Genomic DNA, 72,089 nt, shown 5'->3' with positions numbered 1-72,089 from the left:
AGATGAGCATTGGTTCAAATCAATCCCCTTCTCCCTCTGGCAGCTGACAATAAAGCCCCTTCTTAGTTCCCCTGCAAAAGGAGTCCTTTTAACTATACTGTGATGCTACTGCACAGGCTGTGATACTTACCTGAAAGGTCAGAAAGCGATTACTTTTGGCTGCTCTGCAGTAAATTATTATGCAAGGACATGGCTGTGGATAGAATGACTGGGCGTGTGTGTCCTCCAGCACTCAGCTTATTAGGTCGGAGTGCACACTGCTATATACCTTGAACACTAGATGACACCACACTATGTAAAGAAATGCTGTAACTTTTCCCTGGACTGCATGCACATGTCAAACATGGTTAATGTTTATTAATAATAATAATAATAACAATAATAATAACAATAATATTCATAATCTAATTATTATTATTATTATCTTTATTCAGGTTTACGATTTTTAGAGTGAATGTTATTTAATAGAGACAACTCCCCACATTCCATTAATCATAACTTTTTATTTTTCCGTTCACATAGCTCTGCTTATTTTTTGAGGGACACAATGCATTTTTTAATGCCACCATTTAAAACTGGAACAAAATTCTTTGGGTGGCAAAATTGAAAAAGAAAACTGAATTGTGCAAAGGTTTTGGGGGTTTTGACATCACAGTGTTCACTGTGCACTAAAAATTACCTGAGGTCCTTATTCTGCACCTCAGTACGAATGTGGCGATACTAATATAGTTTTTTATTTTTTTTACTACTTTTAACCCTTTTGCTACCATGTACGGCGCTGAAGCGATAGGCAAACATGGCGCCTGCTCGCACGTGCAGTGGGCGTCATGGCCAGCAGGCCTCTGCTGTTTCAAACAAAATGAATGCCTATCGTGGTAATTAAAGCCTTTAGATGCCGTGATCAAGTGGGATCACGCCATCTGAAGGGTCAAGAATTCTGTGGCCAATGAGGATGCCGGTAATTGATTTAAATGCGTTCAGCCTCGCTGAAGAGGCTGAGGGCATTCAAGCTGCAATTATTATTTTGGCCACCAGGTGGAAGGCCAACATAAGAAATGAGCAATAGTCAGTAATAAATGCATTTTAAAAATCCCTGACTGTTCAAAATTAAAAAAATGGATGTTGTACGCTCAAATAGGAGCTTCAAAATCATTACAAAAAAGTAAAAGAAACTTTAAAAATATATAAAAATAATAAAAGTTTAAATCGCCCCTTTCTGAATAATAAAATAATAAATACTTAAATAACAAAAAATATAAACATCATGGGTATCGCCGAGACCGAAAACACCCGTTCTATTAAAATATATTAAAAAATACAGCGAATGGCGTAATGGAAAAAGGGTCAAAATGGCCAATTTTCTATTTTTTCATTACTTGTCTAACCCAAAAAAAGTAATAAAATGTGATCAAAAAGTCACACACACTCCAAAATGGTATCAATAAAAACTACAGATTGTCCCTTAAAAAATGATCCCCCACACAACTCAGTAGATATAAAAAGTTATGGAGGTTAAAATATGGTCAGTATTTTTTTTTTCAAATTTCAATTTATTTTTACACTATTTAGACATAAAAAAACATATACATATGGTGTATTGTTGTAATCTTACTGGCATAGCATGGGTCAGTTTTGACACAAATGGAACGTCGTTGTAACAAAACCCATAAAACTGTGGAGGAATTGCGTTTTTTTCCAGTTCCACCCCATTTGGAATTTTCTTACTACTTTCCACTACATTGTATATCATAATTAATGGCGGAATTAGAAAGTACAATTTGTCCTGAAAAAAAAATAAGCGCTCATACAGCTATGTGAATGGAAATATTAAAAAGTTATGGCTCAAAGAAGATAGGGAAAAAAAAAAACCACAAAAACGAAAAAAACCTCTGGTATCGTAAGGGTTAAAAAAATAAAAACCTTTTACAAAAATCAAACTTTTCTATGCATTTCCATATAACAGCCATAACTTTCTTAGATTTAGGTCTACAAAGCTGTTTGAGGACTTGTTTTTGCTTAACGACATGTATTTTTTATTGGTACCATTTTTTGATCACCATTATTAAATTTTTTTGAGGGGACAAGATGCCAAAGAACCTTCTTTTTTTTTTACTATTTCACTACTCCATCGGGTGCTAGTACATGTTTTTTTAATTTTTTTTTACTACTTTACTACCCATTCCCCCCCTGTCGCACAGGCTCTGGATTATGAATGGAGACGAAAATGACCCAGCAAGGATACAGGGCTGGCCGGACGATACAGAGGGGAGGAGTCAGGAGCAAGTAAGGCGGGGAGCACTGGGCACTTGCGATAGGTCATTTGCATATCTTTAAAACTTCATTTTAGGTACTTTGGAGGCTCTGAAAAACTAAACATGGGTACCATCAGTATATCATCAGTTTAAAACATTTTATGTAGGTGACAGACTCCCTTTAACATCGGTATTTAGTAGAGATATAGGTCTATAGGACTCCATCTTTAATATTAATACGATTACCGCTTCCGCCATTGATTCCAATAAAGTACCCTTCTCCAGAGACTCATCAATAACCCTAAGCAAATATGGAAGAATAACATCTCCATATTTGCGATAAAACTCATAGGGAAAACCATCTGAGCCAGTGGAGGAGTTTCCAGAGCAGGCCTTTAATGCGGCCTTTAGTTCCTGTAAACAGATTTTCTCTGTGCTTCCATAAGAACCGGGAAATTGATGGAGTCTAAGTAAGAGTCCATCTTTTCATCTAAACGGTTTTTACTAGATCTGTATATTTCCGCAAAATATTTTATGAATGCTTCCTTTATTTTTTCCTGGTTTTCAGTAATAGTACCCTCAGTTAATCGAATATCTTTTTTGATTAGATATTACCTTAGCAAGGAATTTACTTACTTCTGTAAGGAGTACTCCTTACTTGGCCCTTTTCTGACTAATAATATATCCTTTCACTTTAGTGGGGCTGAGCTGTACCTGTGCCACGTGCCCTATGGTCGTCACTAGAGATGAGCGAATTTTCACTTATGAAATTCGTAGACATTTCGTTTGTTGGTAAAAGGTGAATTGTGCGATCACATTTGCATTTTCCGTTTGTGTATGTATTTCGCCATAGTGATGTGCACCTGCAGGCAGGTTGTGCGGACTTAAACCCTTATATTTTTTTCTCTGTAGCATATATTGGAGGCGTGGCGATCTCCTTTGAGTCAAGCACACCTGACCAGTTAATCTGTCCTGGAGGCTGGTTTTAAAGTCAGTATAAAACTGAGTCTGCTTATATAGAACATACCAGTAGCCATCTGGCTCCAGGAGAAGTGTATGGTGGGTTCAGCATGCATATTGGTACTTGCATCCCTGGATCCGCTAAAAACTGTAATGGCACCGGACGGGGTTACAAGCAAAGTGTACTTGGCTTGCATGCTGACCTGCATTCCCTGGATTTTGTGTGGCTGTCATGGCCCATGAACAGGTAGGAACAAGAGTTAGGGACCACTCAATTGAGACGACCTTGACGCGGTGAGTGGCTTACTATGCTTTGGCCAAAATATAAACCAATGTCAGTGCTGGATGCAGTGTGCGATCACATTTGCATTTTCCGTTTGTGTATGTATTTCGCCATAGTGATGTGCACCTGCAGGCAGGTTGTGCGGACTCAAACCCTTATATTTTTTTCTCAAAAGGTGAATTGCGTTATGGATTCCGTTACCACGGACCATAACAGAATTCTATGATGGAATGCATAATGGAATGCCTTTAGAGGCATTCCGTTATTCATTCCGTCATAATAGAAGTCTATGGGCTGCAAAACGGATCCATCCCGTTTCCGTTATGCAGGAGAGGACTTCCCTGCATAACGGAAATGGGACGGATCCGTTTTGCAGCCCATAGACTTCTATTATGACGGAATGCATGAAGGAATGCCTCTAAGGCTACTTTCAGACTAGCGTTCAGAGAGGATCCGTCTGGTGTCTGCACAGACTAGATCTGTATCTAGTCTGTATCTCTCCTATAATGCAGACGTTTGGATCCGTTCAGAACGGATCCGTCTGCATTATACTTTAGAAAAAATTCTAAGTCTGAAAGTTGTTCAGACGGATCCGTCCAGACCTTACATTGAAAGTCAACGGGGGACGGATCCGTTTGAAAATTGAGCCATATGGTGTCAACTTCAAACGGATCCGTCCCCATTGACTTACATTGTAAGTCTGGACGGATCCGTTTGCCTCCGCACGGCCAGGCGGACACCCGAACGCTGCAAGCAGCGTTCGGGTGTCCGCCTGCTGAGCGGAGCGGAGGCTGAACGCTGGCAGACTGATGCATTCTGAGCGGATCCGCATCCACTCAGAATGCATTGGTAGCTGGACGGATGCGGTCGGGGCCGCTTGTGAGACCCTTCAAACGGAGCTCACAAGCGGAGCCCCGACGCTAGTGTGAAAGTAGCCTTAAGACATTCCGTCAAAGAATTGCATTATGGTCCGTGGTAATGGAATCCATAACGCAATTCACCTTTTACCAACAAACGAAGTGTGAACGAATTTCAAAATATGAAATTCGCTCATCTCTAGTCGTGACATCACTGCCCTACAAGAAACAGCGAGAATGTTGTGGCCCTACTGCAAGCGCCAATACCTTCTCAAACGGTTAATGGGAAAAAGTTCCTGGTGTCAGACCTCTCACGGATTAGATGCAGATGATGTATCCTAAGATCATCAGTCAGAAAAAGCCCAAAAAGGCAGATAACCCTTCTAACTTCTCTCTGGGACCATTTGAAAAAAAATGATCAGATGATTATCAAAAATTATTCTCATTTGAAATATTTACATTTTAACAGTAGTGCTAGATAACGTAATGTATACTGCAGAAAGGAACAATTTATCAAAGAGTTTCAATGCTGGCAGCAGCTTGAATTTTTTTTTCATGAAATAAATGACTGGTTCTGGGTTGAGAGGTGAAACAGTGCAAAGAAGGCTTATCTCAGAGCAAAATATTCAAAAGAAACTCGAATTACAGTGAACTACATGAATCAGATGTTTCCTTGCTGTAGAATAGAGCTTTTCAGGATACGTTGCTCCACATGTAACAAATAAAATCTCCACTGGAAGTAAATGTTTTCCCCGTATGGCATCAAGATTATAAAAAGTTTTTTTGGAGAATTTACAACTGATGACCTATCCTCAGCATATGGCCAATGATGACACATTCAATGGGCACATGACCTAGGCGCAGTCCAGTCCCATAGAACTGAATGGGCTGAGTGTAATACCAAGCAAACAAATTTCATTTTTTTTCATCATTTTGCATCCAAGTAGTCCCCTTGTGTTGCTAGGAGATGAGCATTGGTTCAAATCAATACCCCTCTGGCAGCTGACAATAAAGCCCCTTCCTAGTTCCCCTGCAAAAGGAGTCCTTTTAACTGTACTGTGATGTTACTGCACAGGCTGTGATCCTTACCTGGAAGGTCAGAAAGCGATTTACTTTTGGCTGCTCTGCAGTAAATCATTATGCGAGGACATGGCTGTGGATAGAAAGACTGGGCGTGTGTGTCCTCCAGCACTCAGCTTATTAGGTCGGAGTGCACACTGCTATATACCTTGAACACTAGATGACACCACACTATGTAAAGAAATGCTGTAACTCTTCCCTGGACTGCATGCACATGTCAAGGGATATTATTATTAATAATAATAATAATAATAATATTATTATCTTTATTCAGTTTTACGATTTTTAGAGCGAATGTTATTTAATAGAGACAACTCCCCACATTCCATTAAATCATAACTTTTTTATTTTTCCATTCACATAGCTATATGGGGGCTTTTTTTTGAGGGACACAATGCATTTTTTAATGCCACCATTTCATTTCCTATGTCTTGTATTGGAAAACTGGAACAAAATTCTTTGGGTGGCAAAATTGAAAAAGAAAACAGAATTGTGCCAAGGTTTTTGGGGTTTTGACATCACAGAGTTCACTGTGCACTAAAAATGACCTGACGTCCTTATTCTGCACCTCAATAAGAATGTGGCAATACTAATATAGTTTTTTTTTTACTACTTTTAACCCTTTTGCGACCATGTACGGCGCTGAAGTGGTAGGCAAACAAGGCGCCAGCTCGCACGTGCAGTGGGCGTCATGGCCAGCAGGCCTCTGCCGTTTCAAACAAAATGAATGCCGATCGCGGTAATTAAAGCCTTTAGATGCCGTGATCAAGTGGGATCACGCCATCTGAAGGGTCAAGAATTCTGTGGCCAATGAGGATGCCGGTAATTGATTTAAATGCGTTCAGCCTCGCTGAAGAGGCTGAGGGCATTCAAACTGCAATTCTTATTTTGGCGACCAGGTGGAAGGCCAACATAAGAAATAAGCAATAGTCAGTAATAAATGCATTTTAAAAATCCCTGATTGTTCAAAATTGGATGTTGTATGCTCAAATACGAGCTTAAAAATCATTACAAAAAAGTAAAAGAAACTTTAAAAATATATAAAAAAATGTAAAAATATGAAAGTTTATATCACCCCCTTTCTGTATAATAAAAAAATAAATACTTAAATAACAAAAGATAAACATCATGGGTATCTCTGAGACCGAAAACGCCCATTCTATTAATATATATATATATATATATATATATATAAAAAATAAAATCAATACAGCGAATGGTGTAATGGAAAAAGGGTCAAAATGGCCAATTTGCCATTTTTTCATTACTTGTCTAACCCCAAAAAAGTCATAAAATGTGATCAAAAAGTCACACACACACTCCAAAATGGTATCAATAAAAACTACAGATTGTCCCTCAAAAAATGATCCCCCACACAGCTCAGTAGATATAACTATAAAAGTTATGGAGGTTAAAATATGGTCAGAATATATATTTTTCTAAGTTTCAACTTATTTTTACACTATCTAGACATAAAAAAAAACTATACATATGGGGTATCGTTGTAATCATGCTGGTCTAGCGAATAAAGGGCATGGGTCAGTTTTGACACAAATGGAACGTCGTGGGAACAAAACCTGTAAAACTGTGGAGGAATTGCGTTTTTTTTCCAATTCCACCCCATTTGGAATTTCCTTACCACATTGTATACCGCAATTAATGTAACATTAAAAAGTACAACTTGTCCTGAAAAAAATAATCCCTCATACAGCTATGTAAATTAAAATATAAAAAGTTATGGCTCAAAGAAGATATGGAAGAAAAAAAAAAAAAAACTCTGGTATCGTAAGGGTTAAAAAAAAAAAACCTTTGAAAAAAAGCAAACTTTTATTTGCATTGCCATATGACAGCCATAACTTTCTTATATTTCGGTCTACAGAGCTGTTTGAGGACTTGTTTTTTGCTTAACGACATGTATATTTTATTGGTACCATTTTTGTGGTATGAACAACTTTTTGATCACCATTATTAAATTGTTTTGGGGGGACAAGATGACAAAGAACCTTTTCAATAATTTTTTTTTTTTACTATTAGCCCCCACAGGGTGCTAGTACATGGGATCTTTTTTTGTTTTTAATACTTTATTTATAACAATATAAAACAATTACATATTCAATCAGTAGTTTCATTAATACATTTATCCCAATTCCCACCCATTCCCCCCTAAATAATAAGGAGTCTGGCCAAGAACATAATCTTAACCAAAATAATTTTCCGGTACTTATGGCAGTTTAACTTAGAGAACTCACTTAATATCCTAAACTCAGGTGTCAAAAGGGTCACCATCTTCAATTTTTGAATAACAAAGTCATAGATTGAACTCCAATATGTTTTAAAATCAGGACACCACCAGAAAATGTGCAAAAAATCCGCCCCCTGTGCCTCACATTGGGGGCAGCTCGAAAATGCTCGCAAACCACATTTCTTGAGCCAAATAGGAGTTATAAAGAGTCTGTGTATAATATTAAATTGTATCAATGTATGATTAAAATTGTGCAAGACTAATTTTAAATAAAGTACCTATATTACCCCACCCCTGTGAGATTATCATTGAGCAATCAGTTTCCCAAGCTCTCTGGCCTGGTGAAACAGTCTTATAAAGAAGTGCAATAATTAATAATTTACGGTATATAATTGGGAAATCTTACCCTTATAACCGTGACTTCCAAAAAAATCAAGGTGAAGAAGTGTCCATCTCCAACAGTGAGGCTTGTCTTACACTTAAGAGCGCTGAACATATCTGAAAGTATCTAAACCAGCTTAGATTATCTAAATTCCCCAATAGTGCCATACTCGAGAGGGACAATGCCTCTCCGTTCTTTACAACCTGTCATAAATACATATTCGTTTTTTGCTATAACTTATCCCCAAGTAATTTATCAACTTCCAGTAAAAAAAAATTGTGCCAAAGAGGAGTGCACTGTAAAGAGCCCTTTATCCCCATCCATTTTATAATGGTAGTCCAAGATCTGGAGAATAACTTTCCAGTTACTCTATATTCTTGTTCAATATTAATTAAGCGACCCGATTCCAATAATGTAAATATATTATCAAAGGGAGATTGGTCCACCAAGTTCTTACACAAAGCGCTTTTCTCCCAATGACAATATAACCATAACTGCCCCGCGATAAAATAACACTTGAAGTAGGGAAAATTCAGTCCTCCCTGATCCAACGGCTTATAAAAATATTCCAATTTTAGCCTCACTCGCTTTCTTCCCCAAAGTAGATCATTCATGATTCGGTCATTGGAGTTTAAAAAAAAAAACTTATCCTTGATCCAGATTGGGGAATTCCTGAGAATATAAAGGAGTTGGGGGAAAAATCACCATTTTGATTAAAGAGATTTTATCTGCTTTAGTCAATGGTAGTCCCAACCATGTGGTAATTTTTTTATCTCAGCCTGCTTATTAATGGTATTAAATTAAGCTGTACATAATCCATAACCTTAGGCGATATCCTCACACCAAGATATTCTACTGAGTCAACGACTCAAAGTTATCTAGTGGCATAAGAGTAGTTTTAACCAGTTAATATCTAGACCGGAAACTTCCACAAAGGAGTTAACTCTGTAAGTAACTCTCGGGAGGGTTATGTTGGTATGGTTTATATAAAATAAAACGTTGTCTGCATATAAGGAGATCCGATCCTGTGATCCCAAGACTGCAAAACCCTCAATGGTTAAATCTTGTCTAATACTAAGTGCTAGAGGCTCAATGTAGATGTCAAACAATAGTGGTGACAATGGACAGGGGAGGGCTGGCAGCCTTAGTCCTGGGGGGCAAATCCAGTCAAGTGGCCCATTTTTAGCCCCGCCCATTATTAAAAGCCCCTCTTACATATAATAGGCCACTCCCAACAAACACTGTACAGCTGAAATTCTATATTTGAGGCCTGTCTCTACACATCATACGGAGAGGGGGGACCTGTCCTGGCTGCACTGCCTGCTTCACATTATACAATAAACAGCAGGCTACAGCCAGGAAGCTCCTCCGCTCTCCTCCCTCCCCAGATCCTGCTCAACGCCTGTGGTTCCCCCATCTGCCACCCGCCCGTGGCCTGCTGCCTCCTTTGGCCGTCCTCACCCAGCTCTGAATCCTCCTTCTGCAAATGGCAGGGGGAGGAGCCGGAGCATCTCCTCTCCTACATAGTGCCACATACCTCTTACATCCAGTGATGTCACCTTTGTTGTAGACGTTCTCTTTCCTCATCTTCTCCATTCAGACCAGATCGCCATGATGATTTTTCAGCCATCTCCCGTCTTTGCAGAGATTGAGAAACAGATATTAGTTTCCCACATTTCCATCATCTTCTGAACACCCTTTCCTGCCACCCCCAATACTATACTGCAGAAACAGTCCCCCTGGAAATGATACTACCACACAGATAGTGCCCCCTTCAACAATTATTGGCACACAGTGCTCTAAAAAATAACTGCGCCCAGACATTAATAGTATAAAGATAATGTCCCCCAAAAATAATTGTGCTAAGCTGATACTATGCCAGGGTGCCCCCCAAAGTAACAGTGCTCCCCAAAATCCCACCAATAGAAATAATTATCTGCCAGAGCACACTTAGTAGTAATAATGCCTCTATAGTGCCCATACTAGTAATCACGTTCGTCATAGCCCCCCAGTAATATAAAAGTAGTAATAATTCTCCCTATAATATGACAGTACATGAAATACCCCCGCTTAGTGCCCGCAGTTGAGCTAATGTCCCCATAATGTATGCCAGTATAAAATACCCCTATATGGTGCCCCAGTAAATGCCCTCATAGTGCTACTCTCCCCCTTTCCCCATAGTGTCCCCCATAATATGCCAGTAAAAAAATGCCCCTTCTTAGTGCCCTCAGCAGATGTCCCTAAAGTGCTCCTCTCCCCCATAATGTGCCAGTAAAAAATGCCCCTTCTTAGTGCCACTATATGCCCCAATAGTGCTCCACTCCCCCATAGTGCCCCAAATAATGCCCCATAGTGCCGCTCTCCCCTATTGTGCCTCCTATAATGTGCCAGTAAAAAATGCCCCCTTAGTGACACCAAATGCCATAGTGCCCCCCATAATGTGCCAATAAAAAAAGCCCCTTTAGAGCCCCCACTTCCCCATAGTGCCCCCAAATAATGCCCCTATAGTGACACCAGATGCCCCATGGTGCCTCTCACCCCTATAGTTCCCCCATAATGTGCCATTAAAAAAAGCCCCTTTAGAGCCTCCAGATACCCCTATAGTGCTCCTCTCCCCCATGGTGCCCCCCCATAATGTGCCAGTAAGAAATTCCCCCATAGTGCCAGCTCCCCCCCATAGTTCCAGCTCTCCCCCATAGTGTCAGCACCCCCATAGTGCCAGCCCCCCCATAGTGCCAGCCCCCCCATAGTGCCAGCCTCCCCCATAGTCACAGCTCCCCCCATAGTGCCAGCCCCCCATAGTCACAGCTCCCCCCCATAGTGCCAGCCCCCCATAGTGCCAGCCCTCTTCCCCCTATAGTGCCAGCCCCCCCCCCATAGTGCCAGCTCCCCCATAGTGCCAGTCCCCCCCATAGTGCCAGTCCCCCCCATAGTCACAGCTCCCCCCCATAGTGCTAGCCCCCCATAGTGCCAGCCCTCTTCCCCCTATAGTTCCAGCCCCCTCATAGTGCCAGCTCCCCCATAGTGCCATCCCCCCCCATAGTGCCAGTTCCCTCCCATAGTGCCAGCCCTCTTCCCCCTATAGTGCCAGCTCCCCCCATAGTGCCAGCTCTCTTCCCCCTATAGTGCCAGCTCCCCCCATAGAGCCAGCTCCCCCCACAAAGAAAAAAAAAAACCACTAATACTTACCTCCATCAGCAGCGATGCGATGCAGGCCTCTTCCGGCCTGTGTCCCTGCTGTGTGCTGCCCGACTCAGGCGGCGCGATAATAATGACGTCATCGCGCTGCCTGAGCCGGCCTCTGATAGGCTGCAGGCATTAGTGCCTGCGGCCTATCAGAAGAACAGGGGAGGGAGACGCCTCTCCCTCCTCTGCCCCACAGCACAGCTGAATGAATAAGGAGATGAGCGCTTCCACAATGGAAGCGCTCATCTCCTACTGCCCGCCGCCACTGCTGCCCGCCGCAATTATATCCAGGGCCGCGCCACCTGTGGTGATCGGCGGTGCGGCCCTGAGGAATTTAAAAAAATATATATTTTTTTGTTAAAGACGGCCCAGCGGCCTTTTTTTAGGGTGGCCTGGGGGGCAATTGCCTCCCTGCCCAGCCCGCCCCTGACAATGGACAACCTTGATGAGTACCTCTAGTCAGGGTAAAACAAGGGGTCAAACTACCATTAAGCTTCAGTCTCGCACACAGGGAATTATACAAAAGCCAGACCATAGTTAAAAATCTAGGTCCAAATCCCATCCTTTCTAGTACCTTCCAGAGAAATTTCCACTCAACCCTGTTGAACGCTTTAGAGGCATCCAAAGACAGGACCGAGCGGGAATCCCCTCCGAGGGACTGGATGTTTGCAAACAGATGATGAAGGTTGTGATGAGTGCCTTTATTGGGAATGAATTCGTTCTGATCAGGGTGTACTATTGAGGAAATAACTCTGGAAAGCCTGATTTTAGACAAAAGCTTATTGTCTGTATTTAGTAGAGATATAGGTCTATAGGACTCCATCTCTAAGCGACCCTTTCCCTTTTTTAATATTAATACGATTACCTCTTCCACCATTGATTCCAATAAAGTACCCTTCTCCAGAGACTCATAAATAACCCTAAGAAAATATGGAAGAATAACATCTCCATATTTACGCTAAAATTCATAGGGAAAACCATCTGAGCCAGTGGAGGAGTTTCCGGAGCAGGCCTTAAATGCGGCCTCTAGTTCCTGTAAAGAGAATTCTGCTTCAAGAGATTTTTTTCTGTGCTTCCGTAAGAACCAGGAAATTGATGGAGCCTAAGTAAGAGTCCATCTTTTCATCCAAACTGTTTTTGTATTTACTTTATTTGTATATATCCGCAAAATATTTTATGATGCTTCAAGAGATTTTTTCCTGGTTTTCAGTAATAGTACCCTCAGTTAATCGAATACTGCATATTTTTTGGGGGGGATCTTGATTAGATATTACCTTAGCAAAGAGTTTCCCTGGACACCCTAATTCACAGAATTGTTTTTGTCCCCTAAAAAAAACCCCCAAAAAAAAACCTTTGTTGGGCCTTATCCAGGAGAAACTCAGAGTACTCCTTACTTGCATTTTTCATCACTCTTCTGTTTTCCTCAGTTTTTTCCTTAGAAAACTGATCTATCCCATGTAAAGTGGCATCTTTAAGGCTGGTTTCACGCGGGCGTTGCGGGAAAATGTGCGGGTGCGTTGCGGGAACACCCACGATTTTTCCGCGCGTGAGAAAAATCGCACATGTTTGGTACCCAAACCCGAACTTCTTCACAGAAGTTCGGGCTTGGGATCGGTGTTCTGTAGATTGTATTATTTTCCCTTATAACATGGTTATAAGGGAAAATAATAGCAATCTGAATACAGAATGCAAAGTAAAACAGCGCTGGAGGGGTTAAATAATAAAATAAAAATTTAACTCACCTTAGTCCACTTGATTGCGGCCCGGCATCTCCTTCTGTCTCCTTTGTTGAATAGGACCTGTGGTGAGCATTAAGTACAGTTACAGGACCTTTGATGACCTCACTCCGGTCATCACATGATCCATCACCATGGTAAAAGATCATGTGACGTACCATGTGATGACCGGAGTGACGTCAAAGGTCCTGTAACTGTACTTAATGCTCACCACAGGTCCTATTCAACAAAGGAGACAGAAGGAGATGCCGGCTACGCGATCAAGTGGACTAAGGTGAGTTAAATTATTTTTTATTTTATTTTTAACCCCTCCAGCCCTATTTTACTTTGCATTCTGTATTCAGAATGCTATTATTTTCCCTTATAACCATGTTATAAGGGAAAATAATAATGATCGGGTCTCCATCCCGATCGTCTCCTAGCAACCGTGCGTGAAAATCGCACCGCATCCGCACTTGCTTGCGGATGCTTGCGATTTTCACACAACCCCATTCACTTCTATGGGGCCTGCGTTGCGTGAACGTAACATAGAGCATGCTGCGATTTTCACGCAACGCATAAGTGATGCGTGAAAATCACCGCTCATCTGAACAGCCCCATAGAAATGAATGGGTTGGTATTCAGTGCGGGTGCAATGCGTTCACCTCACGCATCGCATCCGCGCGGAATACTCGCCCGTGTGAAAGAGGCCTAAGAGCCGTTTCCTTGCTCCCATACCTCCTTTTTAAATGGGAAATATTACTGACTATTAACCCCTTTACAAATGCCTTAAACACGTCCCATACAACTTGGATTTTGGCTGATTTATAATTAGTCTCCCAGTAGTGTACCATCTGCTGTTTCATCCAGTCGTGATTATCTATTACAGAAAGCCAGTAGGGGTTTAATCTAAACGGGAGGACTACCCCTTTCTTGTCATCGTCCAGGGTAAGCTCAAGAGATACCAGGACATGGTCTGAAAGTGATCTGGCTTCATATTTCATACGCTTAATGTATCTCAGATATTTTTAATTTACTAGTGCGAGATCTATACTGGACATACAGTTTCCGGATCTGGTCACACAGAAATAGGCTCTTTTTCCCCATCCTATAACACTCCAAATGTCTGTAAGGCAAGACTACTGACAGAATCGAGCCAATGGAGATCTCTGGTTAGATACGGAAGTGTAGATATCTCCATCCATAGTGGTCCGATCAATCTTAGGGTTAATTACACAATTAAAATCCCAGTTTACTAGGGTAAGGCAATCTGGAAACTTCTCCATAAACATTAATAAACAATTAAGTACATCAAGAGAAAACGGAGGAGGAATATAAATAAAAGCCAAAATACATAGTATACCGAAAAGTTTCCCCATAAAGAAAAATGAATCTCCCCTCATTATCAATAGAGGATTCCTCGCAGTGAAAATCAATCCTTTTATTTATAAACATGTCACTCCTCTAGAGTGACTGGTGAAAGTAGAATGATATGCCTGCGAGATCCATCCCCTAGTGATCCGCATCGTAGCCTCTTCATTAAAAATGGGTTTTTAATAGATAGACTATCGCTGGTAAGTGTCTCTGTACTAAATCAAACACGGCCTATCTTTTAAACTTATCCCCAAGTCCCCGAACATTCCAGGTTAGAATTGTGACATATAATCAACTAATCAAAAGCAGTCTCCTATAAACTCCTTCCCTTGTCATCCATCCTAAGAGACGCATCGCTACCCCTCCCCAAGAACCCTAACCTTCCCCCAGTCCCCCCCAGCACCCCATGATCCGCTACTAAAGGAAGCAGATTTCTCTACTGAGACCATTCTTCCCTCTCCCCACTGATCCCGCCTCCACCAAACAGCCAAAAGGGGATACGCCAAAGTTCAAACATTGCATTGTTCCGGTCTTGCCAGTCCGTAGCCAGGTCCGGAGTATCAAAAAAATGTGTTACTTCATTAAATATTATCCGCAGTTTAGCCGGGTTTGTAATGGAATATTTAATGTCTTTGCCCTGAAGGCGTTTTTTTTACAGCCAAGAAGGAACGTCTCATATGTTAAACCTCTTTCGAGAAGTCCGGGAAAAAGAGAGTTTATTGCCGTTATATAGAATAGGGGAGCATTCCCGTGCCCGATTTAAAATAGTGTCTCTATCCCGGGATGTAAGCATCTTTACCAGTAATACCCTTGGCTGCCTTCCAGGGATCGGTTTACCCCTGGGAATCCAATGGGCCCTCTCTACTAAAAGTAGAGGCGAAAAATGTTCCTTTCCAAATTTCTCCAAGATTAAGGCATGTAACATTCCAGCCGGGTTTTCCTTCTAAGCCCTCAGGGAGTCCCAGGATTCTAACGTTTGATCTTCTCGACCTGTCTTCCAGGTTGACAACTTTTTATTCAAATTACTATAGTCTGTTTTTAAAGTAGCAATATCAGGTTTTAATACTTTTACTTCGGATTCCAGGGAACTTGCAGTTTTTTCTATATCGGCAACTCTGTCTCTTATCTTTGTTAAGTCGTCATCAGTCTGAACAGTGCCCAATTGCAGAGCAACATCTTGTATAACCCTTCAATTTTTTTTTAACCATTGCTAAAATCACATCTAATGGAGATAGCTCCCCCATTGACGTATCCACCTCACTTTCCTCTCCCCTTCTCTGTTCTGCTGGTGTTCATCCGATACCTCCTCGTTTCTAGGTTCAAGGATGTTCTTCATCATGTTTGTGTCCTGCTTCCCCTTTTGTCCAGCCCTGGTATTTACATTTGGAGACTTTAAAAATTGCTCAATTTTAGCAGACTCTGCCGGTTTCTGTCCTGGTTTGGACGATAAAAGATCTATTTATCGCCTGTTTTGCTTGAGGTGGATGCTCCCTCCCCCCCCCCCCCCGCATTTTTCTTCTTTCTTTCCCCCTTTTCTCTTCCCCCCCCTTCTCTCCTCTTTTCTTTCCTATATCCTCCTTATTTATTTCCTAACAGTTCTTATGCTTTTAAAAAAGAAAGTCCAGCCTCAAGACCTTCAAAGTAATTATTATGTCAGGAATGTTAAATGGACAATCTAGATACGGCAGATGATGTTTATCATGTAGTCTTTTCCATTCTCCAAAAAACAAACACAAACAAAAAGACAAACAACGTAGGCAGATCTCACCCACTAAGAGGGTCTTCAGGAAGGAGAGGGATCAGAGGGACTCATAATCCTTTCCAAGGAGTGAAAGAACGGGGGTAAACAGCAAATCTGGTCAGCAAACAGCGTTCCAAGAAGTACCCACCGCTGGTGTAGTTGTCACTGTGGTCCTCCTGTTGAAACACGGATAGACTCCGACAGGGTCAGCCTATGAAGCAAGCGAATACTCCCAGCGTATCTGGGCTGCGGCAGAGAGGTGAGACACCAAACACACAAGGGCAGACGGGAGGAGCAACAGGGGAGGCAAACGGCAGACGGGGGAGCCGCAGCAGAGACAGACAGCAGACAGGGGAAGCGGCAACAGAGGCAGACAGCAGACACTGTGAACGAGGTGCAGGTATAGCAGGTCTTTCTCTAGTTATCGGGCCACCACGAGGGCTTCCATCGGTCTCCTGAGGGCAAGAATCCAGCGCATGGTCATATACGAGCGGCGTTGGGCGGGAGGAAGATCAGGGGGAGGAGGAGGACGCGGCGTCACGTCCTCACGCCATCTCGTCCAACCACACCATGAACTTTGAGTACATGGGATCTTTTGCTCCCTTCTCCTATTCACCCTATTAGAGATCTATTAGGGTGAATAGTATTTTACTCTCTCCATTCTGAGCTATGCCTCACACATAGCTCTATAGCTCTGTATGGAGATTGCTATGACAGACCTGAATCGCTTCAGCAGTGCCCAGGCTGCCATGGCAACCGATCAGAGCTTCACGATTTCACTGTGGGGATTCCGATCGTAAGGCAGAGGGAGCCACAGGGTTAACTGAGGGGATCACTGCTCCCTGTCAGTGAAGATGAGTGCGGACTGTATGAAACAGCTGGTACCTACACGTATGGAGCAGGCCTGCACCATACATCCCCAGGTACGTCATAATGCGTCAAGGGGTTATACAGTGGCATTTTTAAGATCTTCATACACGTGTAAACTTAGAGATTGCTCGAAGAGTTGTCACCAAATGATAAAATTAAAGTTTTAGGGGCTTCCCTAAATTCCCTTTGAGCTGAAGGCCAGGCAAATTTGCAGGCCAACAATCTTACATGTACAGTGGCTGTTGGGTCTTTAAAGATGGCACCTGCTGAGGAGGCAAAACCCGTGATCATTGATAACAACAGTCAGATTTTTAACCCGTTAGATGCCATGATCGACTGTGACCACGGAATGTGAGAGGTCTGGCCAGAATGAGGCAGTCATTCTGTTGCTATGGCAGCCTTGGGCCTTCTGTTCACCCCAAGACCTGTCAGAGAATCTCCCATAGCCTACAATGTTAACTCATTGCAGTCTATGGAGGAGTTAAAAATGTAAACAAGAAAAGTTTTAATCATTTTTAAAAATCTAAAATAAAAATTCAAATCCCCCTTTTCCCCATATTAAAAATAAATAAACAATACAAAAAATAAAGATTTCTAGCATCACCTCGTCTCAAAAAGCCAGTACTATTAAGGTCACGTTCTCACTTCAGTTATTCGGTCAGTTATTTCCATCAGTTAGGCCTCTTGCACACATACGGCGGGTCCGCAATACACGGGCACCGGCCTGTTTGTACTCCGCATCATGGATGCGGACTTATTCACTTGAATGGTTCCGCAATCACGGAGATGCGGAACGAAAGCACACATCAGAACCCCACGGAAGCACTACGGAGTGCTTCAGTGGTTTTTCTGTCCGTGCCTCCGCACCGCACAAAAATAGAACTCTATTTTTTTTTTCTGTGCGGACCGATCACAGACCCATTCAAGTTGAATGGGTCTCAATCCGTCCCGGCGCCGCACGGACGTTACCCATGCATTTGGGACCGCAAATTGCGGTCCCCAATGCACGGAATGGATGCACAACATTTGTGTGCAAGAGGCCTTATTGTGAGCCAAAACCGTGTGTGAGTCAAAAGCACAGAACAGGTGCAGATCTTTCCATTACACCTGACCTCTGAGTAGGCTTCACTACGGATTTTGGATCACAATAACTGATGGAAAAAACTGACCAAATAACTGAAGTGAGAACTTGGCCTTAGATATAAAAATATTTATCCCATGCAGTGAACCATGTAAAAAAAAAAATATAATAATGGGCAATTTTCAATTTATTGCTTTAACTCCCAAAATAAATTGAATAAAATGTGATGCTAAAGTCATGCACACACCTAAATGATAGCAATAAAACCAAAGAGCGCCCTGCAAAAAAAAAATTTAAAAAATAAAATAAATGAGCCTTCACACAACTCTGTAGACATAAATATGGAAATGTTATGGTGGTCAGGATATGGTCATGCAAAGAAAAAAAAAATTTGAAAAATGCAAAAATGAAACCCATTAAATAGAGTTTTTTTCCCCCAATTTCACCGCATTTGAAATATTTTTCTAACTTCCCCCTACATCGTATGCAATATTAAATGGTGCCATTAGAAAGTAATCATATGTCAATGTGAATGCAAACATAACTGGAATAATTAAAAATGTATGGCTCTGGGAAGAAGCAAAAATGAAAAAAAAAAATGAAAATCCTATAGTACAGGAAGGGGTTAAAGAGGGACTCAAAATAAGTATGATGTCTAAAAGCAGAGAACTCATTAAAACTAAATAATCATATTTTATGTCATAGGAGATATCCTGATACATCAGTGAAAGGCTGTATACATGCAATTACCTAGAAAAAACGTAAAGCTTGTAGGAGTAACTCTGACGTTTCAATATGGAAAGCCGCAGCTCAGCATAAACTTCGCCCCTGGGGAAGCCATTTGCAGAGATACCGAGCAATTCATGTCTCACGACACTCAGTACACCTAATCCAGTCTGAGGCACCACTACACAGCAGCTAAGGAATAGGAAGTCCATGCTGAATGTGAAGTGGTAGGGAAGTGTTCCATAAGGGTTAGAAAGGTTAGATATCAGGGGGATTGAGGTCTCCTGATTGTTTGTGCTGGTGGAGGGGCTAGAAATATAATTTTAATAGGGGGAAATGCATAACTGTTAGTTTGACTTTAAATTTTACTATTTAAATTATTTTAGTTTTTATAGTTGAAATAATAATATTGTAAGTTAAAGTGTAAATTCAAGTTACAGAAAAAAAACACACATACATGAAAGCTAGGGTGGGTTCACACTAGCGTTAGGGATTCCGTTATGGCTTTCCGTTATAACATGGTTATAATGGAAAATAACGGAATGCCCAGACAGAATGCAAAACGGAAGCCTTAAAAAAGGCATTTCGTTTGCTTTCCGTCCTAATAGAAGTCTATGGCAGGCATGGCCAACCTGAGGCTCTCCAGCTGTTGTAAAACTACAACTCCCACCATGCCCTGCTGTAGGCTGATAGCTGTAGGCAGTCTAAGCATGCTGGGAGTTGTAGTTTTGCAACAGCTGGAGAGCCTCAGGTTGGCCATGCCTGGTCTAAGGGAAAGCATAATGGATCCGTCTGGGTCCCGTTATGCAAGACTGAAAACAAAGTCCTGTCGACAGGACTTTGTTTTCCGTCTTGCATAACGGGACCCAGATGGATCCGTTTTGATTCCCATAGACTTCTATTAGGACGGAAAGCAAACGGAATGCCTTATAAAGGCTTCCGTTTTGCATTCCGTCATAATATAAGTCTATGGGCAGAAGAACGGATCCGTCCTTCTGTCTTATGGATTCCGTTAGTTTCCCTTATAACCATTTTATAACGGAAAGCCATAATGGAATCCCTAACGCTAGTGTGAACCCACCTTAACAATGACATTTACATTCTGAAAAGGCCACCAAGAACAGAGGAGAAACCTCCTCCACAGCTAATAAATATGCATAAGACACAATTGATTGGCAGAAGTGATTACCCATTGGGCATCAAATACAGACAGTGCAGTAGATTAAAAAAAGGACTTGTGAAAAACAATTAATAACATTGCAATCAAACATACAAAGTATCATCCGTCCAGCTATTGTAGGCTGGGATCTGGACATATCTGATATTTGTGTACTACACTCCAGTGCACAGATCTATATATAACACCCCTGCTTCAATCAGCTTTTTGAGGGGCAACTGGTATATCACACTAATTGAAATGATTTGTTCCAATAGCATTTGTCACTCTGTGTAGCTGCGGTAACGCAGCAAAACCACAAACAAATGCTGCACTAACCAAATGCACTATATACACTGCCGGTCAAAAAAAAAAGTAGGCACCAAAAAAAGCCTTTAGCTTTCATTACGGCACACATTCGCTGTGGCATTGTTTCGATAAGCTTCTGCAATGTCACAAGATTTATTTCCATCCAGTGTTGCATTAATTTTTCACCAAGATCTTGCATTGATGATGGTAGAGTCTGACTGCTGCACAAAGCCTTCTCTAGCACATACCAAAGATTCTCAATGGGGTTAAGGTCTGGACTCTGTGGTGGCCAATCCATATGTGAAAATGATGTCTCATGCTCCCTGAACCACTCTCACAATTTGAGCCCGATGAATACTGGCATTGTCATCTTGGAATATGCCTGTGCCATCAGGGGAGAAAAAATCCATTGATGGAATAACCTGGTCATTCAGTATGTTCAGGTAGTCGCTGACCTGATTCTTGGAGCACATACTGTTGCTGAACCTAGATCTGACCAACTGCAGCAACCCCAGATCATAGCACTGCCCCCACAGGCTTGTACAGTAGGCACTAGGCATGATGGGTGCATCACTTCATCTGCCTCTCTTCTTACCCTGATGCGCCCATCACTCTGGAACAGTGTAAATCTGGACTCATCAGACCACATGACCTTCTTCCATTGCTCCAGAGTCCAATCTTTATGCTCCCTAGAAAATTGAAGCCTTTTTTTTATGGTTTGCCTCACTGATTAGTGGTTTTCTTACGGCTACACAGCTGTTCAGTCCCAATCCCTTGAGTTCCCTTCGCATTGTGCGTGTGGAAATGCTCTTACTTTCACTATTAAACATAGCCCTGAGTTCTACAGTTTTTCTTCGATTTAATCTCACCAAACTTTTAAGTGATCGCCGATCATGATCATTCAGGATTTTTTTCCCCGCCACATTTTTCTCGAATACGACGGGTCCCCACTATCCTTCCAGTTTTTAAGAAAGCGTTGGACAGTTCTTAACCCTATTTTAGTAGTTTCTGCCATCTCCTTAGATGTTCTCTGCTTGATGCATGCCAATGATTTGACCCTTCTCAAACTAACTAACATCTATTCCACGACCACGAGATGTGTCTTTGGACATGGTTGTTTAAGAAATGGGAAGCAACTCATTGCACCAGTTGGGGTTAAATAACTTATTGCCAGCTAAAAGATAATCGCCCATGCAGTAATTATCCAATAGGAGGCTCATACCTATTTTCTTAGTTAAATCCAGGTGGCTACTTTTTTTTTGACAGGCAGTGTAGAAAGTATATTATTGGTATATAACACCCCTGCTTCAATCAGATTTTTTTTGGGGCGCAACTGGTATACCACACCAGTAGAAATTAATTGTTCCAATAGCGTTTGGCACTCTGTGTAGCTGCAGTATCGCAGCAGAACCGCACACTACTGCTGCACAATACAAATGCACTATAATATACTTTCTATTTTAGAAAGTATATTATAAGTATGTTACACCCCTCAGTAAGTCACACCTATCCATAGCACACCTATACCAGTCCTTAAAAGGACTTTTGTTGCCCTATTAGCTAGCATTTGGTGTCCTTAATCTGTCCCTGCTCCACACAGCAACCTCTCCCTACACTGGCAAAAGACTGATTGTAAAATGGCGGCCAGATCGGGTTTATTTATAAGGTATGGGGTATGTCCATGTGCTGAAACGTCTCAATTGGCTGTCCTGTACCACCTGATGAATGTGTCATGAGTCAAAGTTCTTCACAAATATGGCGGCGGCGGTTATAACCATATGTTCGCTTGTTCGGCGAAGGAAGAGGTTGTGGTCACACAGCGCCAGCCGCACAGCAAAATAGGGAGCAGGATGCAAAAGCAGAGTGGCCATCCCCAAGCCAGTATGCCTGCTACTGTCCACAGCACCCAGGGACTGAGCACACCAAAGCCAGCTCCAAGGAGTTCCCTGGCGTGGCAGTTCTTCAGACAATGCGCTGACGACAAGATGCTAGTGGTTTGCACGCTATGCAATCGGAGCCTGAAGCGAGGCATAAATGTTCTATACCTGAGCACCACCTGCATGACCATGCATCTAAATGTGAAGGACAAGCTGCAATGGAGTACACACCTCAAAAACCATGAAAGATCTCAGGCTCCTCCTGCTCCCTCTTCTGCTGCAGTCTCGGCCTCTTCCTCCCCCTCTGGAGTGACAGTGGCTCCTGCCACCTCGCAAACAGAGGATGTGGCAGCAACATCACCATTTCCACCACCGTCACCAAGCTTCTCCACACTGTCCCATGGAAGCGTTCAGCGGTCCATCTCCCAAACATTGGAGAGAAAGGAACTACCCCCTACCCACCAGCGATCCCTGGCCCTGATTGCCAGCATTTCAAAATTCCTGGACTTTGAAATGCTGTCATTCCGTCTGGTGGAGACGGAGACTTTTAAAAACCTTATGGCAGTGGCTGTCCCACAGTATGTGGTTCTCAGCCGCCACTACTTTTCCAGACGAGCCATCCATGCCCTGCACAGCCAAGTGGCGGACAAAATCAGGTGTGCACTGTGCAACGCCATCTGTGGAAAGGTCCACATAACCACTGATACGTGGACCAGTAAATACTGGCAGGGACGTTAAATCTCCCTAACAGCACACTGGGTAAATGCAGTGGTGGCTGGGCCTAAGGCGGATAGCAGTTTGGCGCATGTCCTTCCACCACCGAGGATTGCAGGATGTTTCTCGTTGCCTTCTGTTGCCTCCTCCTCCTACTCCGCTTCCTCCTCTACCACCTCCTCATCCGGTCATCGTAACACCTGCACCACCAACTTCAGCTCAGCCAGGGGGAAATGACAGCAGGCTATTTTGAAACTCATCTGTTTGGGGGAAAAAACCCACACCGCGCAGTTGCTGTGAACGGGCATGGAACAACAGACTGATGAGTGGTTGGTGCTACTGAGCCTCAAGCCCGGCCTGGTGGTGTGCAATAATGGGCAAAATCTTGTAGCAGCTCTGGGCCTAGCCAGATTGATTCACATCCCTTGTCTGGCACATGTGCTGAATTTGGTGGTGCAGAGGTTCCTGAAAAATTACCCCGATATGTCAGAGCTGCTGCAGAAAGTGCCAGCCGTCTGTGTGCGCTTTTGGCGTTCTCACCCTGATTCTGCTCGTATGTCTGCACTGCAGCGTAACTTAAGCCTTCCCGCTCACCATCTCATATGTGACATACCCACAAGGTGGGCAGCAGCAGGCGATAGTGGAGTTTCAGGCAGCATGCACGGGTGAGTCGCTCTGTGGAACAGCACCACTTCACCACCAACGAGTGGGCCTCCATGCGGGACGTGTGTGCCGTGTTGCGCTGTTTCGAGTACTCCACCAGCATGGCCAGTGCCGATGACGCCATCCTCAGCGTTACTATCTCACTTCTATGTCTCCTTGAAAAAACGCTTTGGGCGATGATGGAAGAGGATGTGGCACAGGAGGAAGATGAGGAGGAACAGGGATCATTTCCACGGTTATCAGGCCAGTCATTCACAAGTGACTTGGAGGGTGGGTTCCTGCAGCAACAGAGGCCAGGTACACAACTGTCCAGCCAGGACACAGTTCTGCTGGGGCACCGCCAGCACCTCAGAAGGGAGGGTTAGCATGGCCAAAATGTGGAAAAGCTTTGTCAGCACGCCACAACAACCGTGCTGATACGGAACATCTTAGCAAGAGGCAGCATTTCAGCAACATGGTGGAACAGTATGTGTGCACACGCCTACACGTACTGACTGATGGTCTGCCCTATTCAACGTCTGGGTCTCCAAAATGGGCACATCGCCTGAGCTTGCCCTTTACGCCTTGGAGATGCTGGCCTGCCCTGCAGCCAGTGTATTGTCCGAACGTGTGTTTAGCACGGCAGGGGGGGGGTGATCACAGAAAAGCTAAGCCACCTGTCCACAGCCAAGCTTGCAGTCTTGGCTATCAACTCCTCCTCCACCTCCACCGCCTCCTCAACCTCCTACTCCACTTTGACCTCTGCCTTCTAGTTCAAGATTATAATTTTTTTTATTTTCTTTCTATTCTACTGTATGTTATTTTAAGTAAATTCCCTATCAACATTTGTTTGCAGGGCAATTGTCCTGCTCTTGCCCCCATTTTGCTTCCTTTTGCAGCCCTCTAGCCCTTACTATTACTATTTTACAGCCATTTTAGTGCACAGAAGTTCAGGTCCCAATTGACTTCGTTTGGGTTTGGGTTTGAATTCAGGTCAAGTTCGGGTCTCGAACCCGAACTGTGTCCCGAAGTTCGGCCGAACCCGGCGAACTCGAACATCCACAGTGTCACAGTGGGGAGTGGGGAAAACCCCCCCCACCGTATAATGGGAACTGATACTAGGCCACAAAACAGGGATAGGGAGCAGGTCACCTCCTACAGCTGCCCTAATCCTATCCCTGACCTCCTGACTGTATGAGCCGCCCTCGATGATAGGGGGCCTCATACTCTCGAACCTGGGCCCTACTGACCCTATCGGTCCCTGCAATATGGAAGTCAGGAATAAGAGACGGCCGATTCATCCACGACACAGATAAATTGGAGTCTCCCACAGGCCTAGTAACAGAAGGGAAAAGACCATATGCAGCAACTGGACGGCAGGTAAGTACACAGTGTAACAACAAAACACTAGCAACAACCAACACTTACCTGCCGCAGCAGAGATGGAAATACGGCGCCAAACATCTACCCGGACCTCCGTGCGAACACAAGATGCATGGAAGCTCTAGGCAGCGCTGCATACAGGCTAATGGTTCAACAACAGACTGGGGAAAATATCAAACATTCATGCAGATCACAACACCAAACAGACCTGACATGGAACACCAGACATGACATAAACAACTAAACCCCAACATGAACCACACCAAACAACATAACAGGTGAGGAAGGGAAAGGAGACAAGGGAGACAAACGATGTCCAACTAGGATTCCCTCACACAGGTAAGATAGACATCCAAAAAGGAGCAGAGCTCCTACACATATGCAGGCAAACAACAAACTGACCTTCAGGCTCACAACACAGTATAAGAAAAGCCAGAGGCCACACCCAGCTCAACCAAGCACACATCTTAACCCCGAACACACCAGGATGGGAAGGGACACACAACTTAAAGGGTAAGTGTCAAAACATGCAAAACAACAACATGTTGCCACCAGCAACAAGCATGCACGGCAAAAGTGTCATGGTCCACTACACCAGACCATGACACAGCCGTGACACACGGGTCCACTCATCCCTACTTATAATTGTTCCATGGATGCCATTTTTGCCCAGTGTTTCTCTTATTGTGGAATCATCTACAGTACATTGACCTTAACTGAGGCAAGTGAGGCCTGGAGTTCTTTGCTCATGTTTAGAGGTGGGACGACGAATCCCTCGAATTTTGCTGGATTCATGGACTGGAATCCCGAATTTTACAAAATTCAAATTCGACGAATCCCGCCGTGACGTCACGTCCCTGCACCTCCCGAGATGCCTGCTATTTCCCCAGTGGCATCACCAAGGGGGCTAGATGGGGCCACGGCCCCCCTACATTACGCTGTGCTCACCCATGTGCCCCCCCCATGTGCCCCCATTCATCTTGACCGCTCACAGGAGTGTACATTTCTTTTAAACTGTAATCGGTATCCTCTGACCTGGTCCTGCAGTAACTTTAACTTTAAATTAGTGCTCGCTCGATAACAACTAACAGGCAGTGCAGGCGGTGCGCCTGCTCCTCCCACTAGGCGGCGCAGGCGCGTGACATCACTGTGAGCGCTGCCCGCGCACTGCGTGTAGGCTGTAGCCTGGCCCTGTTACCGAAGCTAGCTGAGGAGTGGTGTAAGGTACTAGTAGAGATGAGCGGCCACTTATTTAAAGTTAAAGTTACTGCAGGATATGGATTACAGTTTAGAAATGTGACTGTCAAATGTACACTCCTGTAAGCAGCAGGGAGAGGGATCTGTGGATGACACTGTTATGGGGTGGGATCTGTGGATGACACTGTATTAAGGAGGGGGATCTGTGGATGAAACTGTTATGTAGGAAGGGGGGTCTGTGGATGACACTGTCATGGGGTGGATGTGTGGATGACACATATAGCATAAGATGCTATATACAGTATGTGTCATCTACAGATCCCCCTCCATAACAGTGTCATCCACAGATCCCCCTCCATAACAGTGTCATCCACAGATCCCCCATATCAGTATCATCCACAGATCCCCCTCCATAACAGTGTCATCCACAGATCCCCCTCCATAACAATGTCATCCACAGATCCCCCTCCATAACAGTGTCATGCACAAATGCCTCCATAACAGTGTCATCTACAGATCCTCCCCATAAGTGTCATCCACAGATCCCCCTCCATAACAGTATCATCGACAGATGCCTCCATAACAGTGTCATCCACAGATCCCCCACATAAGTGTCATCCACAGATCCCCCTCCTCAACAGGATTCGAGATTTGAAAGATTCAATATATTCGAGAACCTATTCGGATTTGAATTCAGATTCGTAAAAAATTGGATTCGTCCCACCTCTACTCATGTTGGTTCTTTTGTGATTTCCTGGATGAGTAGTCAATGCATTTTTGGTGAAATTTTGGTAAGCCAACCACTTCTGGGAAGGTTCACCACTCTTCCAACCTTGGTTCACTGTGGTTCAGAGCCCCAGAGCCTTAGCAATAGCTTTGTAACCCTCTCCAGACTGGTAGATTTCAATGACTTTATATATGAAAAAAAGGGATTTCAGCTCACCCACCGTCCTCCTTTGCTGTGTACGGATCCCGGACCAGGAATCAATCAGAACAGTAAAAAAAAATTCAGCAGCAGGCTCAGGATAAAATTCCATTTCTTTATTTCTTCATTATAAAATCCATAGGCTGACCAGACAAGGAAGGGTCTACGCGTTTCGACTGTTTTTCTTAATCATGATAAGAAGTACAGTCGAAACGAGTAGACCTTGCTTGTCTGGTCAGCTTATGGATTTTATGACTAAAAAACAAATTTGGATTTTATCCTGAGCCTACTGCTGGATTTTTTCTACTGTTCTGATTTCAATGACTTTGTTTTATATCTGTATTTGAATCTCTTGCATCACTGTATCATGTGCTTGTGCTCTTTTTTGAGACCTTGTCTCCTGCTTCATAGTGCCAGATTATTATTTTTTTGTAATGTTTAGATTCAACATATCTTCCAGTAATCATGCCTTGGTGTTTCTAGTAAAAATAAACTCATTGACCCAGAGTTACTAATGTGTCTGCACCAAAAATCTGTCTATAAAGTGTCACAAATTGGTGCAATTTGGTGCATCTAGGGTTTCTACACTTTTTTCCAACATGTTCCACAATAGGGGTGGGAGGAGAAAAGGGGGAGGATTTGTAGCATGCTGCCCCCCAGGCGCTGATCAGGAATGTCAAGTGGTATGCTGTGGCCCTAATAGTTTGTGTCACTGGGCTACAAGCCTACCTGGATTCTCTCATTCCCTGGGTTTAGGCTCAGCAGCAACAAAGGAGTCTTAGTTGGTCCAGACTTTGTGAAGTTTACTGGTTTTATTCGAATAAACTTGTAATAAACCTGTGTCATCCAAACAATACCTGATCTTTCTTTTGTCTCCAGCAGGCTAAGGGTAAACTGGAAGGTAAACTTGAATACTTTGCTTTGTCTTTCTGCTGCTGTGCTAATCTCTGGCTTCAGTGTGGTTCCTATCAGCTTCAGTTACTTATGAGAGTGAGCTATCCTTTGACTCGTTTTGCTGAGTAGGGTGTCTTTGGCACCATTTTCTCTCTCATTCGTACTAAGTATTTTTATATATCAGGAATGGGCTGCTCTCTGAGCTACTTTCCCAAAGCTCCTGCAGAAGTGAGGAGAAATGCTCCCTCACCACACCATACTACTTCCCTCTCTTGCTCCAACTCTCGAGTCCATTTCTCAACTTCCCCACTCTCGACTCCACTATATCTTCCTCCAACCCCTCCCTTGGTGGAAAGCAGGACTAGTCCACTTCTGCTCAAAAGGGGGAGAATGGAATGGTAAGTTCCATTCTGACTAAAGATCTGCCAGGTACACTGTTACCTTCTAGACAACCAGACATATTATATGTAATAACAGTTACATAACAATATTATTAAGTCACAGTATCAGAGGACCTGGAATTAAATACACAGATAGCATTCTCTGCTAGTCATTAGAGACAGTGTGGAAGATGTCCTTAATCAAGGCTGATCACGTTTGCTCTACTGCTCCAAATTAATAGTAATCCAAAGGTTTTACGTGCACGGAAGAAAATAACTGACACACACACTGGGGTCAAAGCAAATTCTCATTTATTACAGGAAGTACAGCAGTTTATAAAGTCATCAGAGGGGCATTCCCCCTGAGGCATGTGGCATCGTTACATTGGCTAAAATATGAAAATATGAAAAGAGATAACACTTGGCATCTGCCCATTGTGCATTGTTTTACTAACTGTGGTATGTGAACTATGTAAATATCTAGCTGTAAGCACCATCTTGTAATGGAGTTTTCACTAACAACAAAAAAGCATATATGACGTAGCAAGGAGGCGTGTTCTCTTGGGTAGGATGGAACCTTTGTGCTCTGGGGAAGATAAGGTGCTGTCTGAGAGCTGGAGTATGTGGGAGCTTTTAGGCTACTTTCACACCTGCGTTTAGGTCGGATCAGTCTGGTATGTGCCCAGACGGATCCGCACCTATAATGCAAACGTTTAGATCCGTTCAGAACGGATCCGTTTGCATTACCATGAACAAAAAAAAAAAAAAAAAAATATTATTATTATTATTTTTTTTTTTTTTCATGATAATGCAAAACGGATCCGTTTTGACTTTACATTGAAAGTCAATGGGAGACGGATCCGTTTGAAAATTGAGCCATACTGTGTCATCTTCAAACGGATCCGTCCCCATTGACTTACATTGTAAGTCTGGACGGATCCGTTTGCCTCCGCACGGCCAGGCGGAGCCCTGAACGCTGCAAGCTGCGTTCAGGTGTCCGCCTGCTGAGCGGAGCAGAGGACAAACGGAGCCAGACTGATGCATTCTGAGCGGATCCGCATCCATTCAGAATGCATTAGGGCTGGACGGATCCGTTCGGGGCCGCTTGTGAGCCCCTTCAAACGGAACTCACAAGCGGAGCCCCGAACGCTAGTGTGAAAGTAGCCTTAGCTGAATTAAAGAATGTAGTCCACATCTCTATCAACAGTAGCTAGGTGTAAAAATGGTAGTGCCCACTCTGGTGTACTACGGATTCATTGGGAAAAAGGTGGGTTTACAATATGTCATTTTATGCCAAAATTACGACACACTTCTGGCATAAAAATCTCTCTCAGTGTGAGCTCACCAGTAATTCAGAGACAGAGAAAAGTGTCTATCCCTGCACCACATTTATCATCCAGCCTGAGTCCCTGTGATAAATCTGTTGCAGATTCAGACAGCCGGTCTAAGTTTAAACCATATTTAGGATTAATAAATCTGGGTCATTGTCAATTGAATTTGGTTAGGCTAAGGCTACTTTCACACTAGCGTGATCCAGTATTGAGATCCGTCATAGGGTCTCAATCCTGGAAAAATACTCTTCAGTTTTGTCCCCATTCATTGTCAATGGGGACAAAACTGAACTGAACAGAACGGAATGCTGCAAAATGCACTCAATTCAATTTAGTTGCGTTCCCATACCGGAGAGCAAAACACAACATGTTGAAGTTTGCTTTCCGTCCTGGGATGCGGAGCAAGACGGATCCGGCATGACCCACAATGCAAGTCAATGGGGACGAATCAGTTTTCTGCCACAATAGAAAACAGATCCGTCCTCCATTGACTTTCAATCAATGTTAAAAGATATAATATAACCGGATCCGTTCATAATGGATGCAGGCGGTTGTATTATCAGTAACAGAAGCGTTTTTGATGAACCCTGCCGTATCCAGTTAAAATGCTGGTATGAAAGTAGCCTAAGGAATGTATTATTGGGTCAGGTAGGACCGAACAGCATTTTTCTTTCAGGAAATGAAATTATCAATTAAAAACTCCTTTTTGCTCTTACTTGGGTTATCTTTGTTGAATCTTAAAAGTAGTTTGATGATCAGAAACATTCATGCGTATCATTAATATCTACATTGGTTTTGGACATGGCACAATCTAATGTTTTACAGGGGTTACATAAAGTTGCTTTTCAGATAGGTTGAATAGATATAAGATATTCAATCTGCAAAGCAACATTTTGTATCATTGCATATGATTATGCCATTAGATATCCCTGCAACCATTCTTGTCAGGTCAAGCTGAGAGGATATTTGGGATGGAAAACTGCTCACACACAGGATGAGTATTTTTTCTGCTCATAGCATAAGCAGGAGACACAGAATCTAAGCATCAGAGCTTGCTGTAATAATAGGGCTATTACAAATCCCATCTCTTCGGGTAGCCTCCGTGACCGTGAGCTGAATAAGCACACTTAACTTTTACGTCAGTCTGTGGTGCTCCAAATTGGATCTAAATTGGATCACAGGATTCAGCATGGAGCAGGAGTGTGGCACCGTTCAGTCTCTCCTATCTACCACCTCCAGACAGATGTGCTACACTGCCATGACATTAACATGTTTGTCACTAGTGATGAGAAGCATAGGCAATATTAGTTTTTGCGATATTTCATGGATTTTTGGCCTAATATTTTCCAAAAATTCGCAAATTCTAGAATTTGTGATCTCCAGTCATTATTTTCTTGATTGCCAAAATCGGCAATGTAATATGTGCTTATTGCATGCACAATACAGGCGTGGCTCACTTTTCCTACATTTTTCAAGCTGCTAGAAGTTTCCTGAGACTGGAGAAAATGCACAGTACAATAATTCCTATCACACTACCTAACATCTTTCACTGCAACCTATCAGCTCCACTATATCACTGTCTAACCTACACTGACTATCTCCCACTATCTGTGTTATACAAACCGGATTCCAAAAAAGTTGGGACACTAAACAAATTGTGAATAAAAACTGAATGCAATGATGTGGAGATGGCAAATGTCAATATTTTATTTGTAATAGAACATAGATGACAGATCAAACGTTTAATCCGAGTAAATGTATCATTATAAAGGAAAAATACGTTGATTCAAAATTTCACGGTGTCAACAAATCCCCAAAAAGTTGGGACAAGTAGCAATAAGAGGCTGGAAAAAGTAAATTTGAGCATAACGAAGAGCTGGAAGACCAATTAACACTAATTAGGTCAATTGGCAACATGATTGGGTATAGAAAGAGCTTCTCAGAGTGGCAGTGTCTCTCAGAAGCCAAGATGGGTAGAGGATCACCAATTCCCACAATGTTGCGCAGAAAGATAGTGGAGCAATATCAGAAAGGTGTTACCCAGCAAAAAATTGCAAAGACTTTGCATCTATCATCATCAACTGTGCATAACATCATCCGAAGATTCAGAGAATCTGGAACAATCTCTGTGCGTAAGGGTCAAGGCCGTAAAACCATACTGGATGCCTGTGATCTCCGGGCCCTTAAACGACACTGCACCACAAACAGGAATGCTACTGTAAAGGAAATCACAGAATGGGCTCAGGAATACTTCCAGAAACCATTGTCAGTGAACACAATCCACCGTGCCATCCGCCGTTGCCAGCTGAAACTCTACAGTGCAAAGAAGAAGCCTTTTTTTTAAGCAAGATCCACAAGCTCAGGCGTTTTCACTGGGCCAAGGATCATTTAAAATGGAGTGTGGCAAAATGGAAGACTGTTCTGTGGTCAGACGAGTCACGATTCGAAGTTCTTTTTGGAAATCTGGGACGCCATGTCATCCGGACCAAAGAGGACAAGGACATCCCAAGTTGTTATCAACGCTCAGTTCAGAAGCCTGCATCTCTGATGGTATGGGGTTGCATGAGTGCGTGTGGCATGGGCAGCTTGCATGTCTGGAAAGGCACCATCAATGCAGAAAAATATATTCAGGTTCTAGAACAACATATGCTCCCATCCAGACGTCATCTCTTTCAGGGAAGACCCTGCATTTTTCAACAAGATAATGCCAGACCACATTCTGCATCAATCACAACATCATGGCTGCGTAGGAGAAGGATCCGGGTACTGAAATGGCCAGTCTGCAGTCCAGATCTTTCACCTATAGAGAACATTTGGCGCATCATAAAGAGGAAGGTGCAACAAAGAAGGCCCAAGACGATTGAACAGTTAGAGTCCTGTATTAGACAAGAATGGGAGAGCATTCCTATTTCTAAACTTGAGAAACTGGTCTCCTCGGTCCCCAGACGTCTGTTGAGTGTTGTAAGAAGATGGGGAGATGCCACACAGTGGTGAAAATGGCCTTGTCCCAACTTTTTGGGGATTTGTTGACACCATGAAATTCTGATTCAACATATTTTTCCCTTAAAATGGTACATTTTCTCAGTTTAAACTTTTGTTCTGCGATTTATGTTCTATTCTGAATAAAATATTAGAAGTTGGCACCTCCACATCATTGCATTCAGTTTTTATTCACGATTTGTATAGTGTCCCAACTTTTTTGGAATCCGGTTTGTATATATGAGCTAACTAACTATCTAATGTAATTAAATAAGGATCCAGATGACTCAGCAAAGCATAGTGCACAGCAAATGGCTGCTGGGGAGGTTCTTATATAGTAAGGGGTAGGCCACTTTCCTATTGGTTGCTAGGGATGTTGCTAAGCTCAAAGATATTGCAGCCTTCTCATTAGCCCACAAGCAAGAAGCAGTGAGGGTACTGATGAAAAAAAATCTAGAATATCCGCGATTACGAAGATATAGCACTATATTCTACATCTTTGTGAATTCTCGAAGGGCCGATATTCGCGATAAAGATTAGAATATTCGCAATTAACACTATTTGTCACACATGCAATGTATATACTGTAGCAGTGACGTATGTAATGAATCAGTCCATGACTCTCTTCTGACAGCACTGACTTACCTGTTTACACTTGAGAACCTAACACGCCACAAAGATGGAGAACATTTCACAAATATATTTATTTAGCATAATTTGCAAACAAAACACCAACTTTATTAAAATTTTTGATTAAAGTGCTGATTAAAGAGTCTGTCAGCAGTTTTGACCCCTCAAAATGGCTAATAGACAGATAATTGGAGACTGCTACTCAGAGCAGAGGGAAGGGGTTTATGGAGCAGCTAATTGAAGAGAATTTAAGGCGCTTCGGTATGAGGGATCGCCCAGAGGGCACTTGCAGGAGGGACATGTTAAAACTTAGATTTCTGACCTATACCTAAAGTTTAAGCAGCATCCCAGGTATGGTTTACTGCTTTTCCTATCATCTTGTGCTGTCAGCAGTTTTGGGGGACTTAAAAATGGTGACAGGCTCCCATTAATTATATAGAATTGAAGATTATGCTAGCTTTAGTGTACTAATAATCTTAATTTTAATAAGGACAGGAGGCGACTATTTTGCATTAACTCTCTTTACTAACTCCACAGCAGTAAAGAAAAAAGTAAAGAGTAACAAGTAGATCACTGCGCAGCATAGTATATAAGGGTCATGCTGCCTGTACACTTCCTCTTTCTAAAGCGACATCAAAGTCCAGGTTGAGCTCGAACATCCAGAAATTCAACGAGAACTGTAACAGCGGTTTCTGGCGAGCGGAACTTGAGGAGACTCTTGGTAAACGAGGTTGGAGGTAAAACCGAACGAAGCTCTCATCTCATCCTATGGAGTGGTAAGATTAACAAACCAGCGACCAGTGGAGGTCCTGAAGGGGATTACACTGAAAGGAGAGTATAAAAATAGGTTAGGTAAAGAATCGTAATTATTCACGCCTATGGGCCTTAACGGAAAAGTGTAAAGTTAAATCATTACAAATAGAATGCAAATTATTTAGTGGTTAAATGTATGGTAAGAGTAAATATATAGTACAACTAAGAACTGTCCGTCAGGAAGGCAATATTTAGGGTGAGAAATTCTGAATATGTCCCAAAACAGAGTGATTACTAATATCAAGTCCCATATCCGACACCTTGAGATCCACTCTCCCGAAAAGTCAGGGTAGGGAACAGAAGGGGAGGGAAAATAGTCGCCTCCTGTCCTTATTAAAATTAAGATTATTAGTACACTAAAGCTAGCATAATCTTCAATTTTAACACATGACAGGAGGCTTCCTATTTTGCAATTTTAACGCTGAAGAAGAGACGTCCCAGCAGAAGGGGGAGTGCGAAAATAAAATGTACGGAAAGTAGATTCCCTAGACCAGTCCGCCGTTCGGAGAATATCCGAAAGGGACACCCCTGCCAATAAGGCTGATGAAGCCGCCGCTCCGCGAACGGAGTGGGCGCCGAAAGCGGGGTCTATACCTGCGAGGGAAAGTATCCAACGGATCCAACGGGCCAGCGTGGTAACCGAGACTGGGGCGTAAGGGCGCACGTAGGAAACTAGGAGTTGACCCGACGTAGAGGAACGGAGTGAGGAGGTAACCGAAACATAACTGCGGAGGGTGGACACGACACAGAACTGCGGGTCGTCTGGAAAAAAGGGATAAGATACCGACGTCGAACCCGATTTAGTGCGACGAGAGATATGGAATGTGACTCCTTCAGGGGCCACCTCAAAAGGCATCGACATCGAAGGCCCGAACGTCCGACACCCGTTGGAAAGACACAAGACAAAAGGAGAAAAGCGCACTTAGCGGAAAGTTGGCGAAGGGAAAGGCGGTCATTCGGAGGCCAATCCCTGAAAAAACGGAGAACCAGTCCCACGTCCCATAGGTGATGGTATTTGGGGGTCGGGGGGCGGCGGAGCCGCATGCCGCGGAGTAGGCGACAGACAAGAGGATCTTTGCCGACTGGGAGATCCCCAACGGGGGTATGGGCTGCCGAAATCGCGGAGCGAACGACGTTGATAGAACGATAAGAGCGACCAGAAGAAAACAAGGAGGAAAGAAAATTGAGAATCATGGGGACAGGTGCCATAAATGGATCGGAGTCCCGTTCCATGCACCAAGAAGACCAGGAGGTCCAAGCTGAAAGGTAGCAGCGTCTAGTTCCCGAGGCCCATGAGTCCCATAAGAGGTCCCTAGCAGTCTGCGATAGTCCGCTGACTCGCCAGGAACCCCGGAAAGAGACCAAGCCACCAGGGGTAGTCGATCTTCCAGGATGAGCGGGTGGAGACATCCTTTGGGATCCATGAGCAGTTCCTGGAAGGATGGAAGGAGGAGAGGATCCATGTAGGAGGAGGCCAGGAGGTCCGGGAACCATGGTTGACTCTGCCACAAGGGCGTTATGAGAACCAGTTTGATTTGTTGCGTCCGCATTGGTGTAGTGTTCTCGCAATCATGGAGAATGGGGGAAAGGCGTAGGCTCCTGTCGCCGGCCATTGTTGGAGAAATGCGTCTGTCGCCTTGCTCTCGGGGTCCGGGAGCCAGCTGAAGAACTCCGGGGTCTGGTGATTGTTGCGAGAGGCGAACAGATCCAGGTGAAAGGGACCCCTCCGGGCTGCCAGGGCCCTGAAGATTCTCGTGTTTAGCTTCCAGTCGCTGACGTCTCTCCAGTGGCGAGAGAACCAGTCGGCTGTGAGGTTGATTTCTCCCGGCAAGTATTCCGCTTGTAACGTGATGTTGCGAGGGAGGCAGTAGTCGAAGATGTCCCTCGTGATGTCTGACAGTAGGCGTGAACGAGTGCCTCCTAGGCGGTTGATGTACTGGACTGCGGAGACGTTGTCCATGCGAAGGAGGATGCAACAATTGGAGCTCTTCCGGGCCAGGCTGCGGATCGCGAAGGATCCTGCTAGGAGTTCGAGGCAATTGATGTGCATGGAGAGCTCCTGTGTCGTCCATGCTCCTCCCGTGGAGATGGTTCCGTTGGTGGCACCCCATCCCCACAAGCTGGCGTCTGATTCTAAAAGGAAATCTAGAGTGTCTCCGAATATGGCCTTGCCGTTCCAGGCTTGCATGCTGTCCAGCCACCATGACAGCTCTTCGCGATCCTCCGTCGTCACCGGAACGTGTTGATCGTAGGTAGGTCTGTGGCGAAGGTATTTTGCCTTGAATCATTGCATGGCCCTGTAGTAGAGAGGACCCGGAAATATGGTTTGAATGGAAGCTGAGAGGAGTCCCACAATCCTGGGCAGGTTGCGTAGAGGGATGGAATCGAGCCGGAGAACTCTGCGAATCTCCTTGCGGATGGTTGCGATCTTTGAGGTTGGTAGCCTCAGAGTGCACGTCGTTGAGTCTATCTCGAAGCCAAGGAATTGTATCGTCTGGGTAGGGATCAGCTCTGATTTCTGTTGGTTCACCACGAAGCCCAGAGATTCCAGTAGAGATACTGTCAGGTGAGTGTGTTGGCTTGTCTGCGTTCATCGGAGCAGAACAGGAGGAGGTCGTCCAAGTAGATGATGCATCGAATGCCCCTGGACCTCAAGTGGGCCACCACCGGTTTTAGGAGTTTGGTGAAACACCATGGGGCTGAGCTGAGCCCGAAAGGGAGGCAAGTGAATTGCCAAGGGCGTCCATGCCAGAGGAAACGTAGGAGTGCTCGACAGTCCGGGTGCACCGGGACTGACAGGTATGCATCTTTTAAATCGAGCCTGGCGAACCAGTCGTTGCTCCGAAGAAGGTCCCGCAGGAGGTGGATGCCCTCCATCTTGAAGTGGCGGTAGACCACGTACGCGTTGAGGGCGCGTAGATTGATAACTGGGCGATCGGCTGGTGGCACGGCCCCATTGCCGGCCAGCCCTTCCAAAAACCCCTCTGGTAGGGTTGCTCCTGAAGACACTGCTCATTGAGGATTGCGCTTTATTAAGGGAGGTGAACACATTGACGTGTTTGTTTAGTTCCTTGAGAAATGGTTCACCGAAAAGTTTCCCTTGTGCCTGGGGCCCAATCTCCTTTGTGCCAAGGTCTACCAATTTACCGTTAATACGGAATAACGCTGCTTTCCGTCTCTCCGAAGAGAGCGTAACATTGGCGTTTCCGATGAAACAAAAACAACGTTGTGCCCACTCTCGAATGTCATTTGCCCATTCCCTGAAGAAGGAATCGGCTTTGGCGTAGGCATCATCCGCCAGATACATAATGCGAGCTAGGGGGCCTACGGAATCCAGCAGGTTATCTTGGGCGCCCCATAGGCCTTTCTCTACCCCCCGTCGAGGGTCTCTGCCACTGCGCATCATAAAGGTTGTCATAACCTTGTCAAATTCTGGGGTCTGAGCGACTTTATCCGGCAGGGAAGGGCGTGGGCATTCAGACCTGAGTCGGTTGCGGACCTCTTTCTCCAGAGGTTTGCGGAGCCACAGGTGCATGAACCTGGAAAGGTGTTCTGGAGGTGACCAGTTACCCGATCTGGGGTGTCGTATGTTGCGAGGATCGAACATCGCCTGACCTGAGGGGTCCATAATGGTGTCTGAGTCAAGAGGAGGTTCTGCTTTAGCAGTGTCTTCGATATCTCTTGCCTGGGCCGCACCCAGGAGGGTCTCCTGCATAAAAGCGGAAGCAGACTTCTCGTCCAAGCCCCATGTGTCATAATCCAACTCTGAAGCGTCAGCTTGCCACTCATCTAGCACTGACATGGAGTGGGTAGGGCCCTGCTCTTCTTCTGAAGAGTAGTCCTGACGTGGGGTCGGGGTGTGAAGTTTGGCAGGTTTACGCTTGGCAGATGCCTTACCCTTGGGTGGTTTGGGTGTATAGTCCTCGCCTTTGTCATGGCGTTTTGTAGGGCGGGATTCATCCCCTGTCTGATAGTCGGACCGGTCGGAGTCCGACTCGTGACGTGGATGTCTGCGGGTTTTAGATACGTCAGGAGCCGAAACTCGGGCCTTGGAGAGTGCTTTCTCCACAGAGGCAGCGACAGGTGCGTTAATCATGGCCTGGAAGTCTACAGGGATATTCTGGGAATCCTCCATGATAAGGGTAGGCTGGTATGTCACTGAAAGGCACAGTAAAAAACGGGCACCCAGGTCTTGAGAACAGGCGTAGGGTCAGTTTTAAAAGTATGGGAACAAAGCCCAGAATAAACCCCAGCAGGGTAAAGTAGTGACCTTATAAACTGGGGCTCACCCAGTTAGAGAGAACTGCAACAGCTAGTCTCCCAATAAGCAGCGTATTACTACACTGCGTGCAGAATTATTAGGCAAATTAGTATTTTGACCACATCATCCTCTTTATGCATGTTGTCTTACTCCAAGCTGTATAGGCTCGAAAGCTTACTACCAATTAAGCATATTAGGTGATGTGCATCTCTGTAATGAGAAGGGGTGTGGTCTAATGACATCAACACCCTATATTAGGTGTGCATAATTATTAGGCAACTTTCTTTCCATTGGCAAAATGGGTCAAAAGAAGGACTTGACAGGCTCAGAAAAGTCAAAAATAGTGAGATATCTTGCAGAGGGATGCAGCACTCTTAAAATTGCAAAGCTTCTGAGCGTGATCATTGAACAATCAAGCGTTTCATTCAAAATAGTCAACAGGGTCGCAAGAAGCGTGTGGAAAAACCAAGGCGCAAAATAACTGCCCATGAACTGAGAAAAGTCAAGCGTGCAGCTGCCAAGATGCCACTTGCCACCAGTTTGGCCATATTTCAGAGCTGCAACATCACTGGAGTGCCCAAAAGCACAAGGTGTGCAATACTCAGAGACATGGCCAAGGTAAGAAAGGCTGAAAGACGACCACCACTGAACAAGACACACAAGCTGAAACGTCAAGACTGATTTTTCTAAGGTTTTATGGACTGATGAAATGAGAGTGAGTCTTGATGGGCCAGATGGATGGGCCCGTGGCTGGATTGGTAAAGGGCAGAGAGCTCCAGTCCGACTCAGACGCCAGCAAGGTGGAGGTGGAGTACTGGTTTGGGCTGGTATCATCAAAGATGAGCTTGTGGGGCCTTTTCGGGTTAAGGATGGAGTCAAGCTCAACTCCCAGTCCTACTGCCAGTTTCTGGAAGACACCTTCTTCAAGCAGTGGTACAGGAAGAAGTCTGCATCCTTCAAGAAAAACTCCACTCCACAGCGTGGCTGGCAAGGAAGGGTATAAAAGAAGAAAATCTAATGACATGGCCTCCTTGTTCACCTGATCTGAACCCCATTGAGAACCTGTGGTCCATCATCAAATGTGAGATTTACAAGGAGGGAAAACAGTACACCTCTCTGAACAGTGTCTGGGAGGCTGTGGTTGCTGCTGCACGCAATGTTGATGGTGAACAGATCAAAACACTGACAGAATCCATGGATGGCAGGCTTTTGAGTGTCCTTGCAAAGAAAGGTGGCTATATTGGTCACTGATTTGTTTTTGTTTTGTTTTTGAATGTCAGAAATGTATATTTGTGAATGTTGAGATGTTATATTGGTTTCACTGGTAAAAATAAATAATTGAAATGGGTATATATTTGTTTTTTGTTAAGTTGCCTAATAATTATGCACAGTAATAGTCACCTGCACACACAGATATCCCCCTAAAATAGCTAAAACTAAAAACAAACTAAAAACTACTTCCAAAGATATTCAGCTTTGATATTAATGAGTTTTTTGGGTTCATTGAGAACATGGTTGTTGTTCAATAATAAAATTAATCCTCAAAAATACAACTTGCCTAATAATTCTGCACTCCCTGTAGTGGGGGCTCACCCCGGTTGCACAGGGTTGAAACCCTTAAATGCAGGTCACACTAATAAACAGGCAGCAGCACTGACCTGACTGACCCAGTCACATGAGGCACAGAGAAAGCTGAATAGTAGTCTGAGATAGGCACAGTTGTCCAGACACCAGGGTGAAAAAACGGTAATGTGGGGGTAACAGCTAATTAGTACAGCCACACTGAATCCCAAATGAGGTATTATAAGGTAAATTAAGATGGCCGCGAAATCTCGCGATGTCCGCAATCCAAAATGGCGGCCGCGAATGTAGGCCGCAAGCAGGGGACTAAATTTTGAGGCTGGCCGTGATTTGGAAGCGAGAAAGGAAGCGCGATTTGGAAGCGCGAAAACGGCGCGAAAAGGAAGCCCGGAGGCACTGCAGGCTAGGGGGGAACCTCAGGAATCCGAGGTAAATGATAATAATAAGATAACAATATATAAATATACAATAAGTAATATAGCTCCAGGGGAGCAAAAAGTCTGACCTGTCTGCGATGGAGCAGTAAAGAAAGAGGAAGTGAACAGGCAGCATGACCCTTATATACTATGCTGCGCAGTGATCTACTTGTTACTCTTTACTTTTTTCTTTACTGCTGTGGAGTTAGTAAAGAGAGTTAATGCAAAATAGGAAGCCTCCTGTCATGTGTTAAAATTGTAAATATTCTGGAAGCATTGTTCAATAGTAACATTATTGGGAAGTGATAATTAGCTTCTCTCTATGACTAGGATCAAATGGAATCATCATAGGCAGCCTGAAATGTAAATGTAAATGTAAGATGAACCTATCACTATGGAATGAGGACATTATTATCTGTATGATACCCCAGTATAGCACATCAAGTCATCACAGGCAAAGCCCAAGAGATTTTAATGTGGTTTCCAAATACATTAGTGACCAAAAGTCAGCAAAAATATTTCCATATTGTACTTACCTCACCAACGTTCTACATGCATTACAGTATATCACACATTATTACACTAGGTGGTTTCATAATTAACTATAGTATTTGTGGTGATAGTGGTCCAGAGGGGGTGAATGGTTAATATCTTTAAATCTAATGGGGAGATGAAGGGCTTAAGGGGGCTGTTCGACCTCAATAAAAGTGCCAAAAAATGAAAAAAGAAGACTCACCTTTTAATAGTAATACTCCTTGGGTCGAGTGGTACAGAAAGAGAAAAGGCTGGGCTTATAATTTATAAGGGAAAGAGTCGAAGGTAGGGGATAGTGGCATTATGGGTGGTGTACTCCAGGCAGGAGCATGTTTAAGTATAGCAGTAATTTAATTTTACATAAATACATTCAGCATTTTTTCAGTTAAAAGGAGTTATCTGCTTTTTTATATTGATTACCTATCCTCTGCCCCCTGCCGATCAGCTGTTTGAAGAGAACGCAGCGCTCGTAGTACAAATGCTACCTTCTCTTCACTCTTTAGCTGCTTGCCGTCACAACTGCAGTGGTGAGTAGGTGTAATTACAATTGTACAACCGTAATTACAGTAAAAAGAAGGTAGCACTCATATGAGCACTGCATTCTCTTTAAACAGTTGATCGGCGGAGTTCCCCCCCCCCCCCACCCTTCCTAATTATAGTAGCGGAATCAAATATATAGCACCATCTTTAACACTAAATTTTACTCTATAAGCCAAGAAATCCAGATGTAAATATATTGCACCTTATCCCTTAAACCTAAAATATGGCAGTGTGTAAATAGGACTAGGAGGAAAAACAGTACTACTATATCAATGCCCCGTAGTTTTACTAGTTTTTGACAGTATAGGCAAAGAACCCCTGAGGAAGCAGCAATAACACTATTTATTACTGCCTATATCTCTTGATGTACTTTGGTCACTATAGTGGTTACAATTAGGGGGTTCTTCGCCACCACTGCCCAAAAGTAGTAATACTAGGGATCATGGGTAAAGATGAGCGAATTGAAGCTGACGAAGTGGTATTTGATCCAAATTTCAGGAAAAATTTGATTCGCACCGAAGCCGAATTTCCTCGCGATTCGTGGTAACGAATTACATTTTTTCCTAAAATGGCTGCTGCATGTGTGAGGACATGGAGCAAGGAACACTGGGAACGTGGGATCACCCATAATGCCATGCACGCAGCCAATCAGCAGCCAGCAAGCCCTGTGATGTTACAGCCCTAAAAATAGCCTCAGCCATCTTAGATTCTGCCATTTACCAGTCTACTTAGTGCAAGGAGAGATGTCAGCAGGCGCTAGGGACTGTGTTAGAAAAAACGTCATTGTGCTAAACAAAACGATTTACAAGTGCAGGGAAAGGATAGGGAGGAATCATTCCACAGCTTTTATGTTGAAAAGGGTTCAGTAGGGGAGGTTACAGCCTGGGTAATAGGAACAATCCTATTACACCTTGCTGCACTGACTGAGGATCCAAATTGCCATTATACAACTCTGTAATTCCAGCAAACCGTTCTTGTTATTAGGGTGCAAGTGTTGATTGATACAGCCATTAACAGGGTTTATTACTAGGAAATATTTCTACGCCTTATTTGCCCTTGTGCGGTGCAGTTATATGTTCTAGAGCAGTGGTGCCCAACCATTTTTCGTCTGAGGGCTACACTAGAAATGGTATAAATTTTGCGGGCCAGAACCAGGTAGTTTTGCCAGAAAGAAATGCAAACACTGTGAGGGAGCACATGTAAGCATTACTACTGTGAAGGGGCAAATATCTGGGCATTTTTTCTGTGAAGGGGCACATCTGGGCATTTTTACTGTAAAGGGGGCGCATCTAGGCATTTTTACCATGAAAGGGGCACGTGTGAGCATTTACTGATGTGAAGAGGACACATATCTGGCCATTATTACTGTGAGGGGGCACGTGTGAGCATTAATACTGTGAAGAGGACACATATCTGGGCATTACGACAGTGAAGGGGTCACATGTGAGCATTATTACTGTGAAGGGGGCACATGTGAGCATTACATAGAAACATAGAATGTGTTGGCAGATAAGAACCATTTGGCCCATCTAGTCTGCCCAATATAGTGAATACTATGAATAGCCCTTGGCCCTATCTTATATTAAGGATGGCCTTATGCCTATCCCATGCATGCTTAAACCCCTTCACTGTATTTGCAGCTACCACTTCTGCAGGAAGGCTATTCCATGCTATTACTACTGTGAAGGGGGCACATATCTGCACAAAGCAAGACTAGGGAGTGGAATGCAGGAAACTCTCTCCACAAATGCCTTTGGATGCAGCATTATGAGTTCTCTCTCCCTTATCTATATTGCTAAGTTGGTGAGAGCGCTTCCTGAGGAGCAACCCAGACGGCCCACACAGGCACCAGACTTAGTAAAAGACACTTCCCACCACTACCACACCTTGCCAGTCGCATCCTCCATAGAACTCCTGCTCCCTTCCGACTCGTCCTCACCTTCTCCGATGTGCTCTGATGCCCGGCTGAGAGTCCAGATGAGGTCTGTACCAACCGGTGTGGGTAAATGGGGTCTCCAGTCGCTGCAGAAAATAATTGTACTGCAACACTGCAGCGTGCCAGGCGTGTCCCTTCTTCTTCAACTGAGCGCAAGTCGAATGACTGAAGGCGGCACATGTAAGCATTACTACTGTGAAGGGGACACATGTGAGCTTTATTACTGTAAAGGGGGCACATGTTGTGGCAGACGCAGCACTATGAAGTGCCTTTTGCGCTGTGGCATTAGAAGAATTTTGATATCTCTGACTTCTAGTCTAACCAGACTGGCTATAACTCTGTAATTCCTCTAGCGCCGTTCTATGGAAACAGTAGGTTTAAAGAGCACACCAAATGCTTGAAATAACTTCTTTATTAACTTCAACTTTTCTTCATATAACACTGCCGTCTCCGCAGCAGATAGTCCATGTATAAAACACGTGTTGAATAAAGTATCACAAAATGGCGGTATGCATAAGGCTACTTTCACACCTGCGTTCAGGTGTCCGCTCGTGAGCTCCGTTTGAAGGGGCTCACGAGCGGTCCTGAACGCAGCCGTTCAGCTCTAATGCATTCTTAGTGGAGGAGGATCCACTGAGAATGCATCCGCCTGCCAGCGCTCAGCCTCCGCTCCGCTCAGTGAGCGGACACCTGAACGCTGCTTGCAGCGTTCGGGTGTCCGCCTGGCCGTGCGGATCCGTCCAGACTTATAATGGAAGTCAATGGGGACGGATCCGCTTGAAGATGACACCATATGGCTCAATCTTCAAGCGGATCCGTTCCCCATTGACTTTCAATGTAAAGTCTGAACGGATCCGCTCAGGCTACTTTCAGACTTAGAAAATTTTCTAAGTTATAATGCAGACGGATCCGTTCTGAACGGATGCAAACGTCTGCATTATAGGAGCGGATCCGTCTGATGAAACATCAGACGGATCCGCTCCGAACATTAGTGTGAAAGTAGCCTAAGATGGTGGTTCAACTGTTCAATCTTGTCATTCAACATAAAATGGTGGATATATTTCTCTCTTGAGTATCTTTACTCTCACTTTAAGTTATTTAAGCACTTTATGATCTCTCTGAGAGGTTTATCTGAGGTCTAACTAATAGTTCACTTGCTGAATTTGGTCGCAGTTTGCAGTTGGCAGTAGCTATTTGCAGATTGGTTGAGTATGATCTGGTATGGTTGTATGCAATTTGGATTGCAATATGGAATTTGAATTTGGATTGTGAACTTTGTAGTTTGCAATTGGTGGAACTGTAAGTAAACACACATATAACTGGTTCAGTATACAGTTCTAATCACTATATTAACAGTAGGAACATTATATAACTGTTTTAAATACCTATTTTGGCCTCTCTGCTTCCATAAAACACAGCTCTTAGTGGAGTGAATGTCTGTTTAGCTTCTCTCCACTTGTGTAATGATTCTAGCAGCTCCTGCTATGGGAATTTCCTACACAGGCTGTGCGTGAGGCTGGCTGTGATTGGTAAAAATTCCTGCTGTGTGTGAGGCTTGCTGTGATTGGTCTAGACTCCTGCCCAGCAACAACAGTTTAACTCTATGCTTTCTGTTGTTTCTGCTGTGTCATTGAGCTTATCTCACATTATATAATGAATCTTAAAGGCATATTATCTTTTCTGCTTCTGTGAACACAATATATAACAGTTATATGACATCCAAACATGAAGTCACTGTAAATAACTTTGCTTTTGTCTTTAACACACAAACATAGGAACTGTATCAAGGTTATTGACAGGTTTAGCTGTATAAACATATAAGCTATATTAGCAACCTAAGAAAGGTCTTAGCTGGCCAGCTACACATGTGAGCTGTAACGGGGTTCTGAAGGTGCACTTGGTCCCCCATTGCCCGCAGAACTGTTGCTTAGCTTTGGGAATGAGGATCTGTGTTTGACCTCATTCCCAGGGCGGCTTTACTGCTGGGTGGCTCCCTGCTCCTAAGTCTGCCTTGAGCGCCGAGCTGATCACTCGGTGTTCAACCGGTTGGTCTGTCGGTCATGTGACGCTGGCCACGTCACATGACCCTCACTCCCCACTATAAATACAGGCAGCCTGCTAGCCACAGGTTGCCTGTTAATTTCTAGGTTCCTGGCTATTTGTTGGACTACTGAATACTCACCTGATTCCGTTCCCTGACAATCCTTTTGCCTGCTCCTCCTGTACTGCGCATCCGTCCTGGTATTGTGACCTCGGCTCCCACCTGACTACTCTCTTAGGATTCCTCTTGTACTTCTCTACTCTCCTGGTATTTGACCCCGGCTTCTCCTGACCATTCTTTGCTTAACCCTTTGTGCTGCGTAGCTCTCTTGGTTCTGACCCGGTCCGTTCATGTTCCGTATTTTGTCTTGTCTGTCTTCCCTGCACGTATCCTAAGTTAGGGACTGTCGTCCAGTTGTCCCCTGTCATCAGGACTCGTGAGGCAAGTAGGCAGGGCCAGGGGTGAGGGTGGAGCGCAGTGGTCACTATCCTTCCCCCTTTGTGTGTGTGGACGTGACCATTACATGAGCATTATTACTGTGAAGGGGACACATATGAGCATTAATACTGTGAAGGGGCCACTCTCTCTACTGCCAGCCATAGCGCAGACAACCGCTACCAGTGTCACAATTTCAACCAAGACCAATGAACACCACTCATGTCCTGGCCTTCCAAAACAACAAATGGGGGGGTTCCCTTCTTACCCCTCAAAAGGCAAGCCATGTACTGCCGGACCCCTGCTACATGGACTCCACTGGCCCTTCAGGATATCCCAACTCTCCTCACTAAAGGTACCAGCCACACTCACAGGGGGCAGCCCTCTTGAAACCACACTGCTCAAACACAGACCACTACCACTTGTGCCCACCATTAAGAGTCAGCCCTTCCTTCCTCCATACAGTCCAGTCACAAGGACCAGCTCAGCGCACGCATCCAGACGCAGCACTTCCCCAACATAGAGAATTGTGAGCCCTCCACAGCACAGTAGGAGCCCAGCACTGCCCTTACAAACAAGTACCCACGGGAACGACAGCGGTGAGAGATGCGTGGAGTCCACACACACAACGCTGTACAGTCACAGAACTTATTACACTTACATTCGTTCCCTGATTTGCCTCCAGGTTTAGAATGGAGATGAATTGTTTCTGTACTGCGCCACTGCAGCCACCCAGGCATGTACCCCTTCTTCAACTGGGCGCCTCCGGTCATTGCGCGGGCCGCATCACACAGCTTTGCGTGCCGGATGTGGCCCACGGGCCATAGGTTGGGCATCACTGTTCTAGAGCATTTTTTGGCTTGTATTAGTTGGAAAAAAGGGCTTGTTAGCCGTTGTGTGGTGAAGTGCTAAAATTACAACCCTTTTTGTTGTGTATTAGCGGAAAAAGAAAAAATATATTTGCTGCTCAGCCGTGTAGGTATCTGTTGTAAGCCTTTTGTGGCATGTATTAGCGGAAAAAGAAAAAAATATATTTGCGCTCAGCGGTGCAGTTTTCTGTTGTAAAGCCTTTTGTGGCATGTATTAGCGGGAAATAAAAGTTGTGTGAAGTGAGAAAATTACAGACATTTTTGGGATGTTTTAATTTCCTTTTTATTTTTTTATTTGATCTAACAGTACGTCAGACAGAGAAGTTCCAGGCCCTGCACAGGGGAGTGGCATAGGTGTATATGTTTCTGACGCATGCAGAGGTCGCAGCAGAGTAAGGGGCCATGGCAACAAGGCTCACTTTGAGAGGCCTGAGCTCCCAGTGTCAGCTAGCGGTCGTGTTGTGACCAGCAACCTAGCGGTTTTTGAGTGGTTGACTCGATCTTCGACTTCATCCCAAGTGACATCAGACACCCCCAGCCAAGAGTCAGTGGGATCGTCAGACACAACCCTTAGTTGGTATGGCCCAGGAGCAGGCCCCTGTGCTCTCACCTGTCCTCAACCTGCTTCTGTCCTTTTCTGTTCCCTCAGCCAGAGAAGTATTTTATGCTGTGTGCTCAGCTCCACTATACAGTGAGGACGAGCTACTAGAAGACAGTGAGCAGCTACTGGCCAGCCAAGATGTGGAGGAGACATCCGCCGCTTCCTCCACTAGGTGGGCAAGTAGTGATGAGGAGAGTGGCGTGGGAGCTGGTGTTGTGAGCGGTCAGGCTCCTGACCCAGAGACAGTTGAGGAGGACATCAGTGATGTGCAGACAGTACTCAATGATGAAGATGTAGCTGATCACACATGGGAGCCGGGTGACAAAGGGGCTTAAATTTATATATATTTTTCTTTATATAATAATGTAATATTATAAAATTCTATGTCTCCATGATAAATCTGCAGCGTGGGGGCCCCTTTGCTTTCACACAACCATAGAGCTACATGACCATGAGACCTATAGCATGTAACAGAAGTGGATGCAGATCCGATGTACCACTGAACAGATCTAGCTTTGGGCTACTCCTAAGGGAGGTATACTGTATTAGTATTAATACCCCCTCCCCTGGTCTTTAACCTTTAACTCCTATCCAGATTGCGCTGCAGGGGAACCAGCAGACCAGTACCTCTGGGAGTAGTCTCTATTCAGTGGCTGCTGACCCAGGGGGTCGAAAGACACTGGTGTGGAGTACTGAGGGATCTGACAAAATCGTAGTCAGGAAACAAGCTGAGGTCAGGCCAGTGTTCATGCAATCTAGTAAACAGTCCAAAAGGTCAGGGTTGCCAGCACAGGGTCAAGACGATGAGCAGGTGTAACGGTCGCGTACACACACACACAGGGGGGGAGGGAAGTGACCACTGCGCTCCACCCTCACCCCTGGCCCTGCCTACTTGCCTCGCGAGTCCTAATGACAGGGGACAACTGGACGGCAATCCCTAACTTTGGAATAAGTGCAGGGATGACAGACAGACAAACAACAGGACGTGAACGGACCGAGTCAATACCAGGAAAGCTACAAAGTACAAAGGATTAAGCAAAGAATGGTCAGGAGAAGCCGGGGTCAAATACCAGGAGAGCAGAGAAGTACAAGAGGAGTCCAAAGAGAGTAGTCAGGTGGGAGCCGAGGTCCCAATACCAGGACGGATGCGCAGTACAGGAGGATCAGGCAAAAGGATGGTCAGGGAACAGGATCAGGTAAGTATTCAGCAGTCCAACAAATAGCCAGGAACCTAGAAATTAACAGGCAACCTGTAGCCAGCAGGCTGCCTGTATTTATAGTGGGGAGTGAGGGTCATGTGACGTGGCCAGCGTCACATGACCGACAGACCAACCAGTCGAGCACCGAGTGATCAGCTCGGCGCTCAAGGCAGACTTGGGAGCAGGGAGCCACCCAGCTAGTAAAGCCGCCCTGGGAATGAGGTCAAACACAGATCCTCATTCCCAAAGCTAAGCAACAGGTCTGCGGGCGATGGGGGACCGAGTGCACCTTCGGAACCCCGTGACAGCAGGTAGGAGTCAGGCCAGACAGCAATAGGTTTAATACAGTTAACAGGCAGGGGTAAGTACTCAAAAAAAAAAAAAAAAAAAATTGCACACCTTTGCAGGAAACTAGCAACTAGAACCTATTGCTCAGGCGCCTTCTCCCTTAAATAGCCTAAGGAGGCTAGCCATAGGTTGGAGAGATTTGGCCATGCGCTAGCCCTTTAAGAGCTCTGATGCTCTATGGGCAGGCAGAGGCAATGCAGCAAGATTCCAAGAGGCATGGACTACCAGAACAATGATTTGGGTAAGCCTCCTGTGGCAAACAGGGAGACTGTTTGCCACAGACCACTGACATCACATAGTGGGTGCAGAGGTAACAGTCGCACCTGGACCCTGGTGCATGGGGGGCCCAAAGATCACTCTACCACAGTACAAAGATATCAGTATGGTGGCCCCTCAAGTTACAATATTAATTGGTTCCTGGACAACCATTGTACGTTGAAAATGTAACTTGAGTCCATACCTCTATGGAAAATTAGTAATTGGTTCCAAAGACCCGAATTTTATTCCATGATAAGAGAAAGTGAAGATTTAAGAAAAATAATCAAATCACTAAGACAGGTAAAGCAGGCCCTTATATATAAAAGTCAGTATGGAACAGAAGACCGGCACAAGACTGTTCCATATTGTAAGTGGGCTTTTCATACCCTGGACGCGTGCACCACGACTCTGCCAGAGGAGTGCCGACTGCTTTCCCCTTTTTTATATATAAAAGTCAGTAATAGATGCTGGAAGCTGTAAATCACTATCTATGATGAGGTCAGAAGGTTCTTTAGGGTCCTGTATAGTACACAATGAACCAGAAAAATAAAATGGAGCAGTCCTCACTTGACATCTTAAGCAGTAAGACGGGCAGTACGGGAGATGTAGTACTGTGCTGTACTGTAAAGAAAAGCTACCGGACAACCAGTACAGGTGTTTTACCACAGAAGTAGCCATATTGATTGGTTTGAGTCTGAGGCATTGTATGTTGAGTCTAGTTTTAATGTATGATGGCCCAGGAAAAACCATTGTAAGTTGAAAATATTGTATCCTGAGGCCATTGTCTTATCTTATCTTAAAGGACAAGTGTATTATAGGTGGCATATGTTATGTGAGAGAGGGGGGCTGTTACAGTTTTACTTTCTGGCCTATGAGCTTCAGTTTACAACGTTGTTCATGACAATCTTTTGTCTGCGAGTGTTTTTGTTAAGTTAAAGCTAAATTAATCGATCCTAAAGGGCTAAAAAATATAATGGAAAGACCAATATTTAAGAGTGTGCATCAGAAGCTTCAGGACCGTACTGTATAATATCCGTCGCATGGTGAGGCATAGCGCTATTTTCACAGTTACAATTCTACATTGATGTAGCGGAATATAAACCTCTAACCATTGCTGGGAGAGGTCGTTATCTTTTCCTCTACAATCAGTTTGACAATTCGCTATTTCATCAGGATAGACATATTAGTTGATGATATTCTATGGAGAAGAATAAAAAAATGTAGTTACAAAGAAAATAGTCTAGAGAGTATCCAACAAGAATTTAAGAAGTAATAAGATGTGCTTAGCAGAAATTGGAAATGGCTTTATTCAAGGAGGCATCATAGGCTGCTAAAATTACAATTTTCAATTTAAAATAGTTTCTGAAACACAAAAGGCACTTTTCAGTCACTTTCCGACAAGTGAGCAGAGAGGGTAATTTAGACTGGTACTATATGCATGAATATATCAGTAAATGAAGGATATACTATGGGCTTACAGATCTACATTGACCAAATTCTAATGTCAGATGCTCCAAGTGCACCTACCTTAGGGACCTTTTACTCATGTCGATGCGCCAGATAATGACTGGGAATAAACCGGTCGTTCTCGATCAATGTCTGATTGTAGAACTGCATTTACGTACTGTGAGAAGGTACCTGGAATCATCGTGGATGGAAGGTTTGTGTCACCGAGTTTCCTGGCCTCGGTGAAGTAAGAGCCGATACTTTGTGTCAGCAGCAGCTATTGCTAATTGACACCTAAAGATTTAGCATGGCTGTTATAGCTGATCTGGGACGGCTCTTACCGGGAGTAGTCAAAGTGCTGGGTGGGTGACTACTCCCCATGTTCCAGGCTGGGTTTTGCCAGGCATAAAAACCAGCCAGCACTGCCAGGTGTGTGGATTTACCTTTCTCTGACAGTGGAGCTCAGGAGTCTGTGTGCTGTGAACTGAGGGCTGTGCTGGGATTTGAGATTTGAGCCGAGCTGGAGGACTCAGGCCTCTCTAAAGGCGAACAGGCCGCCTATGGACTTGATGAGGCTGAACGGCTAACAGGGTGTGAATTAACACCCAGGAGAAAAGGTGACTTTTATTATTTATGGACTTTCCTTGTGTGTGAACAAACACCAAGCCACCTGCGTATTGTGATACAGCTTATCTGCATTTTGTTATACAGGGAGTGCAGAATTATTAGGCAAGTTGTATTTTTGAGGATTAATTTTATTATTGAACAACAACCATGTTCTCAATGAACCCAAAAAAACTCATTAATATCAAAGCTGAATATTTTTGGAAGTAGTTTTTAGTTTGTTTTTAGTTTTAGCTATTTTAGGGGGATATCTGTGTGTGCAGGTGACTATTACTGTGCATAATTATTAGTCAACTTAACAAAAAACAAATATATACCCATTTCAATTATTTATTTTTACCAGTGAAACCAATATAACATCTCAACATTCACAAATATACATTTCTGACATTCAAAAACAAAACAAAAACAAATCAGTGACCAATATAGCCACCTTTCTTTGCAAGGACACTTAAAAGCCTGCCATCCATGGATTCTGTCAGTGTTTTGATCTGTTCACCATCAAAATTGCGTGCAGCAGCAACCACAGCCTCCCAGACACTGTTCAGAGAGGTGTACTGTTTTCCCTCCTTGTAAATCTCACATTTGATGATGGACCACAGGTTCTCAATGGGGTTCAGATCAGGTGAACAAGGAGGCCATGTCATTAGATTTTCTTCTTTTATACCCTTTCTTGCCAGCTACGCTGTGGAGTACTTGGACGCGTGTGATGGAGCATTGTCCTGCATGAAAATCATGTTTTTCTTGAAGGATGCAGACTTCTTCCTGTACCACTGCTTGAAGAAGGTGTCTTCCAGAAACTGGCAGTAGGACTGGGAGTTGAGCTTGACTCCATCCTCAACCCGAAAAGGCCCCACAAGCTCATCTTTGATGATACCAGCCCAAACCAGTACTCCACCTCCACCTTGCTGGCGTCTGAGTCGGACTGGAGCTCTCTGCCCTTTACCAATCCAGCCACGGGCCCATCCATCTGGCCCATCAAGACTCACTCTCATTTCATCAGTCCATAAAACCTTAGAAAAATCAGTCTTGAGATATTTCTTGGCCCATTCTTGACGTTTCAGCTTGTGTGTCTTGTTCAGTGGTGGTCGTCTTTCAGCCTTTCTTACCTTGGCCATGTCTCTGAGTATTGCACACCTTGTGCTTTTGGGCACTCCAGTGATGTTGCAGCTCTGAAATATGGCCAAACTGGTGGCAAGTGGCATCTTGGCAGCTGCACGCTTGACTTTTCTCAGTTCATGGGCAGTTATTTTGCGCCTTGGTTTTTCCACACGCTTCTTGCGACCCTGTTGACTATTTTGAATGAAACGCTTGATTTTTCGATGATCACGCTTCAGAAGCTTTGCAATTTTAAGAGTGCTGCATCCCTCTGCAAGATATCTCACTATTTTTGACTTTTCCGAGCCTGTCAAGTCCTTCTTTTGACCCATTTTGCCAAAGGAAAGGAAGTTGCCTAATAATTATGCACACCTAATATAGGGTGTTGATGTCATTAGACCACACCCCTTCTCATTACAGAGATGCACATCACCTAATATGCTTAATTGGTAGTAGGCTTTCGAGCCTATACAGCTTGGAGTAAGACAACATGCATAAAGAGGATGATGTGGTCAAAATACTAATTTGCCTAATAATTCTGCACTCCCTGTACACCAGTGTGTGAGTAAATACCTCTGTTTGATTCAAGAACTGTGTACTTTGCCTCTATACTGCATCCACTAGTCCTCCCTACCAGAGTGAATCCCCAAAATTGGTGGAGGATGCGGGAAAGCGCAGTGAGGCTGGCGTGAACGCTGATATATTTTTGGGCACAGTTGTATGTCGTACATCAAACTAGCTGTATTTCAACCTGTGCCCCATGACAAAATAGAGGCTGTTGTGAAGGCAGTCATGGAGGCTAATTTGCAGCTGCGAGAGACCAACCTGCACCAATGGGAGGCTAATAAGCAGGAGGAAGAGACCAACCAGTTGCTGCTAAAACATGTCATGGCTTTGCAGACAGCAGGAGCAACACCAAGTGTCCACGATGCCCCAGAAAGCAGTCCGTGCAGCGATCCCTAAGATGACACCCGCAGACTACATCGAAACCTACCTGGCGATGTATGAGAAAGTGGCCACCAGGGAAAAGCTGCCCCGAGACCAGTGGGCTGAGGTCATCACTCCTTTTCTGGCATCAGAGTTCCAGCCGGATCAAGTGGCCGACTACCTGAAGGTACCGCGAGACCCCAGTATTATGACTTACTCCACCTTTTGCAAAAGTGGCTACAGCCTGATGTGCTCAGTCCCACTGCTATGCTGGATAGACTATTGGCTGACATATTCTGGAGGGCACTGCCACCCCCTCTCCAGCACTGGATCGGCCAGGTATCTCCTGGAAATGCCCTGGAAATGGTGGACCTGATGGAACACTGAGGCCACCAAGAATCTCAAGGGGGGTTCTTTTGGGAGGAGGGCAGGCAAACTCCAGAACTACCCACCCCAGGCCCACCGGTATGAGCCAATGTAACCACCCCACCACCCCGGGAGGTACCCCCTATGGGCCGGACACAGTTAATCTGCTGGCAGTGTCAGGAACCTGGCCACACCAGGGCTGAGTGTCCTCATCGGGTTGAGCCCATGGACACTAACTGTGGTTACCAACAATCGCTATATGCCAGTTAACTGTGTGCGACAGGTACCCCGGAGGCTCTAGACCACTTGTGCCAGGTGGAAGTGGAAGACACTCAAGCGGAGGCGCTGCAGGGCTCAGGGATCTTGGTGACCCTGGTAAGGGCTACCCTGGTGCGGTCCACTGAGTATACTGGCCGGAAAGTTGGGGTGATGTCGCCACAAATCTCCACTATGAACTCATAATAGGGAGAGACTTTCCAGGTTTCCCTGCCCTATGGCTGGTTGTGAGAGTTAAGGATACCCCTGAGACAGGAATAAGCCCAGGAGATTGGCCTTGTTCAGGGGAACCTGAGGTCAAAGGGCTAGCGGTAGGGGTGACCGCAACTTCGTTGGAAGAGGGGGAGACAACCCTGCGTAGGGTAATAAAGGGAGATGTGGAGGAGTTGCCACCGGGTCCTGGGTTGGAAGACCTCAACGTCTCCGGGGAGAATTTTGGTACAGCCCAACGCCAAGACCCAACCCTATCCCGGGCCTGGGAGAATGTGGTAATACTTGATGGTGTACCCCAACAACCTGGGGCCGAGTCGATGTTTCCCATTTTGTGGTCCACCAGAATATTCTATATCGGGTAAACCAACTGCGGGGTGAACCTGTTGAACAGTTGGTGGTGCCTGGGGCCTATTGAAAACTTGTGTTAAAGTTAGCCCACCAACATGTTCTCGGGGATCATCTGGGACTGCAAAAGACACAGGACCGGATACTACAACGGTTTTACTGGCCCTTTGTCTTTAGAGAGGTGGATGACATTTGTAAGTCTTGCCCGACCTGCCAAACCACTAGCCCCCAGCACCTGTTCTGCAGTCCCTTAGTGCCCCTCCCGATTATCGAGGTACCATTTGAGAGAATCGCTATAGATCTCATAGGCCCAGTACCGAAGTCTGCTAGGGGGCACCAACACATCTTGGTCGTCCTGGACTATGCCACTCGGTACCCGGAGGCGGTGCCACTGCGACATACATCGGCCAAACTCATAGCCAAAGAGGTAATTGAGATGTTTTCCCGAGTGGAAATACCCAAAGAGGTTCTGACTGACCAGGGGACTACTTTTATGTCCAAGGTCATGTGGGAGCTCTGTAAGTTGCTGAATATCAAAAAGATATGGAAATCTGTCTATCACCCGCAAACTGACGACCTAGTAGAAAGGTTTAATCAAGCGTTAAAAACTAAATTCAAATGAGTAGTCGCTAAGGATAGAAAGGACTGGGACCTCCTTCTGCCCTATCTTATGTTTGCAGTGCTAGAAGTGCCCCAGGCCTCTACTGGGTTCTCGCCCTTTGAACTACTATATGGCAGACATCTAAGTGGTCTGTTGGATATAGCCAAAGAGGTGTGGGAGCAACAACCCACACCACATAAAAGTGTTGTTGAATACGTCACCCAGATGCAGTAACGTATGGAAACCGTGTTGCCGCTGGTAAATGGATATATGGAGGCAGCTCAGCGAGCTCAAAGTCAGGTGTATAATCGGCAGGCTCAGGTACTGTCACGACCGCTATCCCAGCAGCAGTCGTGTCGCACCAGACGGAGGGGAAGGGGGACCCTTATCTACGGATGGGAAATAGAATGGCCACCCCTGAGTAACCCTAAGCTGGCACCTGTCTGTCCTGATACCCTAGACGGGGTGTGAACCCGTGCGGCAAGCAGGATGCCTAAACCCTCACCCTAACACTGGACTGGGGAAAGGCCAATGGGAGCGCTAGTAACCATCACTCACGTATAGGAAAACAACAGGGGAAGACAACAACAAACAAACAACAGCAGAGATAGACTTATCCAGTCACGAGCAGAGAAGGCGATCCCAAACACGACAGTCCACGCCGGACAAGAGCTCCACAGCAACACCATCAAACGATCTCCTTCCAAGGTCAGAGTAGCACTGGAAGTAAGGACTATATCTGGCAATGACTGCAAGTGAAACTGAAACTAATATAGTAGCTGGGAGTGGCAGACAGGACTCACCTGAGAAGGATGCCTACAAACTCCCAGTCAGGACAAAAAGGTTCACAAGGCAAAACCCAGATGACATACCCTGAACCACGGAGCAAACTCACAAGCTATCGAGAGTAGCAAGTCGCTGCGACCTTCTCCTCCCAGACCTGTCTGGATCAGTCACAGTCGTGACAGTACCCCCCTTTCTACGAGGGGCCCCTGGACCCTCAAGACCAGGCCTCTCCGGATGGGAGCTATGAAAAGCCCGAATGAGTCTGTCCGCTTTTATCTCTGATGCTGGAACCCACATTCTCTCTTCGGAACCATAACCTTTCCAGTGCACCAGGTACTGAAGAGAGCGGCGAACATATCGTGAATCAACAATCTTTTCTACCTGAAACTCAAGACTGCCATCAACAACCACCGGTGGAGGCGGTAGTGGCAATGGTTCAGGAGGTTCTACATATCTCTTAAGCAGAGATCTGTGGAAGACATTATGGATCCTTAGAGTCTGAGGTAGCTCCAGACGAAAAGCCACCGGGTTAATGATCTTAATTACCCTATAAGGACCAATAAATCTCGGACCCAATTTTCACGAGGGAACCTTCAACTTGATATTTCTGGTAGACAACCACACCAAGTCATTCACCCCAAGGTCCGGACCTTCAGAGCGCTTCCTATCAGCCGCACGTTTGTATCTACCACCAATTCTCTTCAAACTTTCTTTCACACTCTGCCACACTGAAGAAAGTGAAGACGCAAATCGTTCCTCCTCGGGAATCCCAGACGGCCCCCCCTCACTAAACGTACAAAACTGAGGATGGAAACCATACGCACCAAAAAATGGTGACTTATCGGTGGATTCTTGACGACGATTATTAATGGCAAACTCAGCTAACGGTAAATAAGATGACCATTCCTCCTGATTTTCGGAAACAAAGCATCTCAAATATGTCTCTAGGTTTTGATTGGCACGTTCAGTCTGACTGTTGGACTGTGGATGGAAAGATGAAGAAAACGACAGATGAACCCCTAAACGAGAACAAAAAGCTTTCCAAAATTTAGAAACGAATTGGGTACCACGATCCGAAACAATATCGGAAGGGACCCCGTGAAGCTTCACGATGTGGTCAATAAAAACCTGAGCCAGTGTGTTAGCATTAGGCAATGCGGCAAGAGCAATAAAGTGCACCATTTTACTGAATCTGTCAACAACTACCAGAATAACAGTCTTCCCCGCTGATACTGGTAGATCCGTAATGAAATCCATTGACAGGTGCGTCCAAGGCCTGTTGGGGATGGCCAGAGGTAAAAGACGCCCTGCCGGACGATTATGATCTACCTTAGAACGAGCACAGGTAGCACATGCAGACACAAAATTCAACACCTCCTGGCGCCATTTAGGCCACCAGAACCGACGAGACACTAACTCAGAGGTTGCCCTACTACCTGGGTGTCCTGCCAGTGTGGAGTTATGGTGTTCTTTTAGTATCTCCAGTCGTAAATTTTCTGGCACAAACAGTTTACCCGAGGGGCAGGAGGCCGGGGCGTCCCCCTGAGCTTCCAACACCCTCCCCTCCAAACCTGAGTGTAATGCAGAGACCACCACCCCCTTTTGCAAAATGGGCTCTGGTACCTCAACATCACCCCCTCCAGGAAAACTTCCGAGACAATGCATCCGCCTTAGTATTTTTTGCCCCCGGGCGATAGGTTATTACAAAATTAAACCTAGTGAAAAATAACGACCACCGAGCCTGTCTAGGGGTGAGACGTTTAGCAGACTCCAGATATAAAGTTTTTGTGATCAGTAATCACCGTGACGGGATGAACCGCCCCCTCCAAAAAATGACGCCACTCCTCAAAGGCCAACTTAATAGCCAAAAGTTCCCTGTTGCCAATATCATTGTTCCTTTCTGCAGTAGACAATTTCTTCGAAAAGAAAGCACACGGACGCCATTCACCAGGGGACGGGCCCTGAGATAGTACCGCTCCCACCCCCACCTCTGATGCGTCAACCTCTACAATAAAAGGAAGCGAGACATCTGGCTGTACGAGAATAGGGGCCGAGGTGAACCTCTCCTTCAGAGACGCAAAGGCAGTTTTGGCTGCATGTGACCATTTGGAAAAATCGGATCCCTTTCGGGTCATGTCCGTCAGTGGTTTGACCACCAAGGAATAGTTCTTTATAAACTTTCTATAAAAATTGCAATGCCTTCAGGTTCTCAGGCAGATCCCAGTCTATAATCGCCCGGACTTTCTCTGGATCCATGCGGAAACCTGAATCTGACAACACATACCCCAGAAATGGCAGTTCTTTTACGGCGAACACACATTTTTCTAACTTAGCAAACAATTTGTTGGCCCTTAATATCTGCAGCACTTGTCTCACATGGATCTTATGTGTATCCAGATCCGGGGAATAGACCAGGATGTCATCAAGATATATTACAACAAATCTCCCGATAAGGTGACTAAAAATATCGTTGACAAAATGTTGGAATACCGCAGGCGCATTAGTAAGACCAAATGGCATGACCAGATTTTCATAATGCCCTTCCGGAGTATTAAAAGCCGTCTTCCACTCATCCCCCTCTTTGATGCGAACCAGGTTATAGGCTCCTCTGAGATCCATTTTGGAGAACCATTTAGCACCAGCAACCTGATTAAAGAGGTCGGGAATGAGAGGAAGAGGATAGGGATCTCGGATAGTTATCCGGTTTAATTCCCGGAAATGCAGGCAAGGACGTAGGCCCCCATCTTTCTTTTTAACGAAAAAGAACCCTGCAGCCACAGGTGAAGAAGAGGGTCTGATGTGTCCCTTAGCCAAACTCTCCGAAATATAATCTTTCATAGCCTTCCTCTCCGGGCCGGAAAGATTGTATAACCGGGTTTTAGGTAGTTTTGCCCCAGGTAATAGATTAATCGGGCAATCATATGGACGATGAGGTGGTAACCCCTGAGAACCCTTCACATCCATAAAATCTGACAGAAAGGCAGGTAAAGATGTTACAGAGAGTGTAGAGCGCCTACTACTCAAGCAGTTGTCCTTACAACGTTCACTCCACTCCACAATCTCCCCGGCCTGCCAATCCACCACTGGATTGTGAGTCACCAGCCAGGGAAGCCCCAATACTATAGGAGCCGGAAGACCGTCCAGGACATAACAAGAGATATGCTCTTTATGGAGGTCCCCTACCTGCAGATGGATATTATGGATGATCTGAGTTAACTCTCTCTGAGTAAGGGGGAGGAGTCGATGGCAAAAACAGGAATAGTTCTGCATACCGGTTCCGGAGTAAAACCCAGAGCCTGAGCAAACCGTGAATCCACCAAGTTGACCCCCGCATCACTGTCCAAAAAGATGGAACAGATCTCAGTTTTATTGCCCGCCTCAACGGTAGCGGACAACAAAAACTGAGACATGCGTATGGAGGAAACGAATACGCCCAGACTGTTCTCCTCCGCACAATCTGGGGACTCTAGTTTTCCGGCGGCTCCTTTGTTTGTGGTCTCTTGGGTTCTGAGGGACAAACCTTTACAAAATGACCCCTCCCCCCACAATGAAAACAAACCTCTGACCTACGGCGGATTTTAGGAGGATTCACCCGTCTAGTGGCGCCCCCTATTTGCATTGGTTCGACTGGACCATAACAGACCGATCCCTGCCCTATAGAGGCCTCCGTAAAATGTAATAGTCTCTCCCTGAGTCGTCTGTCGATTCTTATGGACAGAGACATAGCAGCCTCAAGAGACCCAGGGACCTCGTATACCGCCAGCGCATCTTTAAAATTTTCAGACAACCCCTGGCAGAACTGACTCCTAAGGGCCGAGTCGTTCCATAACGTATCAGTAGCCCACCTACGGAATTCGGAACAATATAGTTCAGCAGACCGGTTCTCTTGCCGAAGTCTACGTAGCTTAGACTCAGCCAGTGAGACCCTGTCCGGGTCATCATATACGAGACCCAGGGCTTCAAAAAACTCCTCCACTGATCGTAAGGCCGGAGAGTCTGAGGATAGGGAGAAAGCCCAAGCCTGCGGATCTCCTTGCAGGAGAGAAATTACAATGCCCACCTGTTGTTCCTCACCGCCGGAGGATCTAGGGCGTAACCTGAAGAACAATTTGCAAGCCTCTCTGAAGGTTACAAATTGGTCTCTCCCTCCTGAGAACCTATCACGTAAAGCCACTTTTGGCTCAGGAGTACCTTGGTTTCCCGTAGCCACGGTGGAACCCAAGGATTGCTGCTGCAGCACTGTTGCTTTTAATCCTGCCACTTCAAGGGATAACCCCTGTAATTGTTTCGCCAAAACCGAAACCGGATCCATAGTGGAACAGACAAAATACAAAGCAAAACAGCAAGCAAAAAAGAAAAAAAAAAAATGAAATGTCATTTTTTTTTTTTTAAAAGGCCAGATATACTGTCACGACCGCTATCCCAGCAGCAGTCGTGTCGCAAGTGAATGCAAGTGAAACTGAAACTAATATAGTAGCTGGGAGTGGCAGACAGGACTCACCTGAGAAGGATGCCTACAAACTCCCAGTCAGGACAAAAAGGTTCACAAGGCAAAACCCAGATGACATACCCTGAACCACGGAGCAAACTCACAAGCTATCGCGAGTAGCAAGTCGCTGCGACCTTCTCCTCCCAGACCTGTCTGGATCAGTCACAGTCGTGACAGGTACAGATCTTTAACCCGGGAGATCGGGTTTTGGTTCTGGTACCGACAGTGGACAGTAAGTTACTATCTAGGTGGCAGGGACCCTATAAGGTACTCGAAAAGGTTGGAGAAGTAAACTACAAGGTACACCAGCCAGGGTGCGACCACATTGTGGGTACACTTCGGCTTACGTGGACAATATTGTCATCCACAGTACCGACTGGGAAAGTCACCTGCCTAAAGTGCAGGCTGTAGTAGACTCCCTTCGAAAAGCTGGACTAACCGCTAACCCACAAAAATGCACGATAAGGTTGGAGGAGACAAAATACCTGGGGTATGTCATTGGGTGCGGAGTGATCAAACCCCAAGTAAACAAAATAGAGGCGATAAGAAATTGGCCCCGACCTGTCACCACTAAACAAGTAAAGTCGTTACTAGGAATGATAGGCTATTACATGAGATTTGTTCCCCACTTTGCCACTATAGCCGCGCTCTTGACAGAGCTCTTGAAGGGATGAAAATCAGTAATGGTTCGCTGGGATGGGAGGGCGGAAGAGGCTTTTTCCCCTTTGAAGTCAGCCCTGTGCGGGTCACTGGCTTTGGTGATGCCCGACTTCAATAGAGAGTTTGTGGTACAGACAGATGTCTCCGAAGTACGCCTCAGTGCTGTACTCTCTCAGGAAGTCAACGGGGAGGAGCATCCCATTGTCTTTTTAAGCCGCAAGCTCACCCCAGCCAAAACCAGGTATAGCATAGTGGAGAGAGAGTGCCTGGCTATCAAGTGGGCACTCGAGTCGCTCCGCTACTATTTGTTGGGGAGAAAGTTACGCCTGGTGACTGTCAGCAGCAGTTATTGCTAGATGACACCTACAGATTTAGCATGGCTGTTATAGCTGATCCGGGACGGCTCTTACTGGGAGTAGTCAAAGTGCTGGGTGGGTGACTACTCCCCATGTTCCAGGCCTGGTTTTGCCAGGCATAAAAACCAGCCAGCACTGCCAGGTGTGTGGTTTTACCTTTCTCTGACAGTGGAGCTCAGGAGTCTGTGTGCTGTGAACTGAGGGCTGTTCTGGGATTTTAGGTTTGAGCCGGGCTTGAGGACTCAGGCCCCTCTAAAGGCGAACAGGCCGCCTATGGACTTGATGAGGCTGAACGGCTAACAGGGTGTAAATTAACACCCAGGAGAAAAGGTGACTTTTATTGTTTATGGACTTTCCTTGTGTGTGAAAAACATCAAGCCACCTGCATATTGTGATACAGCTTATCTGCATTTTGTTATACACCAATGTATGAATAAACACCGCTGTTTGATTCAAGAACTGTGTACTTTGACTCTATACTGCATCCGCTAGTCCTAACTACCAGAACGAATCCCCACAGTACCTAATCATCCTATCTGTATGGGGACAAACAATTGCTACTGGAATTGTTCATCCCCATTGTTTGTGGCAGCGCATCGTTGTTTAAATAGGGCAATGTGCTGGCCAAAAACAATGTACTTAAAGACTATGTACACCTTCAGGGGAAATTTATTTTTAGGATTGTATTCTACTCATTTTCGGCTAAAAGTCATTTTTTCTATTGGTCTTTATTAAAAATATTCAGCTGTTCTGTCACAAAGGGTTTAAAAAGTCACCCAAGATTTTTTTTTTACTGTATGAATTGTACTTTCACTTTGTGTCGGTCATTTAATAAACCTTATCTCTAATTTACTAAATGGTCATAAACACTTATTTAAGCCACATTCTTATCAGTAAGATAAGAATTGAGCTATAATGAGTGTTTAGGAGGTCAGAGATCCGAGATAAAGAGCCGTCAGGTGAGATGCCTGATGGGACAGAGTAAAAATTCTGAGTTTAAAAATTCAGGGTTCAACATTTTTAATAAAGACCAACTGGAAAAATGAATTTTAGCTCAAAATAAGTACATTGCAATAATTACAAAGATTGCACCTAAAGGTGTCCATAGCATTTAAGTACATCTTAAGTGGCTATTCCTGGATGGCCTGGCTAAAAAAGGTGACAGTTTTATAGGTCAAGAAAGGTTTTCACTTCCATATGCACTCTTAAATTTTCTTTAGTTGCATCATGCCCCTATATCAGGACCAGAAAAACATTTATACAGTTGCAAGAAAAAGTATGTGAACCCTTTGCAATGATATGGATTTCTGTACAAATTGGTCATAAAATGTGATCTGATCTTCATCTAAGTCACAACAATAGAAAATCACAGTCTGCTTAAACTAATAACACACAAAGAATTAAATGTTACAATGTTTTTATTGAACACACCATGTAAACATTCACAGTGCAGGTGGAAAAAGTATGTGAACCCCTAGACTAGTGACATCTCCAAGAGCTAATTGGAGTGAGGTGTCAGCCAACTGGAGTCCAATCAATGAGATGAGATTGGAGGTGTTGGTTACAGCTGCCCTGCCCTATAAAAAACACAAACCAGTTCTGGGTTTGCTTTTCACAAGAAGCATTGCCTGTTGTGAATGATGCCTCGCACAAAAGAGCTCTCAGAAGACCTACGATTAAGAATTGTTGACTTGCATAAAGCTGGAAAGGGTTGTAAAAGTATCTCCAAAAGCCTTGCTGTTCATCAGTCCACAGTAAGACAAATTGTCTATAAATGGAGAAAGTTCAGCACTGCTGCTACTCTCCCTAGGAGTGGCCGTCCTGTAAAGATGACTGCAAGAGCACATTGCTGCACGTTTACAGTTTGCACAAGTGCACCTGGATGTTCCACAGCAGTACTGGCAAAATATTCTGTGGACAAATGAAACCAAAGTTGAGTTGTTTGGAAGAAACACACAACACTATGCGTGGAGAAAAAGAGGCACAGCACACCAACATCAAAACCTCATCCCAACTGTGAAGTATGGTGGTGGGGGCATCATGGTTTGGGGCTGCTTTGCTGCGTCAGGGCCTGGACGGATTGCTATCATCGAAGGAAAAACAAATTTCCAAGTTTATCAAGACATTTTGCAGGAGAACTTAAGGCCATCTGTCCACCAGCTGAAGCTCAACAGAAGATAGGTGTTGCAACAGGACAACGACCCAAAGCATAGAAATAAATCAACAACAGAATGGCTTAAACAGAAGAAAATACGCCTTCTGGAGTGGCCTAGTCAGAGTCCTAACCTCAACCCGATTGAGATGCTGTGGCATGACCTCAAGAAAGCGATTCACACCAGACATCCCAAGAATATTGCTGAACTGAAACAGTTCTGTAAAGAGGAATGGTCAAGAATTACTCCTGACCGTTGTGCACGTCTGATCTGCAACTACAGGAAACGTTTGGTTGAAGTTATTGCTGCCAAAGGAGGTTCAACCAGTTATTAAATCCAAGGGTTCACATACTTTTTCCACCTGCACTGTGAATGTTTACATGGTGTGTTCAATAAAAACATGGTAACATTTAATTATTTGTGTGTTATTAATTTAACCAGACTGTGATTGTCTATTGTTGCGACTTAGATGAAGATCAGATCACATTTTATGACCAATTTGTGCAGAAATCCATATCATTGCAAAGGGTTCACATACTTTTTCTTGCAACTGTAGGTGTTATGAAATTTTTATGTTTTCTGTAAATAACTAAATTTGCAATAATAACATATACATGAACTGTTCTTCAGCTTTTCATGGTCACTGTAAGGCATCACCCATAGGCTATTATGACATTCATTTAATGGATATGCCATTATAAGCTCATGATATAAAGGTTTAACAGATACTGGCGATGGATGCCGTAAAGTGGCATGCATCACCCATAGTCTACGATGTTAATGGGAGTCTGTCACCTCCAAAATCATTCCAGAGAAAGCATACTGCAGATAACCATACCGTTTTTGGGAAAATCGGATCCTTTAGTCCTGAGAAACGCTTCTTTTTATTTAATGCAAATAAGGTTTTTGGTGCACCGTGGGCACGGTTGCTCCATTTGTTGCATCATTGTTCCACCAGTAACACCATCCAGTACCTCCCCCTCTTGTTTTATTGACATTCCCTGAGATTTGACTCAATGGTGCACAGGACGCTAGGTGCACTGAACAAAGCATTCCTGACCATGGTGCACCTAATACCTTATTTTCATAAAATTAAAACAAATTTCTCAGGATTAAAGGATGTTATGCAGAACAGGGTTCTCTTTGTTGCTTCATGTTCACCTACTGTAGTTAATAATTTTGTATGGACAATTGCTATGCAACTGCCTAGCATCTGATTCTGAGTTTGGTTTTTGCCTAGCAATGACTTGCTGATTAGGGTGAAGTTGGTGATTGTCTAGCCTTTATATTCAGTCCTTTCTCCACTCTGGTTGTTGGGTATAGTGTTTGCCAAATGCATTTTCTTCCAAATTGTGTTTTTTTTGTTCGTTGGGTCTTCTGTATTTTCTTAGATTTGTAGTTTTCCATGGAGTCTAGTGTATTTTCTGGGGATTTGTTTGTTGCTGTGCTGTTGTATTGTCCAGGCTGATTCAGTGGGTTGAGTTCAGATAGGGTATGTTCAGTATTGTTCCATTTCTGTTCGCTGTCATTTATCCACTATCTAATATCTGCTATTTACTCCATTGCTGGATCATCTCCATCAATGACCATCATCATTTGATTCCGTCATCTATCAGTGAGTTTAAGCACCTTGTTTTCAGTCTTGATACGTGCTTCATATATGGTGTTCTCTCCGGTTGTTGTGCAGTTCAGCTATACTGTAATTTCAGGCGGTATCTGAATACAGTTAGAACATAGGAAAGGCAACTGCTATAGGCAAAGTCCAGTTTTGAGGTCTTGTCCACATCCAGCATTATAGCGGATCAGATTTTCCTAAGAAAAAAGTATGGTCTGTTTAAGGCTAAGCTGGAGCGAATTGAACTTCGGATCATAGATCTGAAGTCAATCTGTTCAAAAACGTTTGTGTTAATGCTGTTTCCATACAGCATTAAAATGTATTGACTCCGTGGAGCCAAACTTAGTCTTGGCCGATGTCGCTCATGACTTTGGTGAATTACTACGGTATTCCTATCTGCATATTTATACTTTGGTACTGGCTGGTATCTTGGTACCAAAGCCCACTTCAGTTTCCTATTTTAAAATGTTTTTAAATATGTAAACAGGAATACCGTAGTAATTCACCGAAATCTCACACAACTTCGGCCAAGGTGACGTTTGGCTTCACTGAGCCAATACATTTTAATGTTGTATGGAAACAGCATTAACACTGACACTGAAGTCTTTGAACGAATCGACTTTGGCTCAAGCCTATTTAAGGCTTCCTACGGTAGTTTTATCTGCAGTGCTAGAGTATTTCATTCTCTTATTGCAGTATACTGACATATAATGGCCAGTCAGTGGCCAAAAAGACACTCCTTTGGTCTCAGTCTGACAAAAAAACTTGAATTAACTGGAATAAAATACAAAATATGTTTAAAAATCTGTATAATATACATGCAAATAAAAACATTGTAGGCACTAACTAGACATTACAGGAGTAGTATAATTCATAGCTTTGTTCTCTATACATTTTCAGTGCATCTGCTCTAAGACCACCATGTGATGCAAAGACCCTAAGGAAAACATATGGATTTAATTGCAATAGTTAAGTGTGTTGTCTTTTCTTCGCACATAAGCTCATACATAATTAACTCTATTACTGAGACAAATGTATTGTGATACTGCAGTGACGGTAACGGCTCCTGTTAGTCATAATTTGTTTGAGTAGAACTTCTAAAACTCTATTCTAAACATTTAGGGGGTCATTTACAAACAGATATATGCGACTTCTTGGTGTATATCTGTCGCAGATTGCAGATTGCTGTGCACCGAAATGTGCAACTTTTCCCCACTCAGAAAAGGTCTAGAAAAGGGAGCGTGGCATAGGCTCCGAAGGGGGCGGACAGGCCCATCTAATTTATTTTAGATTTAGGTCCCTCATGGTCTAAATCTACACCAGCAAAGTTTTGTAGAGGCTGGTGCCTTTACATAAATTCGAAGCATCGACTGCCAGCTAAAGGGGTGTTAAAACTGACATCTAAAATGCAGGTCTTAATAAATAAATTGTCTTCTAAATAATGGTTTATGAGGTCAAGAGATCAGGGATAAGAGCTACACAGGCAGCACGGTGGCTCAGTGGTTAGCACTGAAGCCTCACAGCATTGGGGTACTAGGTTCAAATCTGACCAAGGATGACCTGCATGGAGTTTGTATGTTCTCCCTGTATTTGGGTAGGTTACCTCCAGGTACTCCAATTTCCTCCCACACTCCAAAGACATACAGATAGGGAACTTATATTCTGAGCTACATTGGGGACAACAAATCATGATAATGTTTGTACAGTGCTGCAGAATACAGAATACAGTGCCTTGAAAAAGTATTCACCCCTCAACTTTTTTCGTATTTTGGTACATTACAGCCTTAAGTTCAATGTTTTGTTAATCTGAATTTTATGTGATGGATCAGAACACAATAGTCTAAGTTGGTGAAGTGAAATGAGAAAAATATACTGTATAAATAAAACTATTGTTTAGAAAAAGAAAAACAGAAAATTTGCATGTGCTTATGTATTCACCCCCTTTGTTAGGAATCCCATAAAAAGCTCTGGTGCAACCAATTATCTTCAGAAGTCAAATAATTAGTGAATGATGTCCACCTATGTGCAATCTAAGTGTCACATGATCTGTCATTACAAATACACACCTTTTTTAAAAGGCCCCAGAGGCTGCAACACCTAAGCAAGAGGCATCACTAACCAAACACTGCCATGAAGACCAAGGAACTCTCCAAAAACAAGTAAGGGGCAATGTTGTTGAGAAGTACAAGTCAGGGTTAGGTTTAAAAAGATATCCAAATCTTTGATTATCCCCAGGAGCACCATCAAATCTATCATAACCAAATGGAAAGAACATGGCACAACAGCAAACCTGCCAAGAGACGGCCGCCCACCAAAACTCACGGAGCGGGCATGGAGGGCATTAATCAGAGAGGCAGTACAGAGACCTAAGGTAACCCTGGAGGAGCTGCAGAGTTCCACAGCAGAGACTGGAGTATCTGTACATAGGAGGACAATAAGTCGTACGCTCCATAGAGTTGGGCTTTATGGCAGAGTGGCCAGAAGAAATCCATTACTTTCAGCTAAAAACAAAAAGGCATGTTGTGCGTTTGTGAGAAGGCATGTGGGATACTCCCAAAATGTATGGAGGAAGGTGCTCTGGTCTGATGAGACTAAAATTTTACTTTTCCGCCATCAAAGAAAACGCTATGTCTGGCGCAAACCTAACACATCACATCACCCAATTAACACCATCCCCACAGTGAAACATGGTGGTGGCAGCATCATGCTGTGGGGATGTTTTTCACAGCCTGGACTGGGAAACTGGTCAGAGTTGAGGAAAATATGGATGTGTAACACCTCAGAGTTCTGTTACTACACGCCTCTACCCCGCTACTATCTCTTAGGAGCCTTTATACTGTCATCAGATGTGATTTTGCTCATGTCTTCCACAAATGTGCATATAAATCTATGTTAAATGCAATTGTTCATGTAATTAGCCTGGTTACCAGGAGGTGGCAGCAACTCATTGGCAGGTACAAGTTACAGTTTAGTGTATCTGGGTTGGAATGAATTATTCCAGCTTAGCTACCCCTCTGTGGAGAGGTGGGCTGGTCCCACATCCTGCAGCATGGGTGGAGAAGGAAGTTAGAAAGAGTGTAGCCCAACCCCTGCTAGGGGTAGGGTGTGTGTGTGTGTGTGGAGCTCCCTGCATAGGGAAGACAGCAAGGACCTAGCCTCAGCTGAGACTTGGCCATATACGCAGCTAGAGCACCTTCAGCTCTGCTGGATGAGGAAAGCAGAAACTACAGACAAACTCCAGAGTTCCAGGAAGAAAGCATCCCCTGAGAATCCATCTGTGAGATAAGTCCAGAGTCCTGGGAGAAGTCTATTCCTCCTCAGCTAGTCTGTCCCCACACAGCAGAAGGTACCAGATAAGTGCAGAAGCTAATCCTGCCACAGTTACAGAGCTACCAAGCAGACGTTTTATCCTGCAAGCTCCACATTTAAAACAGAAGTATTCATTCCTGCCATTGATTGCCAAAACCTACTGGGACCAAGAGACCAAAGCTGTATACTGCTTGAATGCAAGTTATTTCAAGTAAATTAACATTTGAACTTCATCTAAAAGGTCAGGACATCAATTATTCTGCAAAGTTCCTCTATTACTCCTACTATCACTACACTCAAATTTATTGCAAGTTAGCCAGAAGCCAGGAGTCCGGCCGTACCCAGGTAGGAGACACCGTGACACAACTCCCACAAAACTATAGAGACATTATAGGTCATTACACCACTCTGTGATGTGTATTATAACACCTTGGAAGGGCCCTGGGATAGTACCCTGCACACGCTCCAATTGGCGTCACAAACAAATACAGAATATTATCCCCCGTACCTGGCCACTGCAGATGGTGCTAAATACAGGGATATTCTTGAGCAAAACCTGTTCCACTCTGTGCGTGATTTGAGGCTAGGGAGGAGGTTCACCTTCCAGCAGGACAATGACCCCAAATACACTGCTAAAGCAACACTTGATTGGTTTAAGGGGAAACATGTAAATGTGTTGGAATGGCCTAGTCAAAGCCCAGATCTCAATCCAATAGAAAATCTGTGGTCAGACTTAAAGATTGCTGTTCACAAGCGCAAACCATCCAACCTGAAGGAGCTGGAGCAGTTTTGCAAGGAGGAATGGGCAAAAATCCCAGTGGTAAGATGTGGCAAGCTCATAGAGACTTATCCAAAGCGACTTGGAGCTGTGATTGCCACAAAAGGTGGCTCTACAAAGTATTGATTTTAGGGGGGTGAATAGTTATGCACATTGACTTTTTCAGTTATTTTGTTCTATTTGTTGTTTGCTTCACAATAAAAAAAAAAAAAAAACTATTTTCAAAGTTGTGGGCATGTACTGTAAATTAAATGATGCAAATCCTCAAACAATCCATATTAATTCCAGATTGTGAGGCACCAAAATACGAAAAAAGTCAAGGCGGGTGAATACTTTTGCAAGGCACTGTATGTCAGCATTATATAGGTCAGTAAATAAATAAACATGAGCTGTCAGATAACAGCATTCAAAGAAAAAAGACTGCAACATTTTTTTTAGCCTAAAATGAGTAAAGTGCAATTGTTATGGCAGCTGGTAGGAAAGACATGGACAGTGAGTCCTAACTGGAACCCTGCTCGCTTTCCCTGCCTACTTGTAGTGCAAGCCCTGTTCTGCAAGTCTTCAACTGCTCGAGGTTCCCTACCCTACTAAAGTTTAGAAAAAAGGGGGAGGGGGACCTAACCTGGGTAAAGGTATTTGTATACACATATATATTAATGCCAAGAATGGCCTAGACCTATCTTAACCCAGGTATAAAGTATGTATTAAAACTTCACTTTTAATTCGGCATAATGATAAAACGGCTGTGAGCTATAACAAACAATCAAAAAAACACTTGGTTTCCACCCCAAAAAGTTGACAAGTTAGTGCACATCTTCCTCACATTGGCAGCAACTATCTCCTATTCACCACAACTATATCTGCAGAGCTTGAACATAGGGGGGGGGGGGCAATGTGTGGATAGACTAATGTAAGCAAACTACCTGTAGTTGCATGCAAAAACTGATTAAATGGAATAGGTGACTGTGCTCCTACACACACACGGGCACAGCTCACTTGTCTGACACTACGTCAGTAGCTATCAAGACGCATTCACACACTGCACATGCGCTGATAAGCGCTCCACCTAGCTCAAAAAACCTTGCTATATTGAATGAAATGTCCTACACAAGGACTTCTAAGCTAATAAGCAACATTGGAGTGGACAACAATTGTTTAAAACAATCAACTGCCCCCTGCCCAACTGTCCACTCAGCCTTGACAAAATTTCCATGCAAAAGGCTGAGTGCTACATGGTGTGTACACTCTGTTGAGCAGGGTCCCCCACTTACTAGCACCCCAACAAGATGAACAGCGCCATCTATTGGTTTCATAGTGTTATGACAAGACTAATAGTCTTGTCATAAGACTCAGTCTAATAGTCTTGTCATAAGACTCATAGTCTAATAGTCTTGTCATAAGACTATGAAACCAATAGATGGCGCTGTTCATGACTCAAACAGCGCCATCTATTGGTTTCATAGTCTTATGACAAGACCTAGCACTGCAATGTGCCCAGCATAGCGCTGCTCGAGCCAAACAGCAGTTCGGCCGAGCATGCTCGCTCAACACTAGTGAACTCAAATGCAGAGCCAGCCTTAGACGGTGCATATGCTGCCTCTGCTATAGCGGCACCTGACATGCAAATCGTGTTATGTTGATCAATTACTTTGTAGAGCTGTTGTTTGGTCAGTGTATATTAGTATTATCTGAGTACTGTGTGTATTTATTCTACTTGCAGTGCGTGGACATGGTGACACTGTATAGCATTGTAGACTAGGCTTAACTGTATGTGATTGTTATCAGGCCAACATATGTTATTTTTATATGGTCATCATACTATTTGGCGCTTATTATTATTGGCCATCAGTTGGTGTTTATGGTTATTTGTATACTGCAGTGACGTTTACTGAAGGTATTATTCAATGTGAGGACAGCTTAGACTGAATGTTAAATGGGTTTTCTAGGGGATTTTTTTTTTTCTAAAATCAGGGGTGGAATGGGTTAAAAATAAAAATTATTACTCACCTTGACAATTCCCCGCTTCTGCCATCCTGACGCTGATCAACTTCACACTGCTCTCCACTTACTGGTACCAGGCGCAACATACAGGAAATGACTTGGACTACCCACTCAGCTAATCAGTGACTGAGATGACTCATCTCTGCAGCCAGTGATTGGCTGAATGGGCAAGCCATTTCCTGTGTGCTGTCTCTAGGAAGTGGAATGCAGCAAGGAATTGAGCAGCTTCTGAAGCTCAGCGGTGGGAGATTGGTGAGGGAAATAATGATTATTCTTTTAATTTTTAATAAATTTCCCCAGAAAACCCCTTAAATACCATGGAGTTCATTTAGCATATATGATGTACATTTGCAGTTTTCTCTGTATACTGTTACAGGATTACTATAATGATATTTTTCGCCTTTATCTGGTCATATGTATTAGACAGATGTTTCTGGGGGGCCTCCTGACTCTCCCCTGACAGCAAATGTTGGAGAGGATAAGGGTTGGGCGTGTTGGATTTCAACAGTCTCAATTCTTTTGTACATGGGAAGATAAACTGCCCACCAGAGAGCAGGCAGAGGATGCATGTGTATGTGGGGAAGGGATAGATGTCAGCTGAATGAGGGTTTGGCTGAGAGTTATCTCGTGTATGGCCATCTTTAGAACTGGTTTATTCCGTCCTAGTCTCTTTAATGCTTTCTAGCTGTTGTCTTATATAAAGTATTGTAATAATAGGATTGTTCTCTGATCTCTGCTGAATCTCCTTGGAGGATAACATGATAGACTTCTGGGTAATTTCAATAAAATTTGAAAAATGAAACGTTCTTTTCATTCTGCAGCTGACAACACCAGCAAGAGAGCTCTGACTTATATATTTATGCAGTGATTTATCCCTGAAATATTCTCTTTAGCTCAATTTATAAATCTGAAAAACATGAAGGCCCTGATTTATCATTAGGTTTCATTTTTACTCCATTTCTTTCTCTGTGTAAGGTTGGTTTGATGTAAGTGAAATAGTCTTTTGATAAATCTTTTTCTTTCTTTCCTCCCTCTCTTTCTTTCATCC

This window comes from Bufo bufo, chromosome 3 (assembly GCF_905171765.1).
Source record: "Bufo bufo chromosome 3, aBufBuf1.1, whole genome shotgun sequence".
NCBI lineage: Eukaryota > Metazoa > Chordata > Amphibia > Anura > Bufonidae > Bufo > Bufo bufo.
Note: the sequence above shows the minus strand (reverse complement) of the source record.